Consider the following 72089-nt stretch of genomic DNA (forward strand, 5'->3'; position numbering starts at 1 on the left):
AATGTATCCAAAATAAGACAAGTGCTCCATCACCGAAGTTTAGATGGTGTTGGTGATTTTCAGCTTTCCAAGGGAAAGAAAGGGTTTCCCCCTTGGAAAAAAAATCTTATGTGAACAAATGTTAATAAAAAAAGGTATAAAGAAATTAATCAAAAAAAAATTCATATAAATTACAAAGAAAAATTTTGCAGCCATTAATAATGCTAAAATTAATACTGTAATAATTGAACCCCTCTCCCCTCTCTCACTGTCCAAGTTTTCAGCTTGGTCAGTCAACTTCGAACATGCGTCATTGCTGGCTGATGACTTACAACTAAGTTACCGATTTACTTCATATTCCCAAAAATGATATTTCACATCTTTGTTACTATTTGATATAGCTAACTAATGTTATAATACATGTTTGTTTGACCCTATTTTTAGTCATTAAATGGTCTTACTCTTTTGATGCCAAACTTTTAACAACACTTTGTTTTAATGGTCTCTTTTTAGCAATATCCAAGAGTACGTTTTAGAATGTTCTTAGATATCCACAAATATTCCAATTAGAAGTGACCGGCTTTCCCGCTTTGAACTCACTTCTGGATCATAAATCTACTCCTCTTAATCAAACTTAAAACTGAAAGAATCGCTTCACCAATTGATTGCTCAAATAATTATATTTGAAGTATTAGTCTATTTTATCATTTTGTAATTACCATTCTATTAATTTAACACAAAGATGCGCTTTTTCTTTTTGTAATATAAAGAAAAACCATTCCAGGACTATGATATTGAGCAAGATCATCTTTCCAATTGACTCAATCATTTTATCAGGGTTCCTAAAATAATTCTTTTCTTTAGGATCGGCATGTAGCAAGTACACGATAATTTGTAAGCATACAAAATAAGAAAGTTTCACTTAAACAAGCTAAAAAAAATTTATTCGATTTTTTTATTAAATTTTTACTAAAATGAAGAAAAGGAAATGACTATAATTCTTTTTTTTGTGTTTCTTGAGTCAGGAAGCGGCTCCTTGGCTGAGGAGGAGAGGCCACACGAGGAGTAGAAGAGCTTAGATGAGCAGTAAATTCGTTTATCAAGGGATGAGCAAAAAATATAATAGATTTGAAAATGATGAAGGGTTCCATTTCTTTTAAAATATGAAAAAGGGAGATAAAAAAGAAGAAACAAAAGTTTTACTGAAAATTAACTTTACTTAAGGTTGAGAACCCTTGGTTTTTATTTAAACTTTATAATTATAAGGGGCCACTTCTGCTGCAACGCCTTTTTCTGTGAAAATAAAAGCTATCACACAAAAAGACGGCAACAGTATACAGACCTCACAGATTTAGTTTCGAAATTTAAAGCTCAGCTTTCAATTTTCAACCTAGAAAAGAAAAAGGACGTTAATCGTTTAGAGATAAAAGATAGAAATGGAGATAAAATAAAGGCTAATTATTCAAATTTCTTTTTTTCTATTTAAATATTTTAACTGAAATTATATGAAAAACTTTTTAGTCTTACATTCAAAAGGTTCTTGGACTATTTTTGACGTAACACCTTAAAATTACGTATTTTCGTCTTACACACCACTGCCGTTCTATGACGAACAAATACATTTTCAAGTGGGGATAAATCCATTTATTTAGAGTTAGCGTTTTCCAAGACCCCTCCCCCCAGATAGTCAAATCGGGGAAGAGACTATTTCTAATCTGGTCTGGTCCTGGTCCCTGGTCTGGCCTTTGCAACTTTCAACGTCCTAGCTTATCTGGAAGGGCCCAAACTAGAAAAACTGGTACCAAGAGACCAACAGAAATTGCGATCGCTATATGTTACTTGGTAAATACCAAGTGCCATAAAAAAAGATAATTTGGCATATTTTCCAAGAAGTTTGATAACAGATGCAATTTTGTCTTTCTGTTTGTTTGTTATTCTTTCCTTGGAGGTGATAAAACCAAATAAGTGGTCATAGAGCATAGAAGGAGGGCTAATTTCAAATGAAAATTTGAAGTTTTAGTCCCTTTTTTAAACGACAAAAGAGAACAACAAACAAACGTTCAAATGGGGTAAGTCCATTAATCAGAAAGTGAAAACTGATACAAAGGCTTGGATATTTAGACAACATATACAGCGATCATCACTAGCGGATATGAAAAAAAGCACTACAATTAAAACTAACATACTTAAATAGAACAAAGTAAATGCTTCCGGTTTCAGAGTATACTAATTCAATTTTGATTTTATTGTAAACACTAAAGTCAGTTTGGGTGGGAACAGCGTACTATACTGTATAGTATACAATATTAAAAATGAGAAACGAATATTGAAAAAACAAACAAAATACTTTTCAAATGAAAGCAAAAGAGACAGTTTCATTTGCTTTCAAATGAAAGCAAAACCCAAAATAGAAATTATTCTATTTATAAGAATTGCTACACTCACTAAAGTATGACTTTTTCCACGATTGCATCAAAAAGGAATTTGAAAATGTTTTAAGGCCGTAATTAAGTGAATTGATGGAACTCGAAAATCCCATGTTAAATTGAAAATTTATATATAAAAAGTACTTAAGTATTCATTGGTGGAAGATACCGCTTTTAATTTCAGGCCGTAGCTTCTTGAAGATGCTACAAAATGTTTGCTAGGATTTTGCTCTATTTCCTCTAATTGCTTAGAAAACTCAGAAAATTTCTAAGTCTTTTTCACAAGTGTACTCTATGAAGGATATTGCTTTTAGAACGAAATCGGTACTATCATGAGCAGAAGACAATAACCTATAAGATGGTTGGAACCATTTTTCGATGGATTTTCCTGTTTTCAAACAGTCCCATAGAATATTTTCAGCTACCTGAAATTTTTACAAGTCGGTTGCCAGAAAGAATCGTTCCAGATCGCCGATAATACCCCTAGAGGAATGACAAGCTGCTACAATCAGCTACTTGTTAATAGAGTGTGAAATTTTCATAAATTATTTCAATGCAATGAAGAAACGAAAAATAGTCAGGAGCCTTCAGTAAAGTTGTGCACATAAAGCCGAAATCATGGGGAAAATTAAATCAAAGCGAGGTATACATATTAAAAGTGTTACCACACATAGACAGCGCCTTTGTAAAAAGTATTTGGAGCTTGGTCGATGCAAATATCCAAAATACCTAATAATGCGGTACGCAGAAGAACTAGACAAGTCAAGAGATTTAGGTCAAGCGACAAACCTTGAGGCGGAGCAGAACCCTGTAGCTTCTTCCCCGTTGCCCTACCGGCTCGTGACTGATGGTAGAAACTTGGATTGCGACGAATTGAAGGATTGCCGACGGATTTTTGATCCTGCATTTTTCATGTGCAAACTGGAGACTAAAGTTTGGAAGCACAGGTGAGCTTTATTTTATGCTCTATTTATTAAGCCGAATTCTTATGCGTTTTCAATTAAAATATTTTTAAAAATCCGAGAAAGATTTTTCTTCTGGGTCTTGATCAACTTTTCAAAGATTCAAATTTTTTCAAACAAAGAAAAAATCGATAATTTATGGGCTTTGATGTGACCCCAGTATAGAAGCCAATCTGGAAAGTACGGTGGCAAAAAGGAAAGTATTAGACATCTCACAAAAATGAAAAGTGAAATCCATATCGAGAGTACAACAACAAACGGAGAAGTAAATTTTACAAAGTGGCAGGCTCGTCATTCCAACTTCGCATTGCTGCAATTCACATTGCTGATACACTCGCAAAAATTTGTGCATCTGGTAAATTTCTTCAAAAATTATGCTTTAGAAAACAACAATATTTGAATTAACAATTGAAAACTGTCATTCCCTTTTATTTTTCTTCTCTTGTATGCGTCTTTTCCCCTTGGAGGAAGGATTTATGGATTCAGTTATAAATACTTTAAAATTATTCTTAAATTGGACCCCAGAGCCTGGAAGAGGGGGAAAAACTACTGACACTTTTCCTTAAATGTTAGGTCTTATTGCACTTGATAGTGAAGGAAGCTATTCTATCGGTAAAACGCTGTAGTAAGATCATGGATAACCAAAATTTTCTAGTTGTAATTATTTTAGAAAACTGAGCCAATTATGCCTTAGACGATGCAGCATGTCAAGTTTGGATACAAATATTCTAGCCAAAAAAGAAAGAGAGGGAGAGGTTTTTTTTAATAGAAATGGTCAACTAGGTTAAATAATTATATTATTAATTAGGTCAAGTGACAACATGATCAAATGACTAATTAGGTCAAATAAATCAGGACCTAGAGACTGTATTTGCAGGAATTATAAGAAGTTTTTTGTTTGATATACCATAACATGTACTTAATAAGCAGAAGGAAGTAGATATACTGCCAATTTACAATAGTAAAAAAAATGCAGAAAAATAATAGTGAAAAATAATACTTTTATCATAATGGACGATTGTGACAAAATAACAAGAGCTTTTGACGAGGTCGGAAGAGCCAAGAGCTCATATGGCATAAGCTCTAGCAAACTTTTAAGAATCAATAGATTGCTCTAAAAGGAAAATCAGAGGCTTAATGCCAGTCGGGATTAAAAATGAGAGCTCTGAGTCACGAGGTTCTTCTAAATGTCAAAATCCTTTAAGATCCGATCACCCGCTCGTAAGTTAGAAATACCTCATTTTTTCTAATTTTTCCTCTCCCTTCAGCCCCCCAGATGGTCGAATCAGGGAAAACCACTTTGTCAAGTCAATTTGTACATCTCCCTGACACACCTACCAATTTTCATCGTCCTAGCACGTCCAGAAGCACCAAACTCGCCAAAGCACTGTTTCCCATCCCCTAACTCCCCCAAAGAGAGCAGATTCAGTCCAGTTACGTCAATCACGAATGTTCGATATTTATAAGCATTTTCCAAGCTTTCCGGTTTCCCCCTCCAACTCCCCACAATCTCAACAGATCAGGTTGGGGTTTTGGAATAAGAGCTCTGAGACATGAGTTCCTTCTAAATATCAAATTTCGTTATCATCTGGGTGACCTGGTCACCCGTTCTTAAGGTAAAAATACCTCAATTTTTCTAATTTTTCCAAATTAACAACTCGCAGCTCCCCCAAAGAGAACGGATCCGTTCCAATTATGTCAATCATGTATCTATAAATTGTGTATGACAGAAATTCCAAGATTTCTGTTTCCCCCTCCAACCCTCTATGTCCCCGGATCCGATTGGAATTGAAAACTGAACACGTCAAATATCAGAGTAAAGAACAAACATAGATTAGGTTAGGAGAAAAGCGGCGTCATAATCTTCGACAACAACAACGTGTGGCATAAAACCAAGTACATACGTGCAAATATGCCATAAACTCAGTAAGTGTTATATACAAGTCTTTGGAACCCTTCAAAACTGCTTGTACTCACTTTGGAACCCTCCATTTTCCCGAGGAGAGAGTAGCACACAAAGGATATTCATTTGGAGATTGCTGCATGCATTGTCAAATTTGTTTCGATTTTGGTTTTGGCGACATCTGTAAGTTCTGAGGCATAGGTGAGGTTTCAAGCTTTTTCTTTCATGTGGGGTTGGTTCGGACAACCTCAGTGGGATGCATCCGGACATTCGAACTCGGAGCTTAGCGCTAAAAGACAGAAGGTAAAAATCTACAAAACTTTCCAATGAAGCATCAAACACATTCTCTTCCGTTTCAACCAAGAACGGAACTAAAAAAAGTGACTCAAGAAGAAGCCACAACCAATCCAAAATTTATGTCCAAACCAACCCCGCCCTCCGCTATAAATAGAAATTTTACAACATTTCTTTTGAAATTAGAAGACGAAGAAAATTTTCCACCTTCATTAGAAATTCAACTTACGTTTAGGCAATATCAATAAAGAAAATTTACAAATCAAGACTTTGGATAAATCAAGTTATTGAACTCTCTCGGGCAAATCTAGTGAATGAACCGGAAGCTATTATTTTGTTCTGCATAAATATTTTAATTTTAAATTTAGGGCTTTAGTATATCTGCTGATTACAGTCGCTTAATATGTGATCGAAATATCCAAACTTTTGTATCGGCTTTTACTGTCTAATAAAATAGACTTATCCCTATTCGAAAGTGTATTTGTTCGTCATAGAAAGGTATGGTGGTCTTGGAAAAAAAATAATAACAATTTAAGGTATTACGTCAAGAATACTAAGAATTTAACAGGAGTTCTCGAAAATCAAATTATATTCCATCGACTTATGTTGCAATAAATAGAAGAATTGATCTAGCTGTTATTTTTCGCTCTCTGTTTCATGATGTTGCAATTCGATCGATGAAAATAAAATCGGACTAGCTTTCAGCTAAAAAGTTGGGGCAGGGAACTACGGAACTAAAAGACCCACTTAGTGTCACCAATTAGATAAAATGAAAATCCTTACATAATTCTGGTTCAAAGAAGGAGCCACATACCTCCTACTTCAGAAGCGAGCGGTATCGATCATCTTGGGCCGCCGTGACATCCCCTACGAAAAAGCTCTGGAAGTGCTAGGACTGCCGTCACTCCAAAACCGGTACAAAACTCTGATAATGAGTTTCGGAAAGTACTTGCTTTCTAAATCTCAGCACTGTGACATTCTACCTGATCAACCTCTGCCATCAAGAACGAGAAAGCAAGATAAGTTAGTTCCCGTTAAAGCAATAACAAACCGATATGGTAGTTCGTTCGTCCAGGTTTTCGTCAAAATGTATAATAAGAGTTAATGTTTATAGTTTTATTTATATTTACAAGTGTAGCTTGATTAATAGCGACAAATCAGCAACAGCTGTCAAGTTTTTGCCATAAAACCTGTCTACTACTACTACTACTAAAGTTCTGGTAGTTAAGTATTCGAAGAAGGATTACGACAACTCTTGTTGCTTTAAGAGTTGACTAGAACTTTCAATTCCAGACCGAATCAATCCATTCTCAAGTTACTATTACAATTCTTTCAATATGCAGGGCAATAATTATAATAAAAAATATAATATATAATAAGATGATAATAAGGACGCGCATCACTCTTCAATAAAAGTCAACGCTACTCTGTTGACACTGAGATATATTCACATTTTTGTGCTAAAACCTAAAACTGTGACAAAAAAATCATGTCACAAGATAATCTAACAGGATTTAATGGCGATGAAAGAATACCTGTTCGGGGCTCATGCACAATTGGGTACCGATGTCTGTTGTGTGAGCCTTTCTACGTGCTGCCAAATCTTTCGAAGAATCTGAGCCATCTTCGTCCTCAAACATTTTTGTTGCCAGCCCGAAATCTCCGATCTTTACATGATCTTTGGTAGTAAAAAATATATTCGAAGGCTAGACAAAAAAAGAAGAAGAAAAATTAAAATAAAGTTTACTAAGTTCCAAAGGATATTGTGGAAAACTGCGACCGTTTCCAGGATTTCAACTGAAGCAAACGGTTAAACACATAGGGTTTTTTTTAGTACTTTTTGGCCACTAAATAACCAGAAAGTCTGCGACTTTCTGTACTTTCTACATTTGAGGGGGAGGGCTCAATCCTAGTAGACGCAAAGTTTTCTGGAAGAAACACTTGCAAGTCGACCAATTGTTACCACACGTTTCTAGAGAAGGATGGGAAATGATCTGCTTAGTATGTTGAACCCTATGTGAAGGATGAAATCAAACCAAAAAATGTCGTTCCTCTCCCTTAACAGGTAAACAGAGGCTGAAATTGCGTCCACCAATAATTCTTTAAATTTCTACCGAGCGGAACAAAATTCCTTTCATTGCAAACCGAGTACCTCAGTGGTTCAGTAATCTGCTGCACGAACCATGGAGATAACAAAAATAAGCTACACCCAGAGTCAACTAGGCATTTCTTTAGCAACATTTTTAGCACCTAGTGTGGTTTCTAGCGTCTTTTCATGCATTTGTACTTAAATAAAAATGTTCTACTTTTTTCTAGTACCACAGGATTTTGGGGAAGGATATTAATTTGTTTTATCTGTTGCTAAAAGTTTTTTCGTACAAAAAAAAAAATGAGTACTTTTCATATAACTGCCCCGAACCAGCATTCTTGTGAAAAAAGATGGTGTTTAATGATTTTGAAGTCATTAGTTACAAATACAAGGCTAAATTCCAAAACAAAGTATTTAGCCGAAAACAAAGGGCTGGAATCCTCAAGAATACAGTAAGGATACATTGTGATTCACAAATGACTTTCTAGTTCCTCTGCAGCTTGTGTAATAAAACATGTGATCCTAGAGATTACAAAAGTTAATCCTGCAACATAGAGATACGGTAACTCATTGAAGTACACTGGAAATGTGTATACAAATACTTCTGCGGTACTCAATCGTAGTACTTTTATAGTATTATATATAGGCATGGATTTGCGTTTTTATTTCATTTTGCTTAGTTTTAGATTTTATTTTACTTTAAGTTTCATAGATTACTTTAGATTTTGTCCTTTTTCTCCGTCTACATTTAGCGTTGAAGACCACTTGTTTTGTACAGGAGAAATACCCGAGTTGTTTTATTTTATCTTTTCCTTCTACTAGCCGTAATCCCGTTTGTTTCTTCATATTGTAATATTTTTTCTCTCTTTACTTTTAGCTTTAAAATTAGAACAGGAAAAAGAACAAATTTCGCAACCGATGTTTGAATTTCATTGAGGTTGGTATTTAAGGGTTTTTGAAGTCAGTAGTTATAAACATAATAACAGAGATTAAAAAAAAAAATAAAGCCTGCCCCAGTATCTCTATAAAAAAAACCTCACAAATGGCATTATCGTTTTTTGTTTTTTTTGGAAAACTGGCACACTACCATTTTCCGGTACGAAAAAATATCTACATAGGTCACGACTTAGCAGGGAACACAAATTGCCTGCTGACTGAATTTACCTCTTATTTACCCTGCTGACCCTCGAACACAAATAATTGGAATACATGGTATTCAGGTGAAGAAATTGAGTCACCTCGAAATTTGGGACCAATAATAATTGCTATCAGATGCCATAACGAAGACAAGGATGTGGTTGTTTGTGGAACCGTAATATACAAATAAGGGACTGGGTTAATCAAATTTGTATGCAGCGATTGCTTAATTAATTAGCCAACTTGGTTAATGCTAGATGACAGAGCAGGTCAATTGACCTGCCACAGTATTCAACTCAAGAACTTATGAGAATTTAGGGGAAATTAGTTTTAAATACGATTATCCCCCCTATTAACACCCCTGGCTTAGTTGAAAATGATCCATGTTAAAAATCCATCAATGAAGTGAGGGTAATATATTTATGAAACATTTCGTGATAACGAACTGTAGAAAGGAGCGACCCAGCGCAGCAGTAATCAAAACTCCAAAAAAGAGAATCATAATACCAATAGATATATAAAAAAATGGACTTATTTTGCTGATTCCACATATATTGGTTTCATTAAGCTTATGCTTACCTATCAAACGATACGAGCCTGAGAAAATTTCTCAGATTTTCGAAAAAAGAGGGAAACACCCACTAAAAGTCACAGAATCTCAATGAAAATCGCACCGTCAGATTCAGTTCCTTAAAGAACCCTACAGTAGAGATTTCAAGCTCCTATCTGCAATAATGTTGAATTTTGTTTTTCGTTTTTTTTTTGCCAGAAGAAGGTTCACGGATACGTGTTTATTTGCTTTTTTTCAGGGATTGTCGTATCGACCTAATGGTCTAAAATATCGGGAGAGGGCATATTTGAACAGAAATTAAAAGTTCTAGTGCCCCTTTTAAGTGACCAAAAAATTGGAGGGGAACTAGGCCCCTCTCACGCCTGTTTTTTTCTAAAATCGCCTTCTTTTTTTTCTACAATTCGTCATAACAAAATTTTGAGATAGCAGCCGAAAAACTATACCTTCGGCGCTAATCCGACCTCGCTATTTAAACCTCGCTATTTACGCTAAAGTTCGAACTTTCTCCCAATTCTTTAGGAACAACTCATGAAACACAAGGTTTGTTTAATAATTGACAACGCAATGGCTCTGCCTAGGTGAAGAACGATGTTGGCATAATGTATTATTTATTTTTTGTTCTTAGACCATGGCACTTTGTATACGAGAAACATAAAAAGGACTCATTCGATTGGAAATTGAAAGGACTGGGGAATAGATATGAAAATGAAGTGCTGGTAAACTCTGTTTTGATGAATCATCTTGTTGTAACCCACACCATATTGCAGCACAAGTCAAGGCATTTACTGACCTGGCATTCCAACGACGATGTTACTAAGGCCCATATTGACTTCTTTCTCGTCCGCCAACGTTGGAGAAGTTCAGTAATAGACTCCCACGCTTATAACGGTGCAGACACAAGCTCAAAATCAGGGTTTGATCAAAAGCTAGTGCTTGCAAAAATACTACTTCGTCTTGCATCCCGGAGAAAAAATAAACCAAAATATGAATAGAAATTGGTAAGCTGCAAGATAAAGAAGTTCGGCAACTCTAAATATGGAGCTAACAACCCGTTTTGATGCCCTAAACTTGAAGAGGAAAACCGCGACCCTGAGCGAATATGGAATATCTTCAAAACAGTGATGAGAGAGACCACTGAAGACATCCTAGGTCGAACAAAAGTGAAACGACAGCATTGGATTACCACCAGAGCCCTGCCAAAGGCTGAAGAACGTAGAAAAAATATGAGCAGCCCTAAACAAATCAAACAAGAGCTAAGAGCTCATATGGCACTTGTGACGAGGCCGGAAGGGCCAAGAGCTCATATGGTATGAGCTCTAGCAAAATTCTACGAATCAATAGATTGATTTAAAAGGAAAATCAGAGGCTTAATGTAGGTCGGGATTTAAAATAAGAGCTCTGAGTCACTATGTCCTTCTAAATATCAAAATTCATAAAGATCCGATCATCCACTCGTAAGCTACAAATGCCTCATTTTTTCTAATTTTTCCTCTTCCTTCAGCCCCCCAGATGGTTGAATCGGGGAAAACAACTTTATCAAGTCAATTTGTGCAGCTCCCTGACACGCCAACCAATTTTCATCCTCCTAGCATGTCCAGAAGCAACAAACTCACCAAAGCACAGAACCCCGCCCCCTAACTCCCCCAAAGAGAGTGAATATAGTACGGTTACGTCAATAACGTATCTACAACATTTGCTTACTCTACCCACTAAGTTTCATCCCGATTCCTCCACTCTAAGCGTTTTCCAAGATTTCCGATTTCCCCCTTCAACTCCCCCCAATGTCAACATATCTGGTTGGGATTTGAAATAAGAGCTCTGAGACATGAGTTCCTTCGAAATATCAAATTTCTTTAAGATCTGATCACTCGTTCGTAAGTTAAAAATATATCACTTTTTTTAATTTTTCCAAATTAACCGTCCCTCTACTTCGCCCCAGATGGCCGAATTGGGGAAGTGACTATTTCTAATTTAATCTGGTTCGGTCCCAGATACGCCTGCCAAATTTTATCGTCCTAGCTTACCTCGAAGTGCCTAAAGTAGTAAAACCGGGACCGACAGACAGGCATACAGAATTTGAGATCGCTTTATGTCACTTGGTTAATACCAATTGCCATAAAAAGAGTTGCGCAGACAAGTCAACAGCTCTGCTTGTCTAGACCACTGCGAAGTGTAAGGACACATTGCTTTTTATTTAGAAAAAACAACACGTGCTCATGACAACCAGCAACTCTACCAGGTTCTTAAGGAATCAACTGTTAAAAAAAGCTAATGTGTCTGAGGTTGTCAGACAGTAAGAAAAGTCATTAGCTGTCAAAAGGAGCGTTTGATCAGATGGAAAGATCACTTCCAAATACTACTTAACCAATCTCCATCATCAGTTCCTGGTTGCTTCCCCCTTGTGTATGTAAATAGCCCTACAGTATCGAGCTGGCCGCCCCAACCAGAGCGGAAATACTCAAAGCGATCAAGGCCTGAAGAACAACGAAGCCCGAGGCCAAGATGGTCTCACCCCAGAAATGCACAAGCACCGATCCATAATCACAGCAGAGCAGCTCCACGGTATCTTTGAGAAAGTATGGAAGGCCGACACTTTCCCAAAAGATTGATAGACATCCGTTATTCTCCCTTTTTTACAAGAAAGCTGATAAACCTGAGAGCTAAAATTACCGGGGAATAAAGTCTAATTGACATTGCAGTAAAACTTGTCGGGAATATCCTCCTTAACCGCTTCAAGGGGGAAAGGGAGAAAAAATCTCGTGAAAATCTAGCCGGATTCCGTCCTGGCAAAGGCTACACTGACAATATTTTTGCACTCCGCCTCATTATCCAGCAGCTTGAAAGGTGTAATTTGCCCCTGAATCTGATATTTCTGGACTTCATTTTCGTCTTCGATTCCATCACTAGTCAAACACTTTGGAAAATTCTGTGATTCTGTGAGCCAAGTTCAAGTTTACGGAGAAGAGATCGAAGAATTTTTGGTTGAGTTTGGAGTAAAGCAAGGCTGGGTCCTGTCTCCAACTCTGTTGAAATACTCCATTGATTGGATGCTTGAAAATACACTATCTTATCACACAGTAGTTCAGATTAGATAGAACCTTTCACTTGGAGACCTTGAAAATGCTGACGATGTCGCGATTCTCTCGGACCCAGAGAAAGCTCAAACTATGCTCGATGAGGTAGTTACTTGTGCAGATCGTATTGGATTGAAAGTCAATACCTGGAAGAAAAAAAAAAATATGGCAATAAATCACACTAATTCTAATTCGTTAGCTGTAAATAAAGTACAGTTGGATCAAGTCAACAGCTTCACATTCCTTGGCCTCCAGCTTTGTACTGATGGATACTCTGACGCCGAGATTCAACAGCGATTGCAGAAAATACAGACGGTCTTCGCTTCCCTTGAAAAACTGTCGTGGAACCAGCGTGAAATAAATTTAAGAACTAAAGTTCGAGTCTACTGAAGGTGTTTGAGCATAGCTGTCTGCGTAGCATCCTCAGGTTAAATCCGAATGATCGCATATCAAACGTGGATATACAACGAATGTGTGGTATGAAGAATTACGTCCGCCATCACGATCAAGAAGTATCGACTGAAACAGTTGGGCAATGTCTTACGGAGGCCAACAGAGTACTTGCTTCACCGAATCATTCTAGCTGAGCCACTTAACCCACGGAAGAGATGCCAAGGAGGACAACGGCAAAAATCCCAGAGCCTAGGCACACGGGTTGTAAGTTATGCCCCGAGAGTATTTAAGGTTTCTATGGAACGGATGGTTGTATAAACATTAGAGGAGGCTCATTTGGTTGAATACTGGAAGTTTTAGTTCCCTTTTAAGAGTCAAAAGTGATAGAGGGCAGCTAACCCTACCCCCGAATCTTCACAAAACGAATCTGAATTTTGCCCCAAATAGTCCAAAGAACGTCTTACAATGCCTCTTCGGTTGACTAAACTCGATTTGAGGATAGCAATTCTGTTCATTGTAGTTGAAAGGTCAGGGCATATGCCTACTGTCTTTGAAAGACACCCTTGTCTCTACAGCTCTGAGGGCAACGGGTAGTAAGTTATGCCCTAGGGAAATAAAATGTTTTTTTTTATATAGAAAGCGTGGTCGTATATACTTAGGAGGGACTCATTGGATTGGTAATCTATATTTCTAGTGCCCTTTTTAAGAGTCAAAGAACTATCAGAGGATACTTAAAGGGGAAGATCAATTGACCAAAAGGCAATACGTGCATACTTTAATAATACTATTGATACTGAAACATTTACTAGTTCTACTACTACTATCACTACTGCTTCTATTACTACTTCTATCGTAACTACTTGTAAGGTTAAGAGCATTAAGATAAAAATTTCAAGAAGTATATGAATATACAGGCTATCAAAAGAGCAAATCGACTATATCATAGCAATTGCTAATTATATTAAGTTGAGCAGTTATACTACTGCTGTCACTGCTATTACAACTAAATCTAAGGGTATGAAGGTGAAATTTTCGAAGAATATTTCTGAAAATTTCTGTTCTACGGATGATAACTTGCGATCCGCATGCAGGTTGTCAAAAGGGCATTTCAGCATTATCCTTGGAACATTTTTGCATGTGAAATTAAAATTTACGACGCTTATTGTGGGGGATTTCGAACCAACCAAAAGACAATATTCGCATAATAATACAACTGCTTCTACTCATTCAACTGCTCCTAGTGCTATTATTATTATTATTACTGATATAACTATTACTGCTACTAAAGCTAAGACTGCTACTATTAACTCTACTCCTACTGGTACTACTATAACTACTGGTGCTACTACTGCTAATAAACTCAAGGGTATTTAGGCAGAGATTTTGGGCAATACTGTAACTACATTGAAATAAATCAAAACAAACTATTCCCGCTCAAGAGGTTTTCAAGAGGAAGTATCTTCAATGCTTCAGGACTGGTTGATGGTATTCAGTTAAAAATTTCATCGCGTGTTACGGGGATGTTGTGAAAAAGGTGTCATGTGAATACTACTACTTCTTCTTTCCATTCCATTTTTTCAGACATTTATAAAAACCAATATATTAAACAAAACTTTGAGTTAAAACCTATTTATTTCGTTTGGTAAGTTTAAGTGTCAACCTATTTAGGAAAAACTGCCCCCTCCCAAAAAAAAAATTCAAGAAAACTTTCTAGGCACATAACTGGCTAATCCATAGGTATACAACGAAAAACAGGACCAAAAAAGAAAAAAAAATATACCTTGAGGTCTCTGTGAATTATTTTTTGATCATGAATATACTCAATACCATTAACCATGTTGAAAATCTTGAAGATTTCCCTTTTATTTCGTGAGGTTGTGTTGCTTAACCATTCGCAAAGTGTAATTTTCTGACACAGCTCCATTTGAATGTATAAAACGGGCCGTACGCCTATTTAAAATAAAAGAAGAAAAATAATCAACCAACAACAATAAACTATATGAAACATGAATAGCCAGATAATACCATTATTTAATATTGATTTCCTGCAAATCCAAAGAAAGAGGAGAAACAGGCAAGGAGAAGAAAAATTCAGAGAAAAATAGATATTGATGTCAGCTTAACCACCGGGCTTGCAAAAATACCTTAACTCGACATAGTTAAATAGTTTCGCGAAATCTATTCACTCAAAGGAAAAAAAGCTACCTAGAGTACCAATTTTCATTTATACAGAGTTCCTATACTGATCTGCTTTGCAGGTCTTTTTGTCAATAGCTGGCCAACCGTTTCCAATTTAAAGTCAATTTATGGTCTACAAAACTTCATCCGATTCAAAATGACCCATGATCTCCCATGATTTCTTTAGATCTTCACCTAATGGTATGCCATCTAGTCTTGTAGCAGAAAACCCTCCACCCAATCTAACGTTAAATCGACGTATAATTGAATTATTTAGCTTAACTAATTTGTACCGTCATACTCGAATTAATTCGGACACCCACCCCGCTTTCACTTTACCTCCAATGACTAATAATCCCGACCCCCGCCCAAACGCTGAAGGATTACAATCATGATCTCCCCCCCTAATTTATGCCAAAATACAAGTTCAGAATCAATGAGGTTAATACTAGAAAAAGTGAAACCATGACAGGAAAGGGTGGAGCAGAAACTGAGAGAAAAAGAGTGCCCTGGTCAAAGCAATTTCGAAAGTAAAACTAAAAAAAAGGATAAAATAAACGTCATTTATTTCTACTCTTTAACTGGGGAGGGTGCCTTAGTACAAAAGAACACGACAGGACCTCGAAGCTTTTGAGTGTAGCTCAGAAAAACTAAGACACGAGGAGGGGGCCTGAATTAAAGCAAGTAGGAAGCAAAGCATGTAGGTTAGGAAACCAAAAGGCTAACGTGCATGTTAGCTTTTAGATAGGAGTGGAGGGTTCAAAATTTTATCCAGCGGAGTAAAAAAAAAATAACTTTTACGAATTAGCAAACATTTTGAATTTTGTCTACAAAGTCAATAAAAGAAAAATGCCTCTCGGCTAGATAAAGGAAAAAAAAATGCATACTGGCTATATCCCCGTAGCCAACACTTTTTTATCAATTGCTGCCCCTGTTTAGAATTATAGTGAAACAAGTTTCACCTCATACAATTACAAAACTCCACACCAATTTTTAATGTTACAATTTCATAATGTAACGATCACTAGTACCTAAAAATATAGTTTTTTTTAATAAACGAAGCAAGATTAGCCTTACAAACAGTCTATTAAAATTAGTGAGACGTATAGAAGGTCAAATTCTTCCTATTGCTACTATTTATTCTATCCTGAAATTTAGCAAAACTCCTCGTACTTGTCAAAACCTTACTACAAAATGTTGTAGAATTTGGCCTCTATAGTTTTATTCAGAGCCTATCAGTAAACACGAAAACCCTCTTAAAAACTTTGAGTATATCACTATAGTTTGCCGCTAATAATAATAGAAAAATACAATAAGAAAAAATACAATAATTAAATACATAGAAAAAAAGGGAGCCATCTGTTATCAACACTAAGCCGAAAAATACTCAACTTTCTAAGTAGCATTAGGATAATCGTTACGAATACTTCCTAAGTAGCAAGACTCACTAGTTACGTGAACAAAGTAAAAGTACAATTTATGTTAAGTAAATTAAGCAGATTTCCTCTGCAATATTGCACAGGACGAAAAAACAATATGAATTCGACATAACAGTTGAATTCGCTCTGCTTTCATTTAAGAAAAAGGATAATTATTTACCAAATCCACGGTGACAATCTGGTCAGTGCCAGGTTTCGTTCTTGTTTATTTCCGGGCTTGTCTGAGTTTTTCGATGTTTCTCATGGTATTTGGACATAACTGGCAAAACAAACTATATGCGTTTGTTTACTTGTCCAATGGGATTTTTACTAATCGAGGTTTAACCCCTAAAAGATAGCAACAAATACTTGTCTGGCCACGTGTTACTGAAAACGCCAAGATTAATTGCGAATAATAACAACATTGGTCACGTGTAATTATTATTTTAATGCTATGTGAAGTTTTGACAAGGAAGAGGCTAGGACTTTGGGCCTGTTTCAAATTTTACAGGCAAATACAGCTTCAGCAATTATTTCAGAGCTGGGTAGCCTAATACAATTTGTGTGGCCAGAAGTTTAATTGTAAGATTTCAAATTGTGGTTGTCATTTGCCTTTTTAAGTCATTCTATTCAAGATGCTTTGGATATTTTTTATTGTGATAAATTGTCTTAATGCTCTGAAAAGGGAAAATTATTTCAATTGCATAGGATAGGAAAATTTTGGTAGGCTAATTAATTCAAAGTCCTAAATTAGCCAGGGAAGTGCTTTTTTTTTCACTAAAAAATCACCACGTTCTTTGAACTCCAATTATATAGCCCTGTTTTTGGCCCCCTTGATCCAGTTCCTGATTGTCATTTACACTAAATTTCACTTTCTCTGTTACCTATTTATGTTTGCACCAGTTTTACCATTGGGTAAAACTGGTACAAACAGTATTACTGGCTTTCATATAATTTGAATATACCACTTGATGCCTTTTGTAATGCTGTTTACAAATATAATAATTGCTTCTACCACAAGTTCATATTTAAGCACTTTTTGACCTCTTAAAAATGACCTATATATGGGGTCATTACAAATCTGTAATAGTTTAGAAACAAATTTGGGCTATATATTTGCACATCAGGGGGTGGGGGTAAAGTGTAGCATATATTAAATATGTAAACTAACCATTGCTTGAATTTTTGTGTGTGTGCTGTTGCACTGGTGATTTCTCTTTTCATTAAAATTTGATGTGCACAAACACATTAAAAAAAAACAGCAATGGTTAGTCTACATATATAATATATGCTATGCTTTACCCCCACCCCCCTGATGTGCAAATATATAGCCCAAATTTGTTTCTAAACTACTACAGATTTGTAATGACTCCATTAATAGGTCATTTTTAAGAGGTCAAGAGGTGAAAAAGTGCTTAAATCTGAATTTGCAGTAGAAGAAATTATTATATTTGTAAAGAGCATATAAGAAGGCATCAAGTGGTATATTCACTTTATATGAAAGCCAGTAATACTGTTTGCACCAGTTTTACCCTTGTTTCTTGTTAATATTACTAAGGGGTCATAGTTAAGCACTAGAGAAGTCATTGTTAAATAACATGTGCTTATGTATATATAGCTTTTTGCTACTTATTCTTCTTTGGTTATATAATGCTTGATGTGGTATAAGCCAAGAGAAGGACCTGTAGACCTATAGAAGAAAACTGGTTAAAAAAAGATGATTCTTTGTAATTTACATAATAATTATAGCTTTCTACATGCAGCCCTGCTCTACTTTAGCCCCAACCCTGCTAATATGGAAATCTACAGCTGAAATTACATATTTTCTATTGATTCTGCCAATCTATCCCTCAACCCTTGTACCTGTTAATTGAGGCAACTGTGGCAAAACAAGAACTGGAAAAACAAGTAACAGGTAGCAGAAAACATTGGAAATATATAATTTGGGCTATATGTTTGCAAATTAGACATGTTAGAGGTGAATTTCTTGTTGTTCATATTTTGATTTAAAAATAAAATGAATATACCACTTGATGCCTTTTTGTATGTTCTTTACAAATATAATAATTGCTTATTTTGCTAGTTCAAGTTTAAGCACTTTTTGACCTTACTTAACCTAACAAATTTTGGCAGTGAAAAACATACATTATTTTGTCAAAAATGACCAAAAACACATACCTTAATTGAAAATTTGGCATCAAAGAAGAAGAAATACAGCATAATATTGTAAAATTTATTAATCCAACTTAATTGTGGAAAATCAGTGCTCATAGATTATACAACATGTAAAAAATGGATTAATAATGAAACAGTAAGTTTGAGACCAATGTTTTAAGCTTTCTTATACCCAAAAACTATTTGAGTATACTTTGGTTATTTTCAAGAGCTCAAAAACTTGTACTTGAAGCACTTATTATGTTTGTAAAAAATAAAAAAGGGCATCAAGGAGTATGTTCACTTTATTTGTAAATCAAACATATGAACAACAAAAAATTTACCAATTATTAGTATAGCTGCACAATTTTCCCCTGGGTATGTAGGCTTAGTGGAAGGTCACTTATACCTGATCATGTCCCTAATGTTTTTACTTGGTTGAAAAAAAAATCCAAAGAAAGTTCCTATTGAAAAGGAAAGAGATCAAAAGTGAGATTGAATTTGTCATAGCTTGGAGGTTTGTCCCTTCAGTCTGTTTAAAGAAAACAGATTCTTAATTGAAGCTTTGTTCATTTCAATCTTAGGGATAATCTACATTTGTTACACTTAATTAAATGGTTGTAAAGGGATACTTTTATTTATTTGTCTTGTTTGTTTTCTACATAATTTTTTAATCTTTAAATTGATATACATTTCTTACAAATTAATTAGTCATATCATAGTTCCACTTGCAAGTTTTGACCTACTTTGTAACCCTGGTCTCAAAATTGCATATAAATTTATTGAAGCTAGGAAACATAGAACTCCTCTCTGTTTAAAAGAAAATGGATGGACATAGGTAGGTTTTAATACACTAAAGTCCTAGGGCCATGGAAATTAAAAAAAAAACAATGAAGATTAACTTTAAAATTCTGGACATGACATAAATATGACATTCACAAAGAAAAACCATTCACAAAATTTTACTTTTGTGCTCAGTTGCCAACCTGAGCAATTGCCCTAAATTTTTAAACCTTGCAAAACATTCACCAGCCAATTCTTATGACCTACACTGTTGTCTGTACATCAAAAATTCATGGAAAAGGAAGGACCACCTTATTGACATTTCTTCCTTTGTACTTATATTTAATGGGTTTAAAAGAAAGCTCCTATGGCTAAGTCAGAAGCCTAGTAAAGGACCAGGTAATCCTTTAGACAGGAAGTGCAATAGGAAGCTAGGGGCCAGTCATCCTGTGCTTTTGCATGTCCTTCCTGCTTACTGACCCCAGATTTCTCTAGGTAACCTGTTAAGTTTGGGCCAATTCTGGCTGAACTTACAGAGTTACATCACTGACCTTCGTCCCAAACCAAATAAACTGCTAATGCCAGAAATTAAACCTGTGCCCTTTGGATAAAGGATTCTCAACCTAGAGTGCCAGCCACTTAGGAAGGAATACAAATGTCACCAGAGAACAAAAATTATTTGGAAAAAAGAAAATATTGAAAAAAAAAAAAAAACTCAAGTCATAGTTGCTCATTGCTGTCCCACAAACAATATGTATTTCATTAAGACAAATAAATTTTTAAACAGGTATCAACAAAACTCCATCAGGGATTGTATTTACTTAAGGTACAATCAGCAATATTAATGCTTAGTTTTGTGATATTCTGGTTTTGAAATAATAAAAAAAGAGAAATTATATGTTCTACTTGTTTTCCACAACCCCATTTGAGAAAAATCATTTGTAACAACAATATAGCCTACCCATGGTTGGCTCAGAATCTCTATCTAAAATTCATTAAACAGAAGGAATTTAAAAAAAAATTATACTCATCAGCAAGAAAAATATTAACATAACTCTCTAAACTTGGCACTTTTTAAGACAATTTTTAGCAAAGCAAATGCAAAACTTTAATGGTGTCCTATGTCATCTAAAAAAAAAAAAACATTGAAATGTGTCAAATGAATTTTGATGTAAGATGCCTCTAATACTTTCAGTTGAATCTGTGAAATGAAGGGCCAGGTATTCCTTTACATTTTATACAATATATAAAAAGAAACAGTTCAAATTTTTTCACAAAAGAAGAAGCTTGATGTAAAAAAATAAATATATTTTTAACAGAAAGCAACTGACATCAATGAAATCAAATAAAACAAAAATTCATGGAGAATAAATAATATAAGCCATATATTTAAGCTATAATGAGGTGGCATAAAAGATTATTTTTAGAATTAGAAAAAAACAGTGTTATGGCTTAAAGTTCTGCTCAATCAACAGGAGTTGTCTAAGGCCAGAATAATTAAGAACTAAGGCCAGAGAAAAAGAAACTGATAACCAAAAAAATAAGGCACCCACAAAAATTCAGGACCCTTTAGAGGGAAAAGAAGTAGAAGTAGGTACTTCAAAATACCTTCCTGGGAAATACTTTAGCCTGTAGACACATCCCTGAAAGTTTCATTTTCCTAGCCTAACATCTTTCAAAGATAGCCAAAAGTAGCTAAAGTAAAATTTTACCCCTACTGTATCTTAAAAATCCAGTTTAAATAGCAGTCTCAACAAATATAGACTATATAAAAGGCTATAGGTATTGGCCTAATCATTCTAAATTTTTTCCAACTAATAATTATAGGATGGCTTAGAAACTAGGCCTGTTTGATATAATAACATTTGACTAACTCACCAATGTGATAGCTGCCTCCCTAAGAATCAACCTTTTTAATAACAGAAAAACTTTTCTTCTGACTCCTTATGAAGCTTAGCCTATGCAAGACAGGCCTAAAACACCAAAAACCCTTTAGATACTAAGGAATATGCATAATATTACTTACAGGTCACTGAAAAGCTAAGATTATTTTCTATTATTTACAGTTTCCTTGTCTTTTCTCTAGACTTAACGATTTCACATGTTTATCCATTTAAAAAAATATATAGCATTGACGTCACAATCCTAAAATAATCTTTTTATTTGGGGGTTATAAAGTGCCAGCCCACGGACAAGTAATCCTGAGCGTTTGTGGGGATAATCCGACTAACCTCTGACGTCATATGTGTCTCAAAAAACGCTTGGATTAATCAGATTAGTAATCGGACAAGTAAACAAACGCACCCATAGTGATATACTCAAAGTTTTTAAGAGGGTTTTCGTGTTTACTGATAGGCTCTGAATAAAACTATAGAGGCCAAATTCTACAACATTTTGTGGTAAGGTTTTGACAAGTACGAGGAGTTTTGCTAAATTTCAGGATAGAATAAATAGTAGCAATAGGAAGAATTTGACCTTCTATACGTCTCACTAATTTTAATAGACTGTAGGTAAGGCTAATCTCGCTTCGTTTATTAAAAAAAACTATATTTTTAGGTACTAGTGATCGTTACATTATGAAATTGTAACATTAAAAATTGGTATGGAGTTTTTTAATTGTATGAGGTGAAACTTGTTTCACTATAATTCTAAACAGGGGCAGCAATTGACAAAAAAGTGTTGGCTACGGGGATATAGCCAGTATGCATTTTTTTTTCTTTTATCTAGCCGAGAGGCATTTTTCTTTTATTGACTTTGTAGACAAAATTCAAAATGTTTGCTAATTCGTAAAAGTTATTTTTAGAATAATGAGGATAGTACTTATGTTTGAATGTGAGCGGGAAAATATCAATTGGAAAAGACCCTAGCCAAATCACGTAATTTACGCTACTTAATGCTTACGATAATGAATATCCGGATAAATTGGTTGCACTTTTATATTGATGGAGCCACTGTGTTTACTATTTGAAAGTTTTTGCTTTTTCATGATATGATGTTCTTCGCTTTTTAATTCATGTAACACCTATTTAACTCTAGACAGCTCAAAGACAACGATGCCAATTACGTCTCAACGAGGAATTTCATTTAAGAAGTGTTCATTCTCACTGATATAACATGATCTACGGTTCAGAGTTCTGAAAATAATTTGACAGTCCCAAGCCCACAACAGTTTCAAACCCACATGAAAATATATATTACATAGAATTACCTATCCATTAGTGACACGTAAGAAATGTTTTTAGTGGAAATGCTCAGACAATTATTCAATAAAACCTTAAGCTGAATCACCCCTTTTTAGAAAATAAATTTTGCAACTTATTCTTTTACGGGATAAAAGGCCCCAAAACTCCTTTGGTTTCTTTAACTAAGAATTTTTGAAAGTATTTTATGTTTCTGAAAGTATTATATCAAACATTAAGAAGCGTTTTGTTTACCAGCTGACCTCCAAGACAATTTTAGTCGAAAACATATGTTAAAGCTTAATAAACTCAGAAAAAGGCCAAACCATTGCAAACAAATCAAAACAAAGAAGAAGAGCTATACACACCATAAATATTCCAAAGTTTGGCGTAAGAAATTGATTTAAAAAAAAACATTGTTGATTGTATAAAAATCTATTGACTGCAAAAGATTATTTTTTTTTTACTAAAAAGATATTCCAGCTTATCAGTATTTTATACTTTCTGAAAATAGTGATTGTTTTGCAGGTTGCTTAATTTGTTTTGCAGTTTCCAGGCTCAAACCACTCTACTAAAAGCATGTTAACTATTTATTATATTATCGATAAGGCTGTTTTTTTATTCAGAAAGCCGTAGTATGAAAATGTCAAACTTTGGTGAGAAGAGAAATAAATAAGAAATTCGGGCGGCCACAAAAGAGCAAGGGACCGTGTCCCTTGAAAATTGGTATACAAAGTACTCTTCAGAAAACCACAGCCATTATTTTTCTATACGATGAATTTGGAAGAAAAGAAAAAAAATTAAGTTGTTCATAATAGTGAGTGGTAAGCGAAGATTGAACCATGTTAAAATCCATTAATACTACTAATGCTACTAATAACTATGTGCAACACTAATCTACCTGATGTTAGCACAGCTACACAAACACTCCTCCATCGTAATCTTTTGAAATCATCCCTCTTTACACCCTCCTAAGAAATTTATATTTTCGCTGAATCCCTCCTAACTAACTTTTCCAGGGATTATCTGCTTTTTGTGCCTAGATTATTGGCGTAAAGGGACGATCTTTGGTAATCTGTTATTTGTCATCCCCAGAGTATTGCCCAACCATTCCAACCTTTCTTTCATCATTTCTAGAAATTGAAATTTCATCAACCTTTCTAGAAATAAGAATGCATCCACTTTTTTTTATCACGGTCTATTGTTTGAAATATGGTCAGTTAGACGGGTGCAAAAAATGATCTTTAGGCAATTCCTTTAGAAAGTATTTAACAAATCCTCTTTTGTGATTCGGAGTGCTATTTTTCAGAGCCATACTGACCACTGTTATCGCTGTAGCTTCCAATTTTATAATATAAGTTCAACGACTTACGTTCATGATCTACCAAACTTTTTGAATTATGAAGAAGAAATTTAGGCTTTTGCTATTCTGTTTTTGACATTTTCATTTTATCTATGAAATCTTTTCTAATAATTCCATCTAGGCAAGTGAAGTTGTCGATTTGATCAATCTTACTTCTACCTAGCACCATTTCTACGCCGTCAGTTATGAAGCGAACTATTCTTCGCTCTAAGCTTTGTAAACTGCATCTCAAAGTCTAAAAACTATATAATGCTAAGTAATTTCATTCCCTTTTAGCCTAAAATGTCTTCTTTTACCCCTTACTTGAAGTTTCTTTTATTTTGTATGAAAAAATCAAGTGTTTTTTTTTATCGATATGTTTTTTTTCTTCCATTTAGTCTAAAATGTCTTCTCTTGCCCCTTACCTTTCACAAAAATCTTAGGAGTGCCCGTTCTGTTTCTTTTTGCCTTACTATTTTTCCTTTCTCATTATTCACAACTGTGTTCTTTGATTTTCGACAGATTAACCAATATCTATACCTGAAACCAGGTTTTTAAAACTTCTCTACATTGTACGGTAGTGCCAGTGACTGATCAAAGGGGGGGGGGGTCCCCGTGATGTGGATAAAGTTTGGCAGAGCATTTATATAAAAAAAGCTTTTGACGAAACTTCTTGGTGCCCTCCCCACCCCATCAATGCAAATCCTGTATTCACCAATAGGAAGCATCAAAAGACGCTGTATCTAAAAAAAGATAGAAAAATTCTGTCTAATATCCTAATTCTACACGTTGAAACTTCGAAATATCTAGCCATCAGGCTCTGGCCTACTTATGCTTCACGTTTGGGAGAACGCGCCTTTAACTGTTAATGCGGGTAGCTTTTTCCTAGCAATAACTTTTCTATTTTGTCGCTTAGAGGTTACCCGAGCAATGCATACTTAACCAACTGAGCTAAATGCCAATTTAAAATTTTCAGCAAAAAAAGGAAACTCCTTGTGAAGGCGGTTTCTTGGCAATTAATTCCCTACGGTGTTTTCTAAGATGAAAACAACAAATTAAAGCATACTTGATGAGATTACTATCATTTTCAAGTAAAGTTTAACATATATGTTAATGATGAGACTAAAGAGTTGGCCTTCTTAATTGAGTGTGACTACTATCGTCCTTTGGATAATAAGAAACATGTATTGTTATGGATCAGACAACCTGTTAACACTTTGTGATATAACAGTGTAAAATTGGTTTGTTTAAAAAATGGAGAGATAAAGACTAGTCTCCCCTGATTGTAGATTAAGAGTTTATTCCAGTTCCTTCAAAAGTGAAGATTGCAATTCTGTTATCCATACATGAGCTGAAGAATGTGCTCGAACTAAGAAAATCAATTAGGTTAAAAGTTGTTTGTGCCCAGACTGCTCTGCTAAGGATAATTCAACCATGAGAAAAACTTTGAAAGTCCCTTGATCTTCTTTATCCATCACTTTGGTTCAGATGCTAGGTTTGATATACCTTTTATCTTCACTGAAAACTAAACCGAACCTCCTTTTACTCTCTTTTTACAGAGGATGAATTTTTTACAGAGGACCATGAGGGAAAACTTTTGAAAATCCCCTGTTTGATCTTCTTTATCCGTCCTCGTTGTTCAGATGCTAGGTTTGAGATACTTTGTATCATCTGTGAAAACAAAACTGAACCTCCTTTTACCCTCCTTTTACTGAGGATGAATTTTATGTACCCTACTTTCAAAAATCTAGGAACTTTTGTGGGTTTGTACCATGCATTCATTGGATTATTATTGGTTATAAACGCATATCATCTTATCTAGTATGAATAGATGTTCCTCTTTCATGAATGTGTGGGTCAGGCTGAAGGAAGGGCCTTTATTTTGGTAACCCCCCTTTTTATTCTAACAAATACCCATGAAAACTTGTACCGTACAATAACTTATTTCTGCTAACCAACTGAGATTCCTTCCAAAAAATTCAAAAAAATGAAACCATTTGTGACTTTGAATTTACTTTTGTAACTTGAATTGAAATTATTTAGCTATATTTCTAAAACTATTTTCAGTCCATAGTTTACGCAGCAAGTTTTGAAATTCCAAATTAGTTGAACACTATAAATGAACAAAATTATCCCTAATGACATCCTTTGTTCCTTTAAGAGTAAAAACAAGGATCCAAAATAACTCTGAATGTTACCTTTATAAAGAAATTAATTCAGAAGCAGCTAATCTGGTATTATGAATAACTAATCCTTGTTTATCTAAGGTTATTGACTCAATTCAATAGTTGAAAAACCAGAACGATGAAAAAGCTACTGACCAGACCTGTCAAAGTAAAAATCTGTAGAAATATTCGAGACTTATGATTATAAAGGTTTTTCAAAAAATGCAATGGCCTATAATATTGTCAGGTTAATACAACAGACCCATACTAAAGGTGAAAACCTTCACAAAAGCGTAAACAATTTTCAACTGGTAATCATGAATCCAGTCCTTGTAGTTTTTTTTACATTTGTGTAAATTATAAAAGTCAGAAATATATTTGAAACTCTGACCGGATTAAAATTTTTACCATTTTTTTAATGACCAATGTTTTGGTTATGTACAACTATCGTTTTTACTCTTTAATAACAACCCTTTTTTAAGAAGCATGTCACTCTATGCAATGTTTACCTTTCCCCGAAAAAAACTAACTGCCTCTTTTCATCAAATAAATGAAAAATGGGCATATGTTCGGATCATTATTCTGATCTCCACCCAGTGCACAATGGAGAAAATAAAGTAGTCTTGTAGAACTTTTCTTTTCCATTTTGATTAAAAGCCTCGAAATTGTTTGCCAGATTAAAGTTTGTCGACAACTAAACAGGTTAAAACCTGCTATGAACAAAGAATGACAATCACTATTAGCATTCTCAAATACACTGCACAAACGCAAACATGGAAGCCAACACTTTTGAATTTACCATATTACTTATAAATTTGTTTAGATCCTAGCCCTCTTTTACTTTATCTTATCCCTTTTGAAATTCTTGCGTCCTCCTTGGAGTTACTTTGTCAATGTTAAAAACATCAGTTGGACAGCTAATGCTGGTATTTGCGACTTTAAGATCTTAATCAATTTTGTATTTCTCTTCTAATTCTTAAACTATATTGCTTTTAGAATGGACAAAATTTTATCCTTCTACTTTCAACCTTGTGTTTCATGTAAACCCTATGGATATTCTTTAGAGATAGTACATATAAAAAGCTCAGAATAAAACGCCTACGCTTTTCCACAGGAAAATGCGTTGTTACTAGGTTTTCCAAAAAATTCGGCACTTAACTTTCACAAAGGAAATATTTTCTTGTTGTGTTACACCAAGTATCTATCTTTTCTCCCATAGCTTATTTTTATTGATAGGAAATCTGAATATAAATGATACTTTTATTGCGCTGTTCTTTATTTTTTTGGAGTGTGTTTTAATTTTGAAAAAAGAATTCGGCTCTTTTGAGCTTCGGCTCTTCTGAGTTGATTTTTCGACCCGAAAACACAAGCTGCAACAAGCGGAAAATTCAAAGTATCTTTCATGTGATTTATTTTTCAAAATGAATAAAAGGAAACAAACTAAACTTGTTTACCTAGTCAATCCCTTTGACTATGAATGGTAAAGCATTTCTATAGCATACACTTCTTTTGCATGCTTATTAAGATCATGATTCTTTATAATTGGCCCGTGATGAGGTAAAGATGCAAGCTGGCAAGAAATAAGCTTGAGGGTGAAGCAAAGTATTGGAAGTTAGAATATCTTTTCTATAAGTTGGAAAGTATGCTGCAAAGGAAGTATAGAACACTTAGAAATGATAATTCTTGAAGTGCATCCATTTCTGGTTGACCCTATTCCTCCATAGGGCCAACTAAATATGTGTAAAATAGACAGGGCTTAGAAGTTGAGGGAAAAGTTAGGGTTATACAATATGATTGATGTTATATTTTAATGCTAATTCCAATCATCACTGGTAATTTCTTTTAATTGTAAGTTGAAAGATAATTGAAAACTTACACATCCATTAATGCTAATATCCACTTTCACTTTCAAGTTTAAACTAGCCAGCTGTCTAAAGAAAACAAACATCCAATTTTACTTTTATGTTGCAGTACCTATAGGGCAAAGCAAATTAGTCCATGAGCCCTTTGGGCAGTGGGGCAAGGTCTGCATTCTGATTGGTTTACTTGTTAGTTGATGTTTATGACCTGCTTCATGCTTACTCTTTCAAGCTTCAGGCTAAAAAATTATTCAATAAATATAGGCCCCATAGGCACACATTACAACAGGTCAAAGCTGTGGTGGTTTGATGCAATGGGCTTTGAAGACTTTTGAAGATCTGTTGCTTCCCACAAAAGAAAAAAGACAGAAAGAAGGCCATTATTTCCAGTAACTTTTCATCACACATTAGTGTATCTGTTCTGAAAACATGCAAAAAGAAAATATTTGTTTTGTCTTGCTGCCACCCAACTCAAGCCAGTTAACACAGATACTGGATTTTGCTTACTTCTGTCCAATGAAAATAGCATGGTGAAAGATTCTGCTTCAATTTGAATCTGGTAAAGGTTCCAAAGGTACAGGCCTTTCCAAAAGTGACTTTCTGAAGTTATTAAAGGAACTTTTGGATGCTCTTGATGAAGATAATGGATCAATAGATATGATATCAGGATTTTGAAAAGCTGGATTGTCCTGTTTAACCTAGGAAGATACTAAACCAGCTACCAAGTTGTACAACTAAAGCATCACATGCTGTTTTAAACAAGACAGTAGTTTAGTATTTGAAAGAGCTTCAGAGGGGCAACAACATTTGAAAACTACTAGAAAATAACCTTTCAAGTCAGGTATTCTTATCATCCCTTGCAAGTACAACAAAATGTCACACAAGGAAGCAGCAAGTTCCCCTTTGCCATCAATGTGAGCACCAGCAATTTTTCTCTGTCCATGCTGTCCCTTACTAGAACAGCCTCTCCAATGCTACCATCCAGTCCAAAACCACAAATGCATTTCAGAAAGGAGTTGATCAGGACTAGGTCAATGCAGGGTGTAGACCAACCTGGGATGCAAGACCATATTCATGTCACACCACCAGTGGGATGTTTCAAAGGAGGCTCATCATCACCTTATCTTGCTGGACATGTGATTTTAGTAAATTTTAAGAAAAAGTGAAAGGTGAAAACTACTGTGTAGATGATGTGATGCATGTGGGTGATCCACAGCTGAGTGAAGAGGAAGAGACACACATTGAAAAGATTAACTTTCTGAAGAGTTCCCAATAGTGAGTAAATAATACAAAGAGATATTATCCAAAAGGTCATGAAAAAAGGTCCCCTATATGTTCTACATTCAAGAAAAAGTAAGCCAAGGAAAGAACTGAAAAAAAAGATTGAGTCATCCAAAGACAACCATAGTTAAATTGAAGACACACACATGTCATCCAAGAGAAGTAATTTGACAAAGAAGAATCCCACAATTGATGCAAAAGCCAAATGTTGCTGACAATCTCAAACTTCACAAATGAACTTTTTTGCAGTTCTTATACAAAGAAAAAACATTTGCTGGAATTGGCATTGACCAATGGAAAGACATAGTAAAAAAAGTGTATACAACAGAAAGTGTATGGCAATGTGTGGAGTGGGACATTGGAGGTGTCCTGAAGAAGATGATGTGTTGAGTTATCCAGTGAAGTATGTGATTCAATTAATGAAGAACCCAGTTCCAGCTTCAGGCACTTCCTTAACCAGGAGTGTTAAGTTCTCATATGAAGATTTCTAGGCCAAATTAGTTCTAATAAGTTAGTTCCTGCATTTGAACTATTGTAAAAATGTTTGGGTGTTATCTTTTGTGTTTACGTTTTGCATTGAAGAAACCAAAGTGTACTGTTTTGTTCTTAGACAGATACAACACAATAGCAATCTTAGCAAAACCAAAGACCAAGGAACCAGGGTCATGATCCCTGATTGGAAGAAACACTGCTGGGAGCCTGCACATTTTCTTGCTGAGAGTTTCTGCTACCCTGGATGGCCCTTGAGCACCATGTTATTGTTATATTACATTAGAAGAGTGAGTAGCCTAGGTTAAGTTAGTAGTGGCAGCTTGGCTTGTTTTATTCTGCTGTCTTCATTGATAAACATAATTTTGGGCCTCTTCCACTGCCTTGTCTGAGGAATGTTATCTCTGTCACATGTACTCAAGATCTAGGGTTACTATGTACATCTAAAGAACAAATCATACTGGTGTCTACCTCTTCTTTGTTAGTTTCAACTTCTATGACATCCTCTTCAATCTGGAAATTAGGACCCCTATTGGAACCTTCATTTGTTTAATTTGATCAATCTTCTTCAGTTTCAAGAAGCTCCATGAGTTAAATTTTTTATGGCTACTTATGTAGACTTCCTGAAAAAGTAAAGAGTAACATGTAAAGGAAACAAAAGGTAAAAATATTCACCTTCTTGGAAACAAAAGCTTTTTGACCTGTGGGTATGCTGTACTTCCCCATGAAAAGGTTGGAAGTCCATCAATATCTGTATATAAGAAAAGATAAACTATGGAAGTAGTGTAACTATAGTTTTCCTATTGAATGTTGGCTATTTATACATCTAACAACTATTCTTCAAAATATTTGACCCTGACAGTTTTTTTATTATGTAAGCAGTCAGGTAGGGTAAAAACCTTCCTTAGCTCCTTTTTGGATAGATGCTGAAATTTGACTGACTCACTGAAGATTTTTTGAATGGTTTTTGAACATTATGTGGAACAACAATGGTGTAGCCCCAAGAGTTGTTGAGAAATATCAAAAATAAGAGTACATGGGGTAATTTTCCACCCCACCCACAGTTAAGGGCAAATTTTCCATGGAATTTTAGTACAATGGTCCCTGGATAAACTGAAACTTCTATCAGTGATAAATACTAATTCGTGAGGTACACTTAGATCCCAAACGGTTGTAATCTCTCAGTGTTAATTTTAGCAATCTAATACACAGCAATTAAGTAACTACATAATTGCTTGATGACAAAAATATATTTAAGCTAAAACATTGAATCATCAGTTACCTTAAATTACACTTGCTATAAATAGGACAAACCCAATGTCCACAAGAGATGATCAAATCAGAAATGCTTCCAAGGTTGCTATTTTCAATATGTTTATAGGGGAATTTTATACTTCCAGGGATTATGCAAACTATTTTTTATGAGGGGTATGTTAATGGAACTTCTATGGGCTGTACATCATAAAACGAAAATCATTTGTGGAAATGACTCTATATAATTAATTCTACTAATGCTATTATTTGTGAAGTATAGTTGTAGGATACTGGTCGGTAGGTTTTTAGGTACTTCAGTAGATAAATTATCAGAAATATCCAGGCAATCTAGGGCTTGGTTTGAGGGAAAGGTATTTTCTACAAAGAAAAACATGCCTTTGTCTATTGCTTTATCTTTGTCATTGATAGGGATCAAAAAGTTAACTCCATGACAGTTGAAATTCAGAAATTTCTCAAGAACTTCCATGCCATCGTTAGTTGACTGCAAAGTTTATTGCAGAGAAAACGCACACCTAAATATAAATGTTATGAAAATGTCTTGTATTAGAATTACTTATTGAATTTAAAAATGTATTGCTATATGTAGGTAGTTACTTTTGGGGTATATTACTTTTGAACAACTGATTTACAAACTAATGGTAAGTTTTTAACCACTTTCCAAAACATTTACTAGTGTTAATAACTTTTTTGTGTGATTACAAAACAGAAGATAAATGGGCCTGTTTAAGGGCCCTCATATGCAATTTCCCCTTGAAGCAGTTATTGAATTGCAAAACAGCATAAAAAAGGCATTAAGTTATATATTCACTTTCATCCTAGTTAAATTGTGTTGTAAACTGCAAATTTACCCTTTAAACTGTGTTGATAAGATACTCATTTCAATAAGTTACTATCTCAAGCCTCAAAGGGCCAAATTCAAAGTTTCAAGTGAAAATATTCAAAATAAAATACAAAAACCAGAAAACTGGCAAAATTGTCAAATTGAAAACAAATAAGATCATTTTTAGTCCAGTATTGAACTGAGAATGTCAGTTAAAAACTTAAAAAATGAAACCAAAAGTATGTACTTATAATATTTTTTAAGGGATATGAGAAAAAAGGGTAGCACCAGTCTCCAAAATTAAAAGAGAGAGAAACTAGTGGAATATTTGTTTGTTTATTCTGTAAGGAAAGGAACTAAGATATTTATTGTGTCTGGAGATAAAGCAGAAAATAAGGAATAAGATAGGAACAGCTTGAGGTGCACAGAATGAGGTGCTCAGTTTGGGAAGCAGCATCAAGTTATATGTTCACTTTCACCCCTAGCTAAATTGTGTTGTAAACTGAAAATTTACCTTTTAAACTGTGCATATAAGATATTTATTTCCGTAAATTAATATCACCTCCCTCAAAGGGCCAAATTCAAAGTTTCAATTGAAAATATTCAAATAAAACACAAAAACTAGAAAACTGGCTAAAAGGGATATTCAATAAAAGGTAGCACCAGTTTCCAAAAATAAAAGAAAGAAAAACTGGTTGGATATTTTGTTTATTCCTTCTGTAAGGAAAGGCACTAAGGTTTTTCTTGTGTCTGAAGATAAAGCAGCAAATGGGGGGCAAGATAGGAGCAGGTTGAGAAGCAGCTTGAGATGACACAGAATCCAGATGGGCAGTGATGTTTTGGGAAAATGTTTTCTGTGCAAGGGTTTGTTTTTCAAAACGAAGCACAACATAACTCTTATATACTCAGGTGTTTGCAACCTAGCTTTTTTAGAAGTAGAGTATGGAAGCACAGAAAATATGGTTCAATTCTGCTTTCTAGGACTATAATGAAAGAAGGGCACATTCTGTGGATGAAGGGTGACAGATTGCCAAAGATTTTCCTTTTCGGCCAACCATCTGGGGCTAAAAGGAAAGCAGCTTGTCCTCGTCTGGGGTGAGAGGATGTCATAAGGAAAGATTTAAGGGAAATGGGAGCTTCCTGGGAGAGTGTAAAGAGAGAGGATTTAAATAGGTTGGGATGTAGGAGGAGCGTGCGTAGCTGTGTTGACCTCAGGCGGCTTGGTGCTGTGGTGAGATGTTTGTAGTTGTAGAGAGTATAGAACCATATCTTCATCAAAATTATTCACATGGCTCTTTTTGGATATATCCAATTTTTCCTGATTTGTAATAGATGTCAGGGTGCAAAACATGACAAAAATATTGAACATGCAGGCAGATAAAGGAAGTATAGACCTTTCAAGAATGGGAAGGGAGATGCTAAATTTATTTAAAAGCTCAAGCAGTGAGATAGATGTATTAGTTCTATGGAATATATCTTTAACATACATATTTTGGTTCCAATTGATATAAATTATGAAAAAAGGCAATTTAAAGGAGGACACAGAAATTTCAAGAGGGATAGGGTTAAGAAAATTGGGCAAGGATTTTTGGAAGCATGTTGGCATTATCATAGATTTAGAGGGGTTTCCTCTCATGTCTAAGTCCAGGGTATCATCTACAATGTCATTGAGGATGCGTTCCTCAATTCATATGACTCATTCATATGCGTTCAAAACCAGGTTTTCCATCATTCTTTTTTGAGGGGGTTATAATACCAAGTTTCCATATTTGTGGAATTTGCCCAAACTTGATGATCTCACTGAAAAGAACAGACAAGGGCTATAAAAGGAAAGAACTAATAAGAAGAAATGGGATATCCAAAGGATAAACACTGACCTACATTTGACAGTATAGAAAATTGTTTCTTTATATTGTGTGGTATCATAATGGCAGTTTGTTCAATAAAGTCATATAGATGGCTTCTATACTATATTCTGTGATGAAGCAGAGTCAATAATGTCACGCACTTTTTTTTACCTTATTGTGTAATTTTAAGAAAGCATCAATAAAGTCAGATGATTTTTTGCTCTTTGGTATACTAGCAACAAAAGAAATGTTTAGGATGGGCTGGATTGAGGGATGGTCCTTACAGTTCACCTTTGTGTGGAAAGATGGATGTGTCTTCGTATCATTTCTTAGAGGAATGTAAAGAATTAAAAGAATTGTGGGTTGAAATTTTTGTAGGGAGGCTAGGGGGAAAGATTAGATATTTGAAGATTTGAAAAGTAGATGTTGTTTAGACATAAATAATAATTGAAGGCTTACCGGGTAGGTATAAACTATTGTAAAGATTTTCTTGAAAAATCAGTTCTAGCATTTTGTCAGTTTATGTTTTGATGTGAATTTTTTGCTTGTTTTTCATGTGTCACCGTGTCCCTACAGGGCTCTCTGTGCAAATAAATCTATCCATCCAAAGAGGCATCAATAACATCTTATAAATGACTTTTTTTATTCAGTTATCCCAGGGACTGCATAAGTACAGGGCAAAGTGGGCTATATGTTTTTCATGTGTGTCACCATGTCCGAACAGGGCTTTCTTTGCAAATAAATCTATCCATCCAAGGAGGCATCAATAATATCTTATAGATGACATTTTTCTATTCGGTTATCCCAGGGACTGCATAAGTACAGGGCAAAGTGGGCTATATGTTTTTCATGTGTCACCATGTCCCAACAGTGCTTTCTGTGCAAATTAATCTATCCATCCAAGGAGGCATCAATAACATCTTATAAATGGCTTTTTTTATTCAGTTATCTCAGAGACTGCGTAAGGAAAGGGCAAAGTGGGCTATATGTATCATGTAACCTTTCTCACCCAGCCACTTTGTATAGAAGTTATCATGTATACTTTGGAAGAGGCTTCTTCAGTTGGAAATTCAATATCCTAGCAGCTTTTTTAAGTAACAAAAGTGACCAGCCTTTCCTGGTCCTTTTTTGCTGCCCTCTTCTCAAGACTTCTGATCAAAAGTTTTGAGATAGTCATTTTGTTCAGAATAGTTAAAAGGTCCAGTAACTATGTCTCTGGGGATGACATAACCCTGTAGAGCCCTTCTATAGTATTTTCTATTTTAAAAATGGGGCATGTTTGATTCTGGATCTCTAAAAGTGCTAAGGGTATTAAGGTCAAACTCAAGGTCAACTAAATCAAAACACACTATATACATGCTGGTTGCAAAAGGGCATATTAGCAATATCTCAGATACAGCTCTTTGTATCAAGTTGAAATTTTTTGGGCATGCTGATAGGAATCTTGAACCAGCCAAAATGCAATATTTGCAAACAACTGCAAAAAAAGCCAATGAAGTCAAAATAATAATAAAATGGCAACGACTTTGAAGAGCTATCAGCTATACACCACGTAACTAATTCTATGGAGCTTCAAAATGACTAAACTCAGTATATTAAAGTTAAAAATAAGGTTTAATTAATGTTTGGGAAGAAAGAAAAGCTAAATTGGCTCAGCAATCATTTTTTTGCCCTGAATTAATACCTTTTTAATAGTGTTGGCCCATGAGTTTCCTTTAGATAGGCCTTACAACTAAGGCTAGACAAGAGAAGAATGAGGATAGAGAAGAAGAAAAATAGATAGAGAAAAGGAGGATAGGAAAGAAGTGGACCTGCTGTACCAGGGAAGGTTCTAAGAGTGGTTGTAACATTATCAGAGAGTAGTAATATGAATTGAATGTTAGAGCACTAAAATTCTTCAAACCTAAATATATTCTCTAGTGCTCAAATCTTGACATTTCCCCCTTTTTAAGTACTGTATCTCCCAGTTCTAGTTTTTGTTCTGATATAAATTACTCTTACTATTATATTAAGATGATTTAGCAAGAATTCTATGTTCAAGGTGGGGATGGCTAAGAGCAGTATAAAGTCCGGATTATTTACCTGGGGGTAAATAAACAATGCGCACACTAAGCAATTGTAAGCAAGCACAATAAGCTGGGGGTAAATAAACAATGCGCACACTAAGCAATTGTAAGCAAGCATTACTGCACCTCAGTCTTGGCATCCCCTTGTCTAAGAATTCCACCCAGATGTCTTTGACAAGAATTTGGTAGGCTAATGATAGTGAGGTTATTTGGACTTAGGTTTTACATTTTAAGGGGTCAAATTCAAACATCCGGGGCTTAGCTTACTGAGACAACAAATCAAAACAAGGCTAGAGTGTATAATGAGCCAAGGAATAAATAACTTCGGAGTTTTCACTACACATGGTTAAATAATTCTGGATTTTGGTTTGGACAAACATTAAACAGCCCGTCATGCGAAACTCTAACTAAGGAGTAAGTTTTGCGCACAGTAACCAAAGCTATAAAAAAAGTGAAATTACAGTAACAATAACATACAAAGATGTGGCTGTTTAACATGAATCAAAATAAATAAAATTCTTCTAGTTTTCAAAGTTACTCATCAAATGCTATCAGCCCGAGAAAAGTTACACAATTTTGAAAAGCCAGAGAATACCTTCAACAAGCGGATTAATATTAATGAAAGGTCTCAAGCCCCTATGTACAAAAATGCGAAGCCTTATGTTTCTCAGAGACATTTTACATGTGGACCCAGAGACTTTTGTACTTATTACAACATTGAAAATAAAAGGAAAATTGTAGTGAATCCAGACAAGGATTTACCTATTGGGCCACTATGCCCTGTGACTTTCACTATTCCTGAATTTCACTATCCACTTCTTTCCGTTATCTCATGTTTTAAAAATTTATTATTTTAGACTTCTTACGTAATGTAACGTATATAATGTAATAAAATGTAATATAATATAATGTAAAATATAATGTAATGTAAATGTTAACACCAAGTTTGCATGTGTAAGTATATTTCTGATGTCGTGCCTGAACACAGAAAGGGCTTGAATTATTTTCACAAAAATTGGACCAAAGAATCACCCCTCTCTCTCGTGACAGTTAAAAAATTGTGCCCCAGTAAAAGCTTTTTACTATTTTTGACCCACTACATTCCAAGAAAGATTACTCATATCCCCAAAAGTCATTCGCATCATGCGTGCCCTCGTTTTGCCCCGCATTCAAAGAAAGGTGTATGCTTCTTTGTCGTTTTTTGTTGCCTCAGGGGGATGATTGTGTCAAATCAGTCATCATAGAATATTGGAAAAGTGCTCATTGAAATGAAAATTGAAAGTCGGAAAAACTTCTAATTTTCGTCAGAATGGGCCCTCTCGTTATAATCTAGGACCACTGGGTCGGTACGATAACCCCTGGAAAAAAGTAAAAAAAAAACAAATAAACAAGGATCCGTGATCAGTCTTGTGGCAAAAAATGCAAAAGTCCATATTTTTGTAGATAGGAGCTTCAAACTTCTGCTGCAGGGTTCTTTTTTAAGTAGGAAAAGAGTTTGAACCACAACTAAGTGACAGTTTCTGCACTTGTGAAACAAACAACAATTTTGACAGACGACGTCCATCAATTGAAAACTTTGAGCTACACATTTAATTTAGTTACCAGGAAAGCTGCTCGTCGGGCTTACCAGTTTTTGATGCTATAATACCCCGTGGTGGTACACTTGCTCCTAAAAATACATGTAATACATAGAAAATAGGCAGGTAGTCTATACGGCTAATTATTTCTTTTTAGCTTCCTTTAACTGGGTTGGTTCATTTAAGACTTCATAAAATTATGTACTGTAGTTTACAGTGGAATGTAAATTAAATTAATTGTCATACGAATTCAATGGAATGAAATCAATTTCATTCCAGGCAAATGGAATGGAATTAATCCCAAAGCTATTAAAAATGAACAGAGAAATGAAATAAAATTAGTGTTTTCAACTGAAAGTAAAGAGCAACATTGGAACTGACAAAGAACAGTGAATCACTGTTGAAGACTCTTTCTATTATATCACAATATATCATAGTTTGCCTAAATATCACATTTTTTCCTATCTTCGTCAATCTATAGGTGTCAGTGATATTGGTCATAAAATTTGCTTTTTATATTTTCCGTTTCTGCTTCTGTTCAAGATGATGCACAAGATTTTGAGCATATACTTTTTTGAGCATCATTTACATTAAATATTGATCCATTAAAAACAAAAATGTTTTTGTGCGTTTTGTGTTTTTTTGTATGTTTTTCTAGATTTTTGTTTTCACTATGATTCTTTCTATTATACGTATTCGTGTATGTGGCACTTGTACATCAACTATAAAACAGCACATGCATAGAAAAACATGAAAATCCATCTTGTCTACAAACCCTTATTTTTTAATGTGGTCAACCTAGATACAAAACTATCCTTAATATAAAACTAAAAACGAATTTAGACGTTGATTAAGGTTAGCACTGTATAAGAAAGGGGATCAGAGTGAGCATGGTAATTATCAAGGGATTAGTCTGGTCTAAGTAGGTAGCAAATTACTTAGTAATATGATACTTGTTAGACTGAAAGATGTTGTAGACAAAGTTATAAGAGAAGATCAGTGCGGTTCTAGAAAAGATAGAGAATATGTTGACCAAAATTTCCTTCTAAGGCTAATAATTGAGAAGCGCCTGAGTTATCAAACGCCTTTGGTCCTCAGTTTTACAGATTTTGAGCAAGTGTTCGATTTTATTGATAAAAGATCTTTAGCGAAGGTCTTATCCTTGTATGGTATACCAGACAAATTTATTAAAGTGATTAGTGCTATGTAAGAGAATTAAATAAAAAAAAACAAGTTTTTTTTAAATGGAAGTAAGGAGCAACATTAAAACTTAAAACAAACAGAAATTACTCCGTATATGAAAGGGGCTTTTCCTCCTCGACGCCCCGCTCTTTACGCGTAAGTTTGACTCTTTCTCTTAACTGTATTTTTTAAACAGTAAAAAACTTTAGCGTAAAGAGCTGGACGTTGAGAAGGAAAAGCCCTTTCGTATACGGAGTAATTTCTGTTCATTTTAAGTTTTAATGTTGCTCCTTACTTTCATTTAAAAAAAAACTTGTTTTTTTATTTAATATTTGAATTAATGCATGTTTTGATCTTGGCTCTCCGCACATAAATAATTAAAACGAAATTTGCATGTTAATTAATTGCAATTAATCGAAAGATTTTGAGAAAAAAGGAGCAAGGGAGGAGTCATAGATGCCCTCCAAGTTTTTAATGACTTAAAAAAGCAACTAGAACTTTTAATTTTTTACAAAAGTTTTCATTGGTAAAAAATATACATAACTTACGAATTAACTTACGTGACGAACTTTTATATTTATATGTTTTTATTGCGCATATGAGGGGGTTCAACCCTTGTTGATACCTCGCTCTTTACACTAAAGCTTAGATTTATGATTGATCTCTGAATCACAATAGCCTTAGAATAAATAGTTGAAATTACTAAAAATACTTTAGCGTAAAGAGTGAGGTATAACGAGGAGGTAAACCTCTCATATGCGTAATAATTTTTGTTCGTTTTTAATGCTGCTCCTTAATTTCAGTAGAAAAAACTTTTCATATTGTTTTTTCATTGTTTTTTCAAATAATGCTAGCAAATCCTGCGCCCCTTTCATTGAAATTATCTTCCCCCATGAAAAGTTTCACCATGGAAATATCCTCCCACGTAAACCCCCCTCCTCCTCAATTCCCCCTCCCTAAACCAAAAAATCCCCCTGAAAACGTCTGTACACTTCCCGGTAACCACTACTATATGTAAACACAGATCAAAGTTTGTAACTTGCAGCCCCTCCCACGGGGACTGCGGGGGAGTAAATCGTCCCTAAAGACATAGTTATTAAGTTTTTCGACTATGGTGAATAAAATGGTTGTCTCAGAATTTTGATCCGGTGACTTTTGGGAAAAAATGAGCGTGGGAGGGGGCCTAGGCGCCCTCCAATTTTTTGGTCACTTAAAAAGGACACTAGAACTTTTAATTTCCGTTAGAAAGAGCCCTCTCGCGACATTCTAGGACCACTCAGTCGATACGATCACCCCTGGGGTAAAAAACATCAACAAATAAACACGCATCCATGATCTGTCTTCTAGCAAAAAACGTGAAATTCCACATTTTTGTAGATAGGAGCTTGAAACTTCTACAACAGGGTTCTCTGATACGTTGAATCTAATGGTGGGATTCGTTGAGATTCAATGACTTTTACGGGGTGTTTCCCCCTATTTTCTAAAATGAGGCAAATTTTCTCAGGCTTTTAACTTTTGATGGGCATAACTGATCTTGATGAAACTTATACATTTAAAATCAGCATTAAAATGCGATTCTTTTGACGTAACTATTGGTATGAAAATTCCATTTTTTAGAGTTTTGGTTACTATTGAACCGGGTCGCACCTTACTACAGTTCGTTACTACGAACTGTTTGATAACACTTCTGTTTGTATGTTATATGATAGCACTAGCTGGTTTTGTATTAAATCAGGAGTTAAGCAGGTTTTTTTTTGTATCCCACTTATATGGATCATTTTGTTAGACTTTGTCTTAAGGAGCACAGGAAAGGCAATTGGAGACCACAGAAACAAATTGGTAGGAAAAGCTCTCCTGGACTTAGATTATGCCAATGATTTATGGATCCTAAATGAAATTTTGGGCAAATGAATGAACTTTTAGATGTTTTGTCAGTTAATGGTGGTAGAGCAGGTTTAAAAATTAATGTTAAGAATACTAAGTCACTAAGGCTAGGAATAAGTGAAGATGGAAAGGTGACGTAGGATAACAAAAAGATTGATTAAGTGGACAGCTTCACTGACCTTGGCAGTATTTTTAGTAAAGACGTTGTGAGCAGTGAAGATGTTGAAGGTAGAACCGCCAAGGCTCAGGTTTGTTTTTCATACTTAAAAGAAAATTGGAAAAATAGGAAGATAAGTCTCCAAACCAATATTAGGATATGGGAAGCTACATTGATGACAGCGGTCAAATATGGCTCTGAAGCATGGGCGCTCCGGAAAGCATATGAATATTTACTAGGTGTTTTCCAGAGAAATAGCCTACGGATTGTTCTGGGTACCCGGCTGACTGACCGTATGTCAAACTGTAGGCTGTACGAAAAGTGTAGTTCAATCTCGCTTTCTAAGGAGATAAATGAGATAAAGAGCCGCTAATGAGATAAAGTTTGAGATGGCTAAGGTATGTTCTGGAGATGAAGGGTTACAGATTGCCGAAGACTGTCCTTTTCGGCCAACCGTCTAGGGCTAAATGGAAAGCAGGTTGTCCGTGGTTGGCTTGGGAGGATGTAATAAAGAAAGATTTAAAGGAAATGGGAACCTCATGGGATGGTGTAAAGAGGGAATAGATTTGGATGGAGGAGGAGCGTGCGTAGCTTTGTTGGCCTCTGGTGACTTTGCTCTGCCTTGAGTTTTTAGTAGAAGCTGTAGTAGTAGCATTCATAGCAGGATGGATTTTCCTGTTAATGGGAATGATTGGCAACAAGTATTTTATTGTGATAAGTTGAACTGTGTTATCATAAATAGTAACTTTATTTTGTTGTCTTTTTGAGTACTTTTACTGGAATATCATTATAGCGCATGTACATTTTAGAGTTGTGATGAAAAAAGAGTTTTAGCATATTTCCAATTTTTTCTTAAATAAGAAAGGTTTTGAATCTTATATGATAAACTTTAGAACATAGCACAGATCACGACAAAAATTTAAAATCTTGGGGAGGGATGAATACCCCAAAAGGATCTATTTGAGTTTTCTTCACCATGGTGTATATATGTTTTGCTAAAAAATGTGAATTTAACTTCTATTTCAGTATGTGAAAGTGGTACATTCCATGTTTTTGGTGGTGTGAAATAAATTACATGAGAGGAAAACCTGATCTTCAAAATAGCTTCCAAATTTCAGACGTTGTTGAGATGTTAAGTAAAATATTAACATTGGGGTATTGATCATATTTTTGGACAGGAAGATACAGCTGCCTTGTATTTGAATAAAATATCAGCTTGTTTGTATTATAGCTCATGAGTAATAAATGGCAATATAATACATTAAATGATAATTGAAGAAAAATTTCAATTTGTTTTTGTTTAAGTAGTCTTATAAGGAAAAGTCGAGGTTATTTGACCTTTTTTTCTGGGGAATATTCCATTCATATAAGGAAATCAGCCTGGGGAATTTTTGAACAAGATGCAACCAGCTATTAAAAATTGTTCTTGATAAAGGCTAAAAAAAATTGGCTAAAAATCTTATTCTTGTTTTTTTTTCAAATTGTGAATTAGTCTAAATATTTACTTCTTCAAGTTTCAACTTATCCAGTAATAATTTTTTTTTTAGGCCAGCATTCTCAATAACTGAAGAAAGTGCAGTCCTTGAGACTTTGAAAAGGTAAGTTGAGACTAGGTTATGTTTCTTTGGTATCGTAGCAATTTTAGCTGCTGCAATACAAATATAATAGTCAAAAGTTGCTACAATTTGAGAATTCTTTGTCTATGGGGAACTGGTTTGATCCCAGGCGTAACCGGCTATTTTGTTTGGGACGGGAATCAGTGGTGTGACTCTGTGAGCTCAGCCAGAGTTGACCCAGCTCTTATTGGGTACCTGGAGAAATCTGGGGAAGGTAAACAGGAAAGGTGTGCGAAAGCACAGGATGGTTGGCCCCTAACCCCCCATTGCACTTCTTGGCTGAAGGGCCACAAAACGGAGATCAGCACTGCCAGTTTGAACCTTAAGGGTCTAATGTCATCTTACTTACTTACTACTACTACTAGCTACTTTTGTCGGATTATCTAATAGTGTTGGTGGAGCAACAGTTTGATCTTATTTTTTTGCAATTGATTAAATACATTAGTTATCGGTTTCTAAAACTTTTAAGATGGCGTATCTCAAGAAGGGCTATTTCTTACAAAAATTAAATTCTTTCAAGGTTCTTAAATCCTGCTGTCTTCTTAAAACTAGCTTCATTTGTTATTCCCTGACACCGAAGGAGGAGTGTGAGTAGCTGTGTTCTCTCAGGGTGCTTGGTGCAGCAGTGAATTGTTAGTAGTTTCACATAACTATATATACTCTTAACGTTTTAGTCATGCTATAATATTTCAAAGATAGTTTATCTTCAATATATATCTACGTTCTTAAACGTTAGAACGTCGACGCTCAAAACAGATTTGTCTACTTCTCATTTTCAAGAAACAAATCAAGTGAGAAAAAAATTAACAAGAAAAATTTGCTTGGTTGGATAGATTATTGGTACGTATAACGTTACACGATTGTTTCAGAGCTCAGATTTTACCAACTTAGCCGATTTTATGCTCCAGAAAATTCCAGGAAAGTGTTGGGATTCTAGAAAAGTAATTCCAGAAAAGTATTGGGAAAATCGTAAAGATCAGAATTTTTTTGGGTCTCTGGCCGGAGTTTCAAGTTTCAGAATCTATAGTTTGATAAATGATCTCAATATAATGTCTATATTTGATTGAATTTACACAACGAGAAGAATTTCATGGAAAAGAAACAATTTATTTCACATTCGTCTTCTTTTACTAGGATAAATGTTTGTGTATCTATTGCTGTCTGCAATGGCGCCAATTCACGAAAATTTGGGGGGAGGGGTAAAGATTTTTTTTCGATTTTTATGTGAACATAACAAAAAAGATATTTTTCAAAATATGGATTTATTTATTTTTGGTCTTTTGAAATGAAATTACAAGAAATGCATCTTCTAAATATTTACTAAAAACCCTTTTCATCTTTTCATTGAAAAAAAGAACAAGAGCTAAGAGCTCATATGGCACTTGTGACGAGGCAAGAAGAGCTAAGAGCCAAGAGCTCATATGGCATGAGGTCTAAAAAAATTCAATGAATCAATAGATTGATTTAAAAGGAAAATCAGAGCTGGGATTTAAAAGAAAATGCCGGCTGGGATTTAAAATAAGAGCTCTGAGTCACGATGTTCATCTAAATATCAAAACTCATTAAGATCCGATCACCCACTCGTAAATTATAAATACCTCATTTTTTCTAATTTTTCCTGTCCCTTTAGCCCCCCAGGTGGTCAAATCTGGGAAAACGACTTTATCAAGTCAATTTGTGGAGCTCCCTGACACGCCTACCAATTTCCATCGTCCTAGCACGTCCAGAAGCACCAAACTCGCCAAATCACTGAACCCTTCCCCCCAACTCCCCCAAAGAGAGCGAATCCAGTACGGTTACGTCAATTACGTTTCTAGGACATTTGCTTATTCTATCCACCAAGCTTTATCCCGATTCCTTCACTCTAAACGTTTTCCAAGATTTCCTATTTCCCCCTCCAACTCCCCCTCCCAATGTCAACAGATCTGGTCGGAATTTGAAATAAGAGCTCTGAGACATGGATTCCTTCTAAATATCAAATTTCATCAAGATCCGGTCACCCGTTCTTAAGTAAAAAATACCTCAATTTTCTGTTTTTTCCAAATTAACACCCCCCAGCTCCTCCAAAGAGAACAGATCCGTTCCAATTATGCCAATCACATATCTAGAACTTGTGCTTATTCTTCCCATCAAGTTTCATCCCGATCTCTCCACTCTAAGCGTTTTCCAAGATTTTTGTTTCCCTCCTCCAACCCCCTATGTCCCCTGATCCCATTCGAGTCGAAAATGGAGCATCTGAGACATAAGATCCTTCTATATATCAAGTTTCATTAAGATCCGATCACCTATTCGTAAGATAAAAATACCCCAATTTTCACGTTTTCCAAGAATTCCGGTTTCCCCCTCCAACTTCCCCCAATGTCACTGGATCTTGTCAGAATCTAAAATAAGAGCTTTAAAGCACAAGATCCTTCTAAATATCAAATTTCATTAAAATCTGGACAGCGGTTCGTAAGTTACAAATACCTCATTTTTCCGAATTACCCCCCCCCCCCCCAATCTACCAAAGAGAGCAGATCCGGTCCGGTTATGTCAGTCACGTATCTTAGACTTGCTTTTATTCTTCCCATCCAGTTTCATCCTGATCTCTCCGCTTTAAGTGTTTTCTAAGATTCCCGGCCCCCCAACTGCCCCCCCCCAATGTCGCCGGATCCGGTTGAGATTTAAAATAAGAGATCTAAGTTACGAGGTCCTTCTAAATATGAAGTCTCATGAAGATCCGATCACTCCTTCTTAAGTTAAAAATACGTCACTTTTCTAATTTTTCAGAATTAAACCTCCCCCCCCCCAATAGAGGGAATCTGTTTCAATTATTTCAATCACGTATCTAAGACTTCTGCTTATTTTTTCCTACCAAGTTTCATCCGATCCCTCCACTCTAAGGGTTTTCCAAGATTTTAGGTTTCCCCCTCCCAACGTCCCCCCCCCAATGTCACCAGATCCGGTCAGGATTTAAAATAAGAGCTCTGAGACACGATATCCTTCCAAACATCAAATTTCATTCAGATCTGATCAACCGTTCGTAATTACGTATACTTCATTTTTCTTTTTTTCCGAATTAACCGGCCCCCCACTCCCCCCCAGATGGTCAAATCGGGAAAATGGCTGATTCTAATTTAATCTGGTCCGGTCCCTGATGCGCCTGCCAAATTTCATCGTCCTAGCTTACCTGGAAGTGCCTAAAGTAGCAAAACCGGGACCGACAGACAGACAGATAGACCGACAGAATTTGTGATTGCTATATATGTCACTTGGTTAATACCAAGTACCATAAAGACAACAAACGTATTCCCCCCTCCCCGTTGATTTTTTAAAACAAATCTACCTGAATGTCTATGAACTGATACCACTAGAATAGGCTGATATACTGTAAAAGAATCTCGGCTCGAGACAAAAACACGGACTTAATTAAAAATATTCTCAATGCTAAGTACAATAGTGAGTTCAAGTATAATCGGACATTTTTTTTTTAGTTTCGGCACAGATTTGAAATTTACATCTTCTTTCCTATATTCACTGATTTTTTGCCGACAAGCGAAAAAAACTGTAAAATTTATGGAGTTACCTTGATTGATTACCTTAAAATCATTTTCCGAGCTTTAATGTCGACTGATCATTATAAAGACAAAGTACCTAGAAGCGAGCTATTCCAGACTGAGGACTACCATCATCGAGAGCTGTTAACAATTTGCGGCCGACTGCCAAATATGACTTACAAGACAGAAAAGTTTCACACCGGTTTTTCAACGAGCAAGTCAGTCAAAGCAGATGACACCACAGGAAATGTCCAAAAGGGCTGAATCGCTCAAGTGATATTTTTTAGAGTTGATTTTAAGGTTTTCCTAGCAGTCATGCTAGAATATTTTTAGGGATTGCCCTTTCCTGAAATTTAAAAAGAAAATTCTGCTCCATTTACACGAAAAAATTTAATTCACACTCTTTGATGATGTAAGTTTCGTTAAAACTGATTATATATATCTTCAGCTCAAAACATGAGAATCATATATATACATATATGCCTCATGAAACATATATCTCCTATCTCTACAGCTCTCCTAATCTCTCTGGATCTCCAAGCTGTACAAGCTACGACAAGGCTGCCCAATCAATTCTAAATAGTTTTGCCACACAAGCTGAAAAATCGACTTAACAGGTGATCTTTAAGGGCGCCATATTAAGTTAAATTGACAATGGCTGTCATATCATATATAAATCGCCAGAGAGTTTGTAGAGTATATGAGAATAAGGTAAAAATTTCCACATTCGTAAAAAACCCCTTGTTGAGATTATTCTACATGAACTTGAACATTTATGCAGGAAATGAATTGCTAAATCCTGACCTGAGTTAATTGCGTTTCGTAATCTGATTCGATTGCTAATTGGGTAATACAATTTAACAAAAAGGATGAATCTGGAAGAAAAAAGAATTGCTTGAGAAAAGAGGAAACAACGAAACTATTCTGCTCCTCGACATCTAATGAGTTTTTTTGTTCTTCTCGGATCTGTTTTTGCGTTGTGTTAAAAAAATATCTTTTATTTGCAGGCATTTAAGTGCTCTCCGACGGCCGAGTATCAACGTCCCACTTCCTAAAAACACACCTAAAGAAGAAAGAAGACAACGCCGTTGTCAACTCAAGGAAGAGATTTTGTCAAAGGAGGAACCAAATCACGAAGAATTGGAGTCCAAAAGAAAAGCATTGAGGTATTTTTCTTTACTATTTTACTATTAAGACCAAGTGAAATAGTAGTTAACATTTCTGAATCAGCTACAAATGGCAATTTTCTCCCTAGTCAAATCTTTTAAAATGTGCTACCACTGCAACAATGATAGTACACACACCTCCAGTTATTGGGCCAACTGCGATATAGTCATTTTGGATTCAGAAAATGTCAATTAACAAGCTATGCTACGCATCACTTAGTTGGTAGTATTAATAATGCCTTACAAATTGAGAAGATTCCGAACGCAGTCTTTATTGATTTTAAAAAGGCGTTTGGTATGTTAGATTTTGAGTTACTGTTACGTAGACTTAGCAATTTGGGTATTAGAAGTAATTATCTTCAGTGGTTTGTCATATTTACAAGGAAGGCCAACGCGAGTTGTGGTTAATAGTACTGCTGTAGGCCAAGTCAACTGAGTAGTCCCCACATCGTTCTGCTTTTGCTGAACTATTGTTTCTTGTGTATTCTGATGCTTAAATATTTTATCCTTTTAGTGAACAGAATTGCGACGTTTTTTGACAACGCAGCGGACGACAGTGGAAGCGAGCCTAAATGACAGTGGAAGAGAGCCTAAATGATCTTACAATTCGTACAAATGATGGCTCTTTCAAGTTTGAGTAAATTTACTATTTTGGTTTCATGGTTTTAATGTTAGTAAAAACAGTGATGACTTTTAGTAATATTTCATATTTTAGATACTCATGTCATTGTTGATTCTTCGAAAAATATTTCTTGCAGTGGTTTTCTAATTAATCAAGTTTGTTTCACGGGGTGCCTGGAATTTGTTGTTGTTGTAATTTGAATTGGAAGAAGCCTTGGGAAGCTATATTGTGTAAGGTTGCGGGGGCCTAGGTTTGGTTCGACGAAGCCAATTGTTCCCGGTGTCTGTGTATAAAAGATTATTCAAAGTATGATTATTCAAGTTTATATGTAATTTTGAATTATCCCACCTGATATCCTGCCCTGGTAAAACCGCAGAGAAATTCACTGCGGTAAAACTTGAATTCTCTGATGCTATGTCAAGAGCCGATGCATTCAGATACAGTCTTAAAGTAGGATTACTTAAAGTAACGGTCTTAAACGTATTTACGAGTTCAAGGCGATTCCTCGTTGTTGTAATATTTGCCGGTCGCCTGAGCATCTCCAGTCGTCTTGTTCCAGTGTAACACCAAAATATGCGCGATATGCCGGTCCCCATGTCTCAGATAGAGACTCGTCTTGCAAATTGTCACCTAAGTGTGCAAACTGTGGAGGCAATCATGGTTCGTTTAGCTTTACAGGTCCTAAACTGAAAGCAATTTCAAGTCGCAATTAGCCAAAAACTTATTAACCAGTCGTGTCTTTTAATATTCATGGGGCAAAAACAAGGATCTGACAATTGATGAACTGTACAGTAAGTTTGACATTGTATGCTTTCAGGAACATCTTTTGAGAGGAAAGAGTGTTAATTTCCTGCGCCGCAGTGCTAATCACTTCAGTTTTTTGTCTCCGTCATGCTATTTTTCTGGCGAGCACTTTCTAGCTATAAGATTCGGCAATACTGTTTTATTAATACATATATGCCTCATGATGAGAAGAATGTGACTTGTATGAAGAATATGGAATATGACTCTGAATAAATCCTCCAAAGCATGTTCAAGCTTGAAAACTCTCCTCCATAGAATAAGCAAGGATGGTTACGAATTTATTATTATTGGTGATACGAACACTGAAATAAGGCTTGATTCTGTTTGTTCTATGAACTTTCTTGATAGTCTTCCTGATTATAGAGTAATTGCGAAGGATCTTTTTTTTTGTAAGTACATAATTCTGGCAGCCTATCGGATATTGATAATGTAATTTGTTGCCCTATATCGCATCTACAACAGTGTACGACCACGAAGATGAGCAGGATATTGATCACTTTCCACTAATGTTCTACTTTTCGATTAGAACAAATAGTACAGCCCAGGTAGATTCTCCTGCCTCTAAATAGTTTGCTTGGAGTAACTGGAAAAATGCTAATACTCTTTGGTTCTTTAGATTTACCTTTTCATATACTCCAGCTAAATGTTCGTTATACAAAAAGCAATTATGAACTGAATCAGTACTACAACCAAATTATGTGGTGACTAAAACGTGCTGAGGAGGTTGCCGTCCTCAGGAGCGAATGAGAAGCAGTATAAGGAAACCAATATGAATCTACAGGCATGATAAAAAGCGCTTGATTGATTTTCGGCTAGTCATGACGGTGTAGAGGCGCTGAAACACCAAGAGATGTACTATGATGACCAAAGATGGCAAAGTGATTGAGCAAGCTATGGGATGATGATCAGACAATTGATAATCAAACATGACCTTTACTGTATTGGCTTGCAAATCACTCGATACTGCAACATAAACCAATTGGAAGTTCGCAAGGACCTGTAACATACGTAAAATCGCACGTTTAGTCCAAACAATCAAGAAAACGCTCAATATACCTTTTAACTAGTGTTTTTGGTGGTGACGCTTGAAAATTTGGCTACGTTCATCTGAAGACCCACCAAGAATTAGAAACGCACTTTTTTGACGCTTGAACGCTCCTCCCCCAACTTACACAAAGAACTACCAACCCTTCTCCATAATAGCTGAAGTTCTATTATATTAAACTGTACACAATTTTTTAAGCTTCAACCGAATCATCTGCTCATATGAAGTGTTAAAATAAATGTCCATGTTGCCGCTTGTTTTGTAGGTCTACCCGCACCTTTAGAAACGAATGCGCTACCGTACGGCATTGCTGCCTCTGTAACGGGGGTTCTATGTTAGTATAGTTTTTCGATAATTACAAATTAATTGACTATCTCACCTTTTTCACACAATAACGTTTGGCCTTCTTTTGGCTAGAATTGTTGTTTTGCACTACAAATCGGCTGAAGATATCGCTTTGCTGGGGAGACATTTTGGCTAAAATAATTGTCTATGTTAACTGTTTATTTTAAAAGACTACCTGCAACTTTAGAAACCAGTGCGCCACCGGTCGGTATTGCTGCCTCTGAAACTGGAGGCTCAATATACGTGTAGTTTTTTTGGTAATTGTATATCAATTGAATATCTCAGAACATTCTCGCAATAACTTTTTGACCTTATTTTGGCTAGAATTGTTTTGCACCACATAATACTGAAAACGTCGCCTTGCTATGGGACAGCCTTTTTAGCTAAAATAAATGTCTATGTTAACCGTTGTTTTGTAGGATTACCTGTTCCTTTAGAAACCAACTAAATAAAGGAACAGGATTACCTGTTCCTTTAGAAACCAACTAAATAAAGGAACAGGATTACCTGTTCCTTTAGAAACCAACTAAATAAAGGAACGGGATTACCTGTTCCTTTAGAAACCAACTAAATAAAGGAACAGGATTACCTGTTCCTTTAGAAACCAACTAAATAAAGGAACAGGATTACCTGTTCCTTTAGAAACCAACTAAATAAAGGAACAGGATTACCTGTTCCTTTAGAAACCAACTAAATAAAGGAACAGGATTACCTGTTCCTTTAGAAACCAACTAAATAAAGGGACGGGATTACCTGTTCCTTTAGAAACGCGCCACCGTACAGCATTACTGCCTCTGAAACAGGAGGCTCAATGTGTGAATAGTTTTTTAGCCCATTTCTACTCAATTGACTATCTCAAAGTTTTCACATAACAGCGTTTTGGCTTTCTTTTGGCTAGAATTGTTTTGCACAAACAAAATGACTGAAAACGCCGCATTGGTAGGGTACAATCATTTTGCCTAAAATAAATCTCTATGTTAACCCTTATTTTTGTAGAACTACCCGCACCTTTAGAAACCAATGTGCCACTGTACGGCATTGCTGCCGCTGAAACAGGAGGCTCTATACGTGTATAGTTTTTTCAGTAATTCTAAATCAATTTACTATCTCAGAATTTCCACACACTAGCTTTTTGGCATTCTTTTGCCTAGAATCATCGTTTTGCATCACAAAATGCTTGAAAACGTCGTTTTGCTGTGGGACAGTCTATGTTAATCGTCGACAAAATAACGGTTAACATATACATTTATTTTTGCATCACAAAATGCGAAGGAGCGAGGTGTTGAGGAGGGGAAAACCCCTTTCATATACGGAATAGTTTCTGTTCATTTTAAGTTTTAGTGTCACTCCTTACTTGCAGTAAAAAAAAAAGTTGTTTTTTTTATTTTATTTCTGAAGGTTTTGAATTAATACAATGTTTTAATTTTGGCTCAACGCACATGAATATTTAAAACAAAATTTGCATATTAATATTTGTTTTACGTAACTTACGAATTAACTAAAGTAGCGAACTTTTATATTTGTATATTTTTATTACATATATGAGGGGGCCAGAAACCCTCGTCAATACCTCGCTCTTTACACTAAAGTTTGAATTTCATCCCAATTCTTTAAGAATGACCCCTGAATCACAAAGGCCGTAGAATAAATAGTTGAAATTACTAAAAATACTTTGGCGCAAAGAGCAAGGTATTGTGGATGAAACGAATCCCCTTATATGCATAATGTTTTCTGTTCATTTTAAGTTTTAATGCTGCTCCCTACTTCCAGTTGAAAAAACGTTTTTATTTATTTTCTCATTGTTTTTTTTAATAATATTAGAAAATCTTGCGCCCCCTTCATGTAAATTCTCTCCCCCTCCTGATTAATTTCTCCATGGAAATATCCTCCAAACCACCTCCTCTAATCCATCCCCACCCCAACTCGAAGAAGTCCCCCTAAAAACCTCTGTACACATCCCGATAGCAATTACTATATGTAAACATAATTTCCGTTAGAATGAGCCCTGTCGCGACATTCTGGGACCACTGGGTCGATACGATCACCCCTGAAAAAAAAAACACGCATCTGTCTTCTGGCAAAAAATACGAAATTCCACATTTTTGTAGATAAGAGCTTGAAACTTCTACAGTAGGGTTTTCGGATACGCTGAATCTGATGGTGTGGTTTTCGTTAAGATTCTATGACTTTTATGGGGTGTTTCCCTCTCTTTTCCAAAATAAGACAAATTTTCTCAGGCTCGTAACTTTTGATGGGTTAGACTAAACTTGATGAAACTTATATATATTTAAAATCAGCATTAAAATTCAATTCTTTTGATGTAACTATTGGTATCAAAAGTCCGTTTTTTAGAGTTTCGGTTACTATTGAACCGGGTCCCTCCTTACTACAGTTCGTTACCGCGAACTGTTTGATGGCTATGCATATGCACGCCTCTCAGAACATCTCAGAAATAACTCTTAAATTGGTTCAAATTTATCTCTAATAACAACCCCCACCCCCTTTGGGATTGGTTGTTAGGCTTCCCCCTTTGGAATTGCTCACTAGGGATTGGGTGAGCCATTGAGTTTCACAGTCTGGGAATTGAGAGAAAATAACACCAAGAAAAAATAGAAAATTAACTTATGTGTCTTGTACCCCCATTTCCGTATATTTTGAGCAAACTCAGATCATTCTCTAAGAAAACATCTCTAAAGATTCTCTAAGAAGGAGAAACTTCCCTTGTTTTGAACAAGTTTATATCATTCTCTAAGAACACATCTCTAGAAATTCTTTAAGAAGGACACTCCAAAATGCTAGGATCATATCGCTAAGAAGTGAAGAATCGCTTTGTCTGGGTTTATAATACCCTTCTAAAGCATTACTTAGCAAGCAGGTGCACTTCAAACATAAAGAAACTCTAGTAATCGATTTTCTCCTCAGCATCTCAATTAGTGTAGTCATAGGAAACACGTAATCAATAGCTTATTCATTCTAGTAAACGGGACATGGGAATTCTCCGCGTGTGAAATTGGAATCTATTTCCTGAACCATAATGTTAGAAATAGGTTGCTGGTCCAGCAGTCTAGGGTGCAGTTCCATTGGATAGAAATGGCCCTTTTGAATCTTAACAGGGATAAAAACTATTAGAATATAAAGGTTCCCTGAAAAAAAAAACACCTTGAAAGAAAAAGGAATCCCGAAGAAAGAAACAATCTCTTGAAGTTTTAAGTAACACCGATGTATGTACCGTCATTACGCAACATCCGACGTGTTTGCTATCATTAAGAAGCACACACGTGTACTCCCTGTCATTACATAACATCTTCGTGTAAGATTTTGTCACATCCCACATTTGTACCGTCATTACGTAATACCTCACTTGTGCGCTGCCATTATGTGACATCTCACGTGTGTGCTGCCATTACTGACCACCCATATATGCACCGCCATTACGTAATACACGCTTGTGCACCGTCATTACGTAACACCCACGTGTGTCGTGCTCAGTTGCAAGCGGCGGCTCCCGACAGGCCCCTGAAGTCTAGCATGTCACGCGAGAATCTGTCACTCCTGCATCGCATAGAAAATATTCCCTATGACGTAACAAGCAAACCCTATTATGTTGGTGTACAATACACGTGGTCTGTAGTATTGCGGCAGAACCAGGTGTGCGTAATAACGTCTTGAGGGACTAGTAGGTCTAATAGTTTACCTCCTGTGTGTGCGTTTAAAATTGTTGATAGGTCACTACAAACGAGGATAATACCAGCTATTGAAAATAGAATAAAACTATGGAAATATTTCGGTCGAGACCTCGGCTCAACCGTCTTCAGTGCAGAATAACAATGTAGAAAAAATAGGTTTCTAATGTATAGGGGGATTTGTCTTTTTTCAATGAAATACCGAAAAAAGACACTCTCAATGAGAATACCTCCCTTCCCAAAAAAAACATTCAAAATTAATGGGAGGAAAGACCCCTGTCCTCCCTTAATTGGCACTAATGTGGTGTAAAAAAAAAATCTTAAAGAAGAGAAAGTGAGGATAATACCAGCCAGGGAAAATTGAAGAAAACTATGCACGTATTTCGGTCAGGCCCACCACTCGACCGTCTTCAGTGCAGATTAAACCAAGACAAAAATAAAGGTATAAGTCTACAAGACAATATAAAAAACCGAACCTTAGAACAAGCACTAAAACTAGAAGAAGAAGACCTTTTCTAAGTAATGATGAAAGGGTAATTGAATAAAAAAAATACGATAGTGAATGGAATTTTAAACTTTATTCTATGTAAATCTTTTTTAAAGGCTAATCGCTTATCTGGCATAGTATCATCAGAGATCCTATTAGGTTGCAAAACATGATCTTGTGGACAGATGTATAAACGTTCGGAATTAATAAGTTCATTATAAATACGGCTTAGAAAGTTTCTCCAGTATATCTATTAAGACTTTTTGATGGATATGCTTTTAGATTTTAATTGCCTCCCTGAAAACTTGCATGAGACGTCTAACGGGGGCAATAATGGAGGTTTTATAAAACAAAATGAAACGGTGTGTGTTGTCAAAGACGTGTTGGGCCAAGGTCTTTGGCGCCAAAGCCTCAGGCCTTTGACGTAGCCCCTTGGGTTTTTTGATTAAGGACCTGTGATCCGATAATTTCTCCGCAAATTGTTGGTGTGTCTTTCCAATATAGAAACATCCGCAGGAACCGAGAATTCCTCAAAAACTACTACCCAGAATGGGACTGGTTTTATCCCTACCGCTGTTGAAAAAGCTCTGTATTTTGTTTTAATTTTTAAAAGTAACATTAAGGTTACGAATTCTTCAAATTCATCCCAGTTTGTCACTCAATTTAGAATTATAGAGTAGAACAGTGAAAAGTTTCTTATCTCCCCCAAAGAAATGCCATCTATCGGGGGATGTGGTGTTGATGCATCTTTTCTGCCTTTTTAGCCTCTGTAGTCATAAGGGTGTAGCGGACGTCTCGACTGAAGTATTTGCATAGTTGTCTTCTATTTTCACTGGCTGTTATTATCCTCGTTTTCTCTTCTTTACGATTTTTTTTTATTTTGAGAAATATATTTGTGCCCATATATACGAATGAAATATGATCTATCATATTTCATCATCATATCGTAATCTATAGATTACCATAAATTGTGGTTTTTGGCCTTCCATCTGAGGCCAAGAGAAAACTAGGTAATTCTATAATGGGCCAGGAAGTGGTAATAAGGAAGGATTTAAAAAAATGGACCTTCAAGGGTAAGGGCAAAGAGTGAGGCTTTGAATTGATTGGGCCGGAGGAGGTGCCTGTACGGCTGTATTGGCTTTAGGTGGCTTGGTGGTAGATTGAGTTGTTACTAGTAACAATTAAATTAATAGGAAGCAATAAAATTAGTGATTTTCTTTGCAGAAATTCTTTGACTGCTGGTGCTGCTAGCCTTCAGCGATTACTACCTACTGGTTCCATCACCGTCGTAATTTTGGATAAAAACTGTGATCCTATCCCTTTGTCCAAATTGCTAGTGCCTGTTTGTAGGAAGTATAAGACTCTTGTAGTAGCAGTAAGAGGGCTGTCTGAGTGTATGTCAAAAACGCTAAATCTGAACAGATGCAGCTGCTTAGGACTGAAGGTTGGTTTCCTTCACTCTTTTTTTTAGCTGATATTTTTGTAATTCGTCCTCTATGTGAAACGTTAATACGCCTGTTCCAAAGCCTAAAATAGAATTGAATGCGTTTTCAATATAATGTTCAAATAAACCGAACATAATGTAAATTAATCCCGTTTTGACTCAAGTCCCTACCGTTCTTGAAGGTCATTTTGGGGCCTCCTGTTTCACCAGTTTACTGATAAGCTTTATGTAAGAGCTTCTGTATTCGGCCAGGCGGAGGAGCTGTGGTATGTTGTATTATGAAAAGTTCTCTTTCCAACTTTATGGGGGACTTGTGGGACAAGAAGGGTTTACTTTTCAATCGAAAACTAACTTTGGGAGGCGAGTTCTATACATATTTACCCTGTTTTGATGTCTATTAGTTTGAATTTCATTTGGCTAAAAGCTTCGAGTTGCAGACTGTAGTGGTAGATGACACCAGCAATGTGTAATAGGAAATCGATTTTAGAGGTGGCTAGGCGACACCGTTCGTCTGTTTCAGGCGTCCACAATTCACAGGCATAGATACCTCTCAACTCTACTGATTCATTTGAAATCAGAGATGCCAATAATTTTGACAAAATGTGCTATATCGGGAAGTGGAAAGGTCTCTGCTATATTTCACTACTACTATTTTGCATTCTGGTCAATGGTCTGCGTCATAGAGGTACTGATCTCCTGATCGGACGCCTTCGGCTGGGAGTGCAATGCGTAGCTGGGGACAAATCATCCGACGCTTCCCGTGTATTGTCAAAACCAGCGGTGCTGATATCCGGTTCAAGGCCGTTCAGCCAGGAAGTGCTATGTTTGGCTTGGCCCCAGTCTTCCTGTGTTTTCGCACACCCTTCCTGCTTACCCTCCTCAAATTTCTCCAGGTACCCATTCAGAGAGCTTGCTCGACTCTGGATGAGCTTACAGAATCAAGCTACTGACCTCCGTCTCAAAAACCAGACAACAAAGACGATTCGCAGGTCATAGTCCTGGCATGGAAATGATTTCTTTTGAAATAGCAAATTTAATGTTTGCATACCTTATGTAAGACGTAATGAATCGACGGCGAGTTTTTTTCACGGAGGTGTTCGCCGATGTAACTCATTCTGAAGAATGATCAAGAGACACCGAACTCAGTCATCAAATTACAGCCTGTCTGGAATTTTAAAGAAATAGCAGATCCTTGCTGTCTATTTTAGGGATTCTTGATGATGTCAAATTACGACCTTGTTCAATAGCAAAGAAATTGAAGTACCTAGCTCCCAGTCTTTAGGGGATCTTGATGCCGCAACTTAAAAAAAAAATAGTTTATGTATCTTCCTTTCGATTCTTATATGCATTCCGAGCTTCGACTTCGATCCTTGTGGCATATTCGAGGTGATAAGACTGATCTCGAACTGTTTCCAGTAAAGTCAATCGTTATTTTATCTTGTTTTATTTGTTGAACTTGTAAAATGGTTAAAGGGGTTGAAGAAAGGTAACGTGCAAAATAGAAGATCAGTTTGCTCGAATAATAAAACTAATAGTCTATGTCGGATACTTGTCTTTTAAATTATTTCATTTTGATTTTTTCCTAGAAAATAAAAATAAAAACGAGGTTTTCTTATCACCGAGTATATTTTTTAAATAAGCATCTTTACGACGCAGAAAAAATAAATATAAGAATACTATGTATTTTCACCCACCTTAAGGTCTTTAAGACCCTTCAGTACTTTGACTCTTGAGTTCCCTCGTTAACAGCAGCTAATAGAATGGAAAAAGAACACACAAACAAGAAACTGACTAGCGAATAAAATTAGTAATGCAAAGAAGAAAGAAACTAAAAGTACGAAAAAAAATCTGAAAAAAACTATTACAAGAAACATGAAATTTTCATAATTCTTTCTAATCTTAGCGGTTGACTGTCAAAGAGCTTCATTTTTTTTTTTGGCAGCGTAGACGTGAATAATTATTTGGTCCTTCTTTATTTTTATTTCTTTGTAGATTTCGTTTATTAAAATTAAATTTATAAAATTAGTTTATAAAATTGGAATTAAAATCCAATAGTTGTGGGCATCAAGTCATGGCTAATTGTAGAAAAAGCCAAGACAGATAGTCCATTTGAGTGAGAGGCAATTTTGGCATTAAACCTCCTTATTAGGATTGTATAAAAATGGTGTTATTTCATTTATTAATTGATATGTCATCTACTTTTTTTTTTTTTTTGCTGCGTAGATGTAAATAATTATTTCGTCCATCTTTATTTTTATTTTTTTATAGATTCAGTTTATTTTATTAAGTTTAATCAATAGAATTCTCCAAAATTGAAAAGTGAAGAAACAATCTGATTTATTTTTCATCCAAAATATTAATTGCAAAACCTTCTGTAAAAGAAAAACAAAAAAATTGTAAAATCGAAAGAGGGAAATTGGGAACAAAATTAAATGTCACGTTTATTATGCTTGTGGTTTGCAGTCAAATGTATTTTTGAGAAAGTCTTATATTCTCTTCTTTCTTAAAGAAATATAAGAATATTTATCTAAAAAAATATTTTATTTCATATAGACAGAAGTAAAACATCCTGACAATGTTCTTCACCAACTTTATAAAGAAATATTAAAAAGTTTGAATGTTGAGGACAAATCCGAGCAAATGGAACCAGTTAAAGGTAAGTTCAATTCATGGTTGTTACTTTTAATGCTCCATCACTTTTCTTTGCTGTGTCTTTTTTTCCTAGCGAAGCCTTCCCTGCATTGGTGTCATGTAATCTGTATTCACTTTAGCCAATTTCGACAGTGGCGTGAATTATGCTTGAATTATGCAGGCTTATCTTAGTTTTGACAAGATTTCTGAAAAAAATAATTTTCATCTGGGGGTGGGGGAACTGAGGGCTGGAGAGGGCAATCACCTCCCCCCTCCCCCATTGCAAATTACGCCCCTGAATTTCGAGAGGCTCAAAACTGAGAAAAGTTACGCTTGAAATACCTCCACAACGATGAACTAAGTTCGGTAGCTGTAAACTATTCAAAGAGCCGAACATTAAACATTAGTTTAATCGTTGTAAAAGCAATGGAGGCATGCCTCTAGTATGTTTGGAATTTGAGCGTTTCCCTTTACTAAACCCAATATTATAATATAATATGTAATGTTTACTATATAGTATTATTGTGTGATACTATATTATATTATGGTATTATATTATACTATATAATACTATCCAAATATTTTTCGCGGTTAAAAACTTGGTCTTTTTTTTATTTTATTGTTGAGACACCCTTTTTTATGCAGTGAAATTTATCATAGGGATGTGGCCTTTTATTTGCGCTAAAAAAATTTTTGCAATATATGGAACTTTCATATTGCCCGCTTAGGCTAAATATATTCCTGCAAATAAAGGAAAGTGTTTTCCTTTCAAATAAAGGAGTGTTTTGTCTTTCCTGTGTCCAATATTTTTTGTATTCAAATCCTATTTGGCTTTTTTGGGGGGTTCTAGTTTACTGTAGTGTCGAGACCGTTCCCTTTCTGTGAGACTTCTGATCTTTTTATAGATGATATTAAATTTGCTCATTAATTTGGGATCAGAAAAATGGCAAATCAATTAATTTTGAATTAATTGCTTTGGTATCCAGCTTGTTTAATGTGAATATATATATATATATATAGCTGGCTAAACAGGCGAAACATATTTCGTTTTTTAATTGTCTTGTGGCTAAACTGGCATCTTGACATTAAACTTGGTTTTTAATTGAGTTCTATTTAGTTCAAAAATTTATGCTACTTTATTAAATTTATTTCAACTAATTTAAATCATTTATTATTGATTAGATTAATTTTATTTAAGTTACTTAATATAACTTTATTGGATTTAAAACTTCGTTTAAGCATGTGAAGGGTTTTGTGGGACCTTGTATGTAAATTTTAGCTTTTGAAAGTTTTTTGGTGGGATTTTGGGTGTTTATAGGTCAAAAAGAAATTTTTAGGCTGGTAAAATTCTTTCCAATCTAGCTATTGTACAAGGAGCTTTTAATTCAAAATTCTTACTTAACCTTTTCATCTATCGCAAGAAGCTCCACCTGATGGTGGAGCTTCATTCTGTTTGTTTATAGTCAGACCGCCAGATTCTGTATTTCGCTTATTTCGATTAGTACAATTTGTGTCATATTCTTCACTATAATCCATTAGGAAATCAGTATTTGCCTCAGAATCACATGTTGAATCAACATGAAGTAACTGTTTTTTTTTTTTATCTTGGCCTACCTGACTCACTTTTCTTTTTCATCTTCTGCTTATCAATTTCTTCTGCTTAGCTTATCAATCAACTTCCCGCTAGGTAGCAGGCTACTAAACAAAATTTGTATTATCGGGTACACTCGCTAAAGAAGTTGCAGACCCCACAGATACAATAATTTAAATTTTTTTTCTTAGCTCAATGTGTTCGGAATTAAACGGGCTTTCTTTTTTAATATAAAAAAAAACTTTATCTTAAAAAATTTCGAGTTTTTAGTTTTTCTGTTAGAAATTCATTGACAAAAATCTGATTTTTTTTTAAACTGCAGTAAAAAGTGTACTATTTTTTATATTTTTTGTTACAAACAAAAATCCTATTCGTGTAGCCCCAAGTCTCTTCTTTCTATTGATGTAAGAGTACGCTGGATTTGACCAATCTTATCTGTAAAAAAAAAAATAGAATTGTCGAACCTATTGTAGGCCAAATTTGGTGTTTTTGGCCTATATTTCAGAAACGCCCCAACGGCGAATATACGCCCTACGATATTCGTTTTCAGCATGGTCGACTACCCTAGGATCCACCCTTAACATTTTTGTACCTTCGGGCATGGGTGGGTGCACGATACAGAATCTGGCGCCCTGACTATCATAAATTGCCTGGTTTATCTCGTGTTTCAGCCTTTAATTGTCAATTTTCCCTCTTTTTTTTGTAGATGTTCTTAAAACTGGCAAGAGGAATGCATCCTCTCTGGAGTTTGATGAAAGTCGTGATGCTTTGGGGCAGAGTGAATCCAAATATCAATATCGCCCACTTCAAATTCTTCAAATAGAAACTGAAACGGAAGTAAAGGCTAAGATGACGAAGAAAAATAAGAAAATGCATAGTAAAGCCAAAAATGAAATGCAGAAAACTTAATCGAAGAGCGTTTTCACTAAAAAAAATCCCTAATTTTGTGATTTAAGAAATAAATTTGGTTGTAATAAAACTGAGCTTGTCTGACCCATGCTGGCTGTAATGAAATTAAACTTGTCTGAGAGGGCGAGGGTTCGAATACTAGTGTACCCAATTGTTTAGTTTGGGACAGGGGTCAGTGGCGTGACTCTGTAAGCTCAGCCAGAGTCGACTTAGCTCTAAATGGATACCTGTAGAAATCTGGGGAAGGTAAACAGGAAGGGTGTGCAAAAACACTGGATGGTTGGCTCCCAATCCCCCATTGCACTTCCTGGCTGATGGTTCAAGGAACGGAGATCAGCACCACAACCAGAAGCACCGAACTCGCCAAATCACTGAACCCCTCCCCCCAACTCCCCCAAAGAGAGCGAATCCAGTACGATTCTGTCAATCACGTATCAAGGACATTTGTTTATTCTATCCACCAAGCTTCATCCCGATTCCTCCACTCCAAGTGTTTTTCCAAGATTTCCCCCTCCAACTCCCCCCAATGTCAAAAGATCTGGTCGGGATTTGAAATAAGAGCTCTGAGACATGAATTCCTTCTAAAAATCAAATTTTATTACGATCCGATCATCTATTCGTAAGATATAAATACCCCAATTTTCATGTTTTCCAAGAATTCCGGTTTCCCCCTCCAACTCCCCCGAATGTCACAGGATCTGGTCGGAATTTGAAATTAGAACTTTAAAGCACAAGATCCTTCTAAATATCAAATTTCATTAAGATCTGGTCACCCTTTCGTAAGTTACAAATACCTCAATTTTCAAAATTACCCCCCCCCCTCCAATTCCACCAAAGAGAGCAGATCCGGTCCAGTTATCTCAGTCACGTATCTTAGATAGGTTTCTATTCTTCCCATCCAGTTTCATCCTGATCTCACCGCTTTAAGTATTTTCTAAGATATCTGGTCCCCCCCAGCTGCCCCCCCCCCAATTATGCTTGATCCGGTTGAGATTTAAAATAAGATATCTGAGTTACGAGGTCCTTCTAAATATGAAGTTTCATGAAGATCCGGTCACTCCTTCGTAAGTTAAAAATACGTCATTTTTTTAATTTTTCAGAATTACCCCCCCCCCCCCGCGACTGAGCGGGTCCGTTCCAATTATGTAAATCACGTATGCAAGACTTCTGCTTATTTTTCCAACCAAGTTTCATCCCAATCCCTCCAATCTAAGCGTTTTCCATCATTTTAGGTTTCCCCACCCCAAACTTCCCCCAATGTCACCAGATCCGGTCAGGATTTAATATAAGAGCTTTGAGGCACGATATCCTTCTAAATATCAAATTTCATGGAGATCCAATCACCCGTTCGTAAGTTAAAAATACCTCATTTTTTCTAATTTTTCAGAATTAACCCCCCCCCCCCAACTACCCCAAAGAGAGCGGATCCGTTCTGGTTATGTCTATCATGTATCTAGGACTCGTGTTTTTTTCCCCACCAAGTTTCATTCCGATCCCTCCACTCTAAGTGTTTTCCATGTTTTAGGTTTCCCCCTCCCAACTCCCCCCCAATGTCACCAGATCCGGTCAGGTTTAAAATAAGAGCTTTGAGCCACGATATCCTTCTAAATATCAAATTTCATTGAGGTCTGATCACCCGTTCGCAAGTTAAAAATACCTCATTTTTTTTAATTTTTCAGAAATACCCCCCCCCCCCCAACTACCCCAAAGAGAGCGGATCCGTTCCATTTATGTCAATCATCTATCCAGGCCTTGTGTTTATTTTTCCACCATGTTTCATCCCGATCCCTCCACTCTAAGTGTTTTCTAAGTTTTAGGTTTAAGAGCTAAGAGCTCATATGGCACTTGTGACGAGGCGAGAAGAGCTAAGAGCCAAGAGATCATATGGTATGAGCTCTAACAAAATTCTATGAATCAATAGATTGATTTAAAAAGGAAAATAAGAGGCTTAATGCCGGTCAGGATTTAAAATAAGAGCTCTGAGTCACGACGTCCTTCTAAATATTCAAATTCATTAAGATCCGATCACCCACTCGTAAGTTATAAATACCTAATTTTTTCTAATTTTTCCTCTCCCTTTAGCCCCCCAGATGGTCGAATCTGTGAAAACGACTTTATCAAGTCAAATTGTGCAGCTCCCTGACACGCCTATCAATTTTCATCGTCCTAGCACGTCCAGAGCTCATATGGCACTTGTGACGAGGCGAGAAGAGCTAAGAGCCAAGAGAGCATATGGTATGAGCTCTAACAAAATTCTATGAATCAATAGATTGATTTAAAAAGGAAAATAAGAGGCTTAATGCCGGTCAGGATTTAAAATAAGAGCTCTGAGTCACGACGTCCTTCTAAATATTCAAATTCATTAAGATCCGATCACCCACTCGTAAGTTATAAATACCTAATTTTTTCTAATTTTTCCCCTCCCTTTAGCCCCCCAGATGGTCGAATCTGGGAAAACGACTTTATCAAGTCAAATTGTGCAGCTCCCTGACACGCCTATCAATTTTCATCGTCCTAGCACGTGTTTAGCCCACGCCAAAAATTCTTGTGTATTTATTTTTTTTTTTTTGTCTCATTTGTAAAACCTCTGTCTTCTATTCTAGCAGAAAACTACCCTAAAATTTGTTACTCTGGGAGCAAGGTAGCCTATGTAAATTAAAGTATAGAGTAATCATGCCTTAACCCAGAAATATGGTCAGCAGTTAGGGTGTTTCTCTTCTCTGTGCTTATTCTAGATACTGTCATATACGCCTGCCAAATTTCATCGTCCTAGCTTACCTGGAAGTGCCTAAAGTAGCAAAACTGGGACCGACAGACAGACAGACCGACAGAATTGGCGATTGCTATATGTCACATGGTTAATACCAACTGCTTATTATCTTGTATTTTTCTAATTCTGAAAAATTAGAAAAAATGAGGTATTTTTAACTTACGAACAGGTGATCGGATCTCAATGAAATTTGATGTTTAGAAGGATATCGTGTCTTAGAGCTCTTATTTTAAATCCCGACCGGATCTGGTGGCATTGGGGGGGAGTTGGGAGGGGGAAACCTAAAAATTGGAAAACACTTAGAGTGAAGGGATCGGGATGAAACTTGGTGGGAAAAATAAACACAAGTGCTAGATACATGATTGACATAAACGGAACGGATCCGCTCTATTTGAGATAGCTGGGGGGGTTATTTCTGAAAAATTAGAAAAAATGAGGTATTTTTAACTTACGAACAGGTGATCGGATCTCAATGAAATTTGATATTTAGAAGGATACCGTGGCTCAGAGCTCTTATCTTAAACCCGACCAGATCTGGTGACATTGGGGGGGGGGGGGGGGTTGGGAGGGGGAAACCTAAAACTTGAAAAACACTTAGAGTGGAGGGATCGGGATGAAACTTGGTGGAAAAAATAATCACGAGTCCTAGATACATGATTGACATAACCGGAACGGATCCGCTCTCTTTGGGGTAGTTGGGGGAGGGGTTAATTCTGAAAAATTAGAAAAAATGAGGTATTTTTAACTTACAAACGGCTTATCGGATCTCAATGAAATTTGATATTTAGAAGGATATCGTGTCTCAAAGCTCTACGTTGGGGGAAGTTTGGGGTGGGGGAACCTAAAATCATGGAAAACGCTTAGATTGGAGGGATCGGGATGAAACTTGGTGGGAAAAATACGCAGAAGTCTTACATACGTGATTTACATAATTGGAACGGATCTGATCTATTGGGGGGGGGGGTTAATTCTGAAAAATAAGAAAAAGTGACGTATTTTTAACTTACGAAGGAGTGATCGGATCTTCGTGAAACTTCATATTTAGAAGGACCTCGTAACTCAGATCTCTTATTTTAAATCTCAACCGGATCAAGCGTAATTTGGGGGGGGGGGGGCCGGAAATCTTAGAAAATACTTAAAGCGGTGAGATCAGGATGAAACTGGATAGGAAGAATAAAAACCTGTCTAAGATACGTGACTGACATAACCAGACCGGATCTGCTCTCTTTGGTGGAATTGGAGGGGGGGTAATTTTGAAAATTGAGGTATTTTTAACTTACGAAAGGGTGACCAGATCTTAATGAAATTTGATATTTAGAAGGATCTTGTGCTTTAAAGTTCTTATTTTAAATTCCGACCTGATCCTGTGACGTTGGGGGGAGTTGGAGGGGGAAACTGGAATTCTTGGAAAACGTGAAAATTAGGGTATTTTTATCTTACGAATATATGATCGGATCTTAATGAAATTTGATTTTTAGAAAGAATTCATGTCTCAGAGCTCTTATTTCAAATCCCGACCAGATCGTTTGACATTGAGGGGAGTTGGAGGGGGAAATCTTGGAAAAACACTTGGAGTGTAGGAATCGGGATGAAGCTTGGTGGATAGAATAAACAAATGTCCTTGATACGTGATTGACAGAATTGTACTGGATTCGCTCTCTTTGGGGGAGTAGGGGGAGGGGTTCAGTGATTTGGCGAGTTTGGTGCTTCTTGACGTGCTAGGACGGTGAAAATCGATAGGCGTGTCAGGGAGCTGCACAATTTGACTTGATAAAGTCGTTTTCCCAGATTCGACCATCTAGGGGGCTAAAGGGAGAGGAAAATTTAGAAAAAATTAGGTATTTATAACTTACGAGTGGGTGATCGGATCTTAATGAATTTTGATATTTAGAAGGACATCGTGACTCAGAGCTCTTATTTTAAATCCTGACCGGCATTAAGCCTCTTATTTTCTTTTTAAAATCAATCTATTGATTCATAGAATTTCGTTAGAGCTCATACCATGTGATCTCTTGGCTCTTAGCAACTTCTCGCCTCGTCACAAGTACCATATGAGCTCTTAGCTCTTGGCAGTAGGGAAAAATTTCCCTACTGTTCCTAAGTAGTGTTTGTTTGCACTTACCATGCATGCACTTATTCCCCACCCCTGCGTTAATCATTGGCTATCAAGCAATAAACGATGTCGGATGTGTCACGTGACAATGAAATCCTATGATTCAACCGTAGAATTTTACTGTTTTGCCCATAGGATTTCGATTCAGACCTCTGTGCAGTGTTTCTAAAATAACTTAAATTTCGACACTCTTAAGAATCTATTTTTCATATTCTGTACTCGAGTTAAGTTTTTTCAATAATTTTATGAGTTTTCAGATGTGGGATGACATAGCTGACAACACTGGTTTGCATCTTTAAATAAGCGTTTTAGGGTCTATTCCGAAAATTGGAATAGGTTTAATATTCAATCCCACTCATATAGTAAGCTTTTAAAAAATGCTATTGCTCTTATGCTATAAACAATTAACGCTTAATGCTATAACCTCTTTTGTTTTAGAGTTACTTTCAATTTACAATCAACTCAAAATCTATTACAACCAAATTTTCACGAGTTTCACAGACCTAAAGCGTTAAGTACAGGTCTCCCCCACAGTCAAAAGTATAACGTCTTTTCAACAATCGACGGTTTAAAAGGCGTTTTATATATTTTTTTCTAATCTTCAACATTTTTAAAAATGTCATAAAATATATGCCATATTTCCACGACCTTACTGCATAGTTCTTTTGAAGGACGATAAAAATTATTCTTCAATAATTTTATTAGGTTCTTAAAAGTTTCCTCTAGGCTTCTCATACAAGCCTAGATACTCATGAAAACGCCCAAAGGTTTTTTGGGGTTAGGATGCTCATCCATAGACCAGAAGCTATCGTCAACGCAAAAGTACTGTATACACTGTTATTTCATTTAAAAATTCAATGCATGAAAACGATGCATTTTCGCGAAAGAAAAGACACAATTCGCTACACTGGAATGAAACTATCCTACCTCCAAATGGGCGTCGATTCAAACTATCCTACGTCCAGAACCGCTACTTTTCAGGAGAGCTATTTGAAGTTTTTAAGATTATTTTTCCAGTACTTCAAAAAGAGGTTATAGGGGAACAACCGAACTGTAGAGTTTCTTTTGTATTGGCTATGTATTAGTGAAGATATTTTTGACCTACTTAGGTCAGAACGTCGAAAAAACTGGATATAGGATGGTAGTCATATTATCTATATCAGAACGAGACAATCATAAGTCCAATTTTTGGACATAGAATAGTTACAGATCTGAGAAGCCCTTCTGAAGGAAGGCACAGTCCATCCTATGTCCGTATTATATCAAATATTTCACCATATATTATTTTAATTCATATTCAAAGTATGACAAAATGAAAAATTACTATTCGAAGTGTCAAAAGAGAAAAATAAAACTAAGTTAATCAGAATCATCCAACTCCGCAGAACCTTCTTTTAAACAGTCGAACGGAAGGTCTCTGAAAAACTGGTGGTAAGCTTCAGGAATAAATTTTTCTTTTTACAAAGATCTTGAATATCACGGTACACTCTTTCGCGAATTGGAACTGGACCTGAATACAGGTTTTGTAAATCGTACGACCCAGCTGACTTCTTCGCTGAAGCTTTCCCCTTCTTGACCTCCTGATTGTTTCAATCATCTTGATGTCTTCAGCTGCCCAGCTGGTCCGAACACTAATCATGTCAGGCAATGTGTAATCAACTTTCAACACTCAGATTTCTGTGAAGTTCACTTTAACCCCGTTGATATCGACGTTAAAATTATCACTGGTCTCTCTACATAGCTTATCAAGATCATAGAAATCAGAGATTCCCATTTCCTTTACTTTGTAAGGACTCTTCAAACATGCACTTTTTGCAATCTGGAACCACTGAGAAGGCATATACACTGTTTGGTTCTTAGCAAATCTCTCGATGACAGCATGGACCGAATCTTTTTTATTTTGCTTGTGCCCGGTTTCAAGATACAGGTGAGTAATTACTATCTTAAATTTACTGGCCCAGTGTAAATAAAGGGAAACAAGGTTCTTGTTCTTGTTTTGTCCTCCGCAATTGTCACTTATGAAAACGAATTCTTTTGCTCCTTTCTCTACCATACTCACAATAAAGCTGTAAGCACAACTGCCGATTTCTGACGAACCTCTTTTAGCAGTGCCTGCATGTCATATGTAGCAGTTTCCTTCGCGAGTATTGCAGTTATAAATACTGAGATTGTAACAGTGAAGTTTCGACTTATAGTAATAAGAAGAAACTTCTCCACGCGCACACTATAGGACCTTTTGCAAGTCAAAGCACGCTATGATAATCCTTTCAGGGTCCATCTTTCCTCTCTCTTGTTCCTCTGCCATAGACTTTCTACTTTCTTCCGTGTTTCTGATGTGCTCACTGTTCTGTATAGTCAACTGTTCTTTCATCTGAGGGCTAGCATTTTCCATCGCAACACAATTGTCACATTGGTCTTTTTTGGGACGGAAAAAGCTGATATTGAACTCATGCTGAACAATTTCTCTGTATTTGTCGGATCTTGCAGCTTGTCTATTGTTTTCCAGTCTCGATAGAGTCTATAAAGGTGAGCATGACTTTTGATCCAATCTTCCAAATACTGAGATTTAGATCTATCACTGCAGTAATGGCTTGGGGCTTTTTTCAAAAGTTTTATATGCTCCCTGCATGATTTAAGTTCTCTCGTATCGGTGAATCTGCGGGATTCCTCTTTTCGACCTCTTTCATCCCTTTTCGCAGCTCCCGTACCATGCACTTTTTTCTTCAACGCAGTTTTCACCATATGTTCAGAAATTCCTAGCGTATTTACGAAAAACAGTCGACAGACTTTCTCAGGTTCCTCATTAATGCACAAGGAATACGCTACTGAAAACACCCTCCTCTCTGCTTTTTCAGTGTCATTGTTATTTCCCTCTGTTCCTTCTTCATGATTATCATTATCGCTCTTTTGTATCCTAGAACGTTTTTTCTTGGCTTGACTAACTTGCTAAAGTATGTAGTTTCTTTGTCTGTTAATATTACCCAATTCCCAGTAAGACCTGAAAATGTTTATTCAAGTCTCTTCCGGAATTCTTTCATAACACATCACCTTGCACTTACAAGGCCCTTTCATAGTCCTTTCTGGCACAGTCTATCCTTTGCTACTAATGTGTTTGATGCCAGCATTCAACTTCTTCTTTGGTATGTATCTTTTCCAGCTGGAAGGTCTTCTCTTCCTCTTCTTCCCCTGGGCAGTAGGACTTTTTTCTGTTACACTAAGTTCACCAGCAGACGCACTGTCATTTTCCTCTATTCCACTAAGTTTGTTAGCAGAGGTATTTCCATTCTCTTTTACTCCACTAAGTTCATTAGCAGAGGTATCCCATTCTCTTCTATTCCACTACGTTCATTAGCAGAGGCATTCCCATTCTCTTTTATTCAACTAAGTTCAAAAGCAGATGCAGCACCAGTAATGCCTAGCTCACAAAAGTTCTTGGATTCATCCTGAATGGTAGCTTCGCTTGCACCTAAGTCAGAACAAAAGAACTAAGTCAGACAAAAAAAGGAACAAGAATAAGAATCAGATAATTTTTTCTTACCTTTCCTGGCTTTCTTTTCCTGGCTAGTTCCATTAGTATTCTTCCTCTATTCATTTTGCAACTTCACCCTTCCTTCATAATTGCAAATTTTTACTATAAATATTGATGGTGGTGAAGGCAAACGTTGCCATCAAATTATCCCATGTCCAAAAAGACCTATCGATACTTTAGAATGGCAATATCCTAAGTCCAGACAAACTATCCTATGTCCTGCAACTCATCAAAATTTACTGCTTGAAACTAGCCCAAGTCCAAATAAGGACATAGAATAGTTTCACGGTGTGAGAAAAGCAAATTTGCAACATAGGATAAGAAAAAAAAGGCTTTCTAGCGGCGTGGGGCCAATTCTGACTGCAAATTTGGATTCAGCACACAATTTAGCACAAGATAGACTAATAATCGATTTTTTCCATTTTTGGACATAGGATAATTTGATTCGTAGCACATTTGGAGGTAGGATAGTTTCATTCTAGTGTAGCGAATTTTAGAGATCAGACCGGGCATAAGTCGAATCCTCTAAGTTAACAATCTTAAACCAAACAGACTACATTGAATGAAGAAATCCAGCAAAAAAAGAAACGGAAAAGGCCATTAATATGAGTTGTGCAACCCTCATTTAACTCCCCAAAACAATTAGTAGCATTGGCTCTTCAATGAATACGCAATATATTTTCAATTGAAATTATTCTTTACCCGATGGTCAATATATTTGAAAGAATGAATTATTTTAGTCATTTTATAATTATTATTACTTCGCCATTAGTAAGCATATAGATACAGTAAACCCTCGCATTGGGGTTTTTGGACAAGCAAGATCCCCTTTCCTACTTTCATCGGGTTCACTCTATATATAAAAAAGTCCTAGCTACATTTTTTAAGTTTAGCATTAATCCGCAAATATAAAATGGCGGGCCCAGAAATACGTCTGTCGAAATTGTTTTTGAAACTTAACCACAAAATTTCTTTTCCTCCATGGCATCCCCTTCTTAAAAGGGGATGCTTAAAGTTGAAAGTATACAATAGTTGTTCGTGAATAGTAAGTGCTCTTCATTAATCGTTTTGATAAACATAGTTATGTATTTATTTTAATTTTCTCTATCTTGTACTCCGTCCCTATGAACTATCCCTAGCTCTAAGAACAACAAGCAGTTTGCAAGAATACAAAGAAACAATATTTTATTGATTAAATTTATATTAAAATATAAAATAAAAAAATATTCTTGTATGTTGAGTCAGGAAGAGGTTCTTTGGCAGGAGCAGAGGCCACATAATTGCACAGCTTCAATGAGCAGTAAATTCGTTAGGTGAAGGATGAGCAAAAAATTGAAGCAAAATTGATTAAAAATTTTTTGAGGGTTCTATTTTTTTTAGTAAAATATAAAAAGGGGAGCAAAAAAAAATGTACGCGAATTTTACTGAGACTCTATTTAACTTGAGGTTTAGAACCCTTGTTTTTTTTTTATTTAAACTTTAAAATTATAAGAAACCAGTTCTGCTGCACTGTCTTTTTATGTAAAAATAAGCGTCTATACACAAAAAGACGAATGCAACAGAGAACAGGCTTATACAGAGTTCCGAAATTTACTGCCCAGCTACTTCATTATTTAGAAAAGAAAAGGAAAGTCAATCATTTGCAGACAATAGACAATATGTTTTTCCGAACTAAAAAATTTATAAAAGGATAAATTTTGAAGATTGGCTAAATACATTACAAGAGCGAAAACCTCAAGATGGTTGCGATGTCTGGTCAAGACCTTTTTTCTTCACATGTAATTATGCTTGCTATTAACAAATCCTTTTAGACTTTCCTGGAACATTTTGTGATATAGGAAAAGCAAAGATACAAATGTGTTCCTTAAAACTGAATTAGTAAATACAAGATAAATGCTAAATGTGAAAATGAGCACTACCTAAGGAGGGGCGGGGGTAGCATGGATTAGTTTTTGGCAGAAAAGAAATTTTCTGGGCAAAAACTTTCATGGGTAGATAAGGTGTGATTTAAAAAATTTACATTTTCTAAGAGCCCCACGGAGATAAAACCATCGAAAAAGTGATGAAGAACTAATATATATATATATATATATATATATATATATATATATATATATATATATATATATATATATATATATATATATATATTACATATATATATATATTACATATATATATATTACATATATATATACATATATATTATATATATATATATATTACATATATATATATATTACATATATATATATATATATACATATATTATATATATATATATATATATATATATATATATATATATATATATATATGTAGCTAAATGTATTTTACTTATTTTCAATTCTGGTACACCTTTTATTGAAATCCTTTGAAATCAAATTTAGTCAGGTCTTCGGGGATGGTGAGAAGGGTGGTGAACTGTATGAGAGTCAGGAAGGTGTACTACGTGTAACAAGGTCGTAAGAAAGAATTTAAAATCCATTATGGTGCAAATATTAAATATTAGTGGAGAACACTTTCTTTTTGATTTTTTCAACTTTTATCATAACCACATTTATGGACAAGCAGGGCTTTACCGTATGCAAGGTGCAATACATTAAAACAGATTGGACTAATTGACAGTGTTTTCAGATCGATGCTGTTTTGAGGTAAAGAATTCTCTAGACTTTTTTACTGATACTGACAAATGTCCTTAGAAATGGAGACACAACCTAGGTTTCCCGGTACCCACAGGTATATCTTGTGGAGACAGAAAAGTTATCTATTGCCAAGAGGGTCAGTTTCCAAAAATCAAAGACAGAGAACACACACAAAAAAATCAGTTAGTCAGTCAAAGATCGTGCAACACCCTGGTTTCATCTTTGGAGGTAAAGCTATAAAGAATATTGATGAATCCCATCTCCTCAAAAATATATTTTCACCATCCATTCACGCGGTAGATATTCTCGAATGGGTTTGTTCCTTCTGGGCAAGAAAGCATGGTGAAATTATACCTTCTATGGACACAATGGCATCCATCTCAATTATACTTCTCTGCAAATTTTTACACAAACCTTGTTCCAAAAAAGGAATGCCCGTGTTCTGCAGAGCTCATAGAAAGCTGTTTATACTCCTCCAAAGGATTAATAATACGGCTTCTAGAGATATAAAAGGGTGTCAATGGATATTCTTCTGAGTACCCACCATTCTTACTAGCTATATACTAGTATCACCGTTACGGTAGGTAAAGAAACACCTCACAAGGGATAGTCGATTCCTATGTTTAGACAGCCGGATTGCACTGAAGTCATTACTAAAAAAAATACTAC

The 72089-nt window shown here is 35.7% G+C and overlaps 1 protein-coding gene across 1 annotated transcript; it reads left to right on the top strand.

The window, feature by feature from the left end:
- Positions 1–27412: 27412 nt before the first annotated feature.
- Positions 27413–60449, top strand: LOC136030469 (uncharacterized). The gene is made up of 6 exons (XM_065709476.1): positions 27413–27527; positions 42032–42082; positions 46644–46802; positions 55013–55232; positions 57786–57888; positions 60161–60449. The coding sequence occupies exons 1-6, from the start codon at positions 27469–27471 to the stop codon at positions 60361–60363; spliced, it is 795 nt and encodes a 264-aa protein (XP_065565548.1). The 5' UTR covers positions 27413–27468; the 3' UTR covers positions 60364–60449.
- Positions 60450–72089: the final 11640 nt, after the last annotated feature.

The sequence above is a fragment of the Artemia franciscana genome, chromosome 8 (assembly GCF_032884065.1).
Source record: "Artemia franciscana chromosome 8, ASM3288406v1, whole genome shotgun sequence".
Taxonomy (NCBI): Eukaryota; Metazoa; Arthropoda; class Branchiopoda; order Anostraca; family Artemiidae; genus Artemia; species Artemia franciscana.

Excerpts from the sequence above, each read along its gene's own strand:
- LOC136030469 (XM_065709476.1), top strand. The coding sequence starts at position 27,469 with ATGAATAAAAGGAAACAAACTAAACTTGTTTACCTAGTCAATCCCTTT. Across the intron at positions 42,083-46,643 it reads GTCCTTGAGACTTTGAAAAG|GCATTTAAGTGCTCTCCGAC; the intron begins GTAAGTTGAGAC and ends TTTTATTTGCAG. Across the intron at positions 46,803-55,012 it reads TCCAAAAGAAAAGCATTGAG|AAATTCTTTGACTGCTGGTG; the intron begins GTATTTTTCTTT and ends TTTTCTTTGCAG.